This window comes from Wyeomyia smithii, chromosome 1 (genome assembly GCF_029784165.1).
Source record: "Wyeomyia smithii strain HCP4-BCI-WySm-NY-G18 chromosome 1, ASM2978416v1, whole genome shotgun sequence".
Taxonomy (NCBI): domain Eukaryota; kingdom Metazoa; phylum Arthropoda; class Insecta; order Diptera; family Culicidae; genus Wyeomyia; species Wyeomyia smithii.
In genome coordinates this window covers 166,264,501-166,336,589 of record NC_073694.1, presented here as the reverse complement: position 1 = coordinate 166,336,589, position 72,089 = coordinate 166,264,501, and the positions used below count along the sequence as shown (strand labels likewise).

Genomic DNA, 72,089 nt, shown 5'->3' with positions numbered 1-72,089 from the left:
TTATCTATAACTTTGCTGAAGAAACCATTTCTCTAAAATGTAAGACTAAAAAGTTAGATTTTGCAGTGCCACTAGCGGTTGAGTTTCAAACTAAAATTGTTGGTCATGATTTGAGCCTTTTTATATGATAAAAATCTTCGGAATATAGTATGTCAATAAAACCATTATTTGGAGAGCAAATGAATTAAGTTCACGTTTTTGAGCTGTCGTACCACTGTGCGATGACTTGAAAATATATTTAGTGATTCGTTCAATTGCAGACTGCCACTGTTTGCAAAATCAGCTGAATCTGTTCACGGACTGGTGCATTCGCGACAAACTAATCGTGATCGTACCAAAATGCTCTGTCATGACGTTCATCGCTCAAAAAAACCGATTATATTTGATTATTGCATTAACGGGACTTCACTCCGAAAGGTTAAGAAAATGAATGACTTGGGAGTCGTTCTAGATCCAATACTGTCGTTAAACAACCACTACATCTCATTCTGTGCCGAACACGCATCAGTACTGGACGTGTTTGGTGATCGGTCCGATAGAGTATAAAACAAAAGACGTGTGAACAAGTGTTGGCATTGTTTGCCTGGTCAAGTGAAATAAATCCGGGTTCAAGGTCGTGCCTTTGTGCAACTGTTTCGCATCGTGACTGCCAGCTGGTGCGTAAGCCGATTTGGCTGCTGGCTGGATTGTGCTACAGCAGTGGACGAGACACAAACGAGGAAAAAGAAGAAGCCATCAGTGTCAGCGAGTTGTATCGCTGTGTGGAGTGATCTCACACCTGGCTCGCTGCTGGTGGCTGTTTGGTGCTGCTGTATTGGTGCTGCTGGCTGTAACGGCTGCTACTTCGAACGATCGGACAACCAACCTTACTGGAAGGGAGAAATAAAAAGGTACGTGTTCTTGTCAGCGCTAGTGCGCTAGACTTAGCGCGATGGATGTAGATCCCTCGCCTCCCGCGCCACCATCCCCGAACCCCTCTGACCCTGACCCTTCTGTTACCCCCTCCCCTGTTCATTCTTCAGTCCCCCCTCGCCCCAGGCTTTACCCAGACGGAGCCCAGGGCAGCTATACTGTTTATTTTCGGCCAAAGGCAGGACCGAAATCGAAAAAGTTGAACCTCTTGCAGATTTCTAAAGACCTGACGAAGGAGTACAAGGGCGTGACCGAAATTTCCAAGGTCCGGCCTAACAAGCTCCGTGTCGTGGTCGGTAACCTGAAAGAGGCCAACGATATAGCTTGCTCTGAGCTCTTCACACGCGAGTATCGCGTTTACATACCCGCACGAGACGTGGAGATCGACGGTGTCATAACCGATTCGAATCTGTCCGTCGAGTGTATACTGCAAAGTGCCAAAGGGTGCTTTAAGAACAAAACGTGTCCCGAAGTAAAGGTGCTCGACTGCAAGCAATTGCGGTCAGCATCGATCATCGGTGGCAAAACAGTATACACTCCGTCAGACTCGTTTCGAGTTACGTTCGCCGGGTCTGCACTACCAAGCCACGTCTCGATCCACCGGGTTCGTCTCCCTGTGAGGCTCTACGTGCCCCGCGTCATGAACTGCCTGAATTGCAAGCAGTTAGGCCATACAGCCGCCTACTGCTGCAATAAGGCACGTTGTGGCAAGTGTGGGGAGTATCATGCGGAAGATTCTTGCAGTGTTAACGCTGAAAAGTGTATTCACTGCGGAGAAAATCTGCATGAGCTCTCGACATGTGCGGTGTACATGCAGCGCAGGGATAAAATAAAACGGTCTCTCAAAGAGCGTTCAAAGCGTTCCTACGCTGACATGCTGAAGAAGACCGTTACCACTTCTCCCGTTACTTCGAACCCCTTCGATCTGTTGTCCTCTGATGAAACCGATTCTGACGATTCACCAGCGGGAGCATCTTATGCCAATCCTGGGGAGTCTAGAAAGAGGAAAAAAATTTCCTCTCCTAAACTTCCCAGAAAAGGTCCTAAGATTTCTCAAAGTGAAATGAAAGTTACAAACAAACCAAACAGTGCTGCGGAAAAACCGAAGCAAACTCCTCCTGGGCTGGCAAATTTAAAGTCCCAGAAGGAGTTCCCAGCACTGCCAGGAACATCTAAAACCCCAGTTGCTCCTTTTACACTCCCAGTTGATGAAACAAACTCTGGATTAGTGAAATTTTCTGACATTGTGGACTGGATTTTTGAAACTTTCAATGTACCCGATCCAATTAAAATTTTTCTTACAACATTCCTCCCAACAGTTAGATCATTTTTGAAGCAGTTGACTGCCCAATGGCCTCTCCTTGCAGCGATTGTATCCTTCGATGCCTAATTCAACTGCGTATATGAAGGATTCTATCTCTGTCTTACAGTGGAATTGTAGAAGTATTTTACCAAAAATTGATTCGTTTAAAGTTTTGATAAATAAAAACAAATGCGATGCATTTTCCCTTTGTGAAACTTGGCTTACTTCAAATATTGATCTCAACTTCCATGATTTTAATATTATTCGCCTTGATCGAGACACCCCATATGGAGGAGTACTTTTAGGGATTAAAAAGTGCTATTCTTTCTATCGTATTAACCTCCCCTCGATTCCAGGCATCGAAGTTGTCGCATGTCAAATGACAATACAAGGTAAAGAGCTTTGTATTGCCTCAATATATATTCCCCCCAGAGCACAGGTTGGGCAACGGCTGCTCTTTGATTTAATAGAACTTCTTCCCTCGCCACGTTTGATTTTGGGAGACTTCAACTCTCATGGCGTGGCTTGGGGTTCTCCATACAATGATAACCGCTCCTCTTTAATCTATAACCTTTGCGATGACTTCGACATGACTATTTTAAACAACGGTGAAATGACACGTATCCCGAAACCTCCAGCGCGCCCAAGCGCTTTGGATCTATCCTTATGTTCGACGTCGCTACGGTTGGATTGCACATGGAAGGTAATCCTCGATCCTCACGGTAGCGACCATCTGCCTATTCTTATTTCAATTACTAACGGGTCAACTCGCATGCGACCAATTGACATACCGTATGACCTCACACGAAATGTCGATTGGAAGTTATACGAGGAAATGATTTCAAAAGCGGTCGAGTCGATTCAACATCATTCACCACTTGAAGAATACAACCTCCTCGCGGGCTTGATTCTCGACGCCGCGTTGCAAGCCCAAACGAAGAAATATCCCGGCGTAACGATCAAAGAACGGCCTCCCACTCCGTGGTGGGACCAAGAGTGCTCCGATGTCTACACGCAAAGATCCGACGCGTTTAAGGCCTACCAGACGGTAGGTATACCTGGCGACTATTTACGGTATTCGGAGCTTGATACCAAGCTTAAAAGCTTGGCTAAAGCAAAGAAACGTGGATATTGGCGTCGGTTCGTGAACGAGACGTCGAGGGAGACATCGATGAGCACTCTTTGGAACACAGCCCGAAGAATGCGGAATCGCGTAACGGTCAACGAAAGCGAGGAGTCTTCAAGTAGGTGGATATTTGATTTTGCCAGGAAAGTATGTCCGGACTCTGTTCCTGCGCAAAATATTGTTCGCGATGCGTCTCCGGGCCACGACGCGATAGAATCACCTTTTACGATGGCAGAATTTTCAGTTGCCCTCCTGTCCTGTAACAATAACGCGCCTGGATTAGATAGAATCAAATTCAACTTGTTGAAGAATCTACCCGGCAATGCCAAGAGGCGCTTGTTGAACTTGTTCAATAAGTTCCTGGAGCAAAACATTGTACCGCAGGATTGGAGGCAAGTGAAGGTGATCGCCATCCAAAAACCAGGGAAACCAGCTTCTAATCACAACTCTTATAGGCCGATTGCAATGCTATCCTGTATCCGGAAATTGATGGAAAAAATGATACTCCGTCGTTTAGACCACTGGGTCGAATCAAATGGTCTACTATCAGAAACTCAATTTGGCTTCCGCCGTGCCAAAGGGACGAATGATTGTCTTGCGTTGCTTTCAACAGATATTCAGCTGGCGTATGCTCGTAAAGAACAAATGGCGTCTGCGTTCTTGGACATTAAGGGGGCTTTTGATTCCGTTTCTATTGACATTCTTTCGGGTAAACTTCACCGACAAGGATTTTCTCCAATTTTGAACAATTTTTTGCACAATTTGTTGTCCGAAAAGCACATGCATTTTACGCATGGCGATTTGGCAACTTTTCGCATTAGCTACATGGGTCTTCCCCAGGGCTCATGTTTAAGCCCCCTTCTTTACAACTTTTATGTAAATGACATCGACGAATGTCTGGCAAATTCATGCACGATAAGACAACTTGCAGACGACAGTGTAATCTCTGTTACAGGAGCCAAAGCTGCCGATTTGCAAGGACCATTGCAAGATACCTTGGACAATTTGTCTGCTTGGGCTTTACAGCTAGGTATCGAATTCTCTCCGGAGAAGACTGAGATAGTAGTTTTTTCTAGGAAGCATGAACCTGCTCAGCTTCAAACACAATTAATGGGTAAAACGATTTCTCAGGTTTTGGTACACAAATATCTTGGTGTCTGCTTCGACTCTAAAGGCACCTGGGGTTGTCACGTGAGGTATCTGATGAAAAAATGTCAACAAAGAGTGAATTTTCTTCGTACAATAACCGGACAATGGTGGGGAGCCCATCCAGGAGACCTTATAAGGCTTTACCAAACAACGATATTGTCTGTTATTGAATACGGGTGTTTCTGCTTCCGCTCCGCAGCAAACACACATTTGATCAAACTGGAGCGAATACAATATCGTTGTTTGCGCATCGCCTTAGGTTGCATGCAGTCGACCCATACGATGAGTTTGGAGGTTTTAGCTGGAGTACTACCATTGAAAAACCGCTTCTGGAGCCTGTCTTCTCGTATTCTAATCAAATGTGAGGTCTTGAACCGTCCCGTGATTGAAAATTTTGAAAGGTTAATCGAACTTCATTCTCAAACCCGTTTTATGACATTGTATTTCAATCACATGTCCCAAAATATTAACCCTTCTTCGAATATTCCAAATCGTGTCGACTTATCAAATACTTCTGATTCTACTGTGTTTTTCGATACATCCATGATAGAAGAAACTCGTGGAATCCCGGATCATTTACGCGTGCAGCAGATCCCTAAAAATTTTTCCAATAAATATCGAAACATCAACTGCGACAATATGTACTACACTGACGGATCACTTCTTGATGGGTCCACTGGCTTCGGTATCTTCAATAACAATTTAACCGTCTCCCATAAGCTCGATAATCCTGCTTCTGTTTACGTCGCAGAATTAGCTGCAATTCAGTACACCCTAGGGATTATCGAAAAAATGCCCACGGACCATTATTTCATCTTTACGGACAGTCTCAGTTCCATTGAGGCTCTCCGATCGATGAAAGATGTTAAGCACTCTCCGTATTTCCTGGGGAAAATACGGGAACATCTGAGTGCTTTATCCGAAAAATCTACTCAGATTACCTTAGCGTGGGTCCCTTCTCACTGCTCGATACCGGGTAATGAGAAAGCGGACTCTTTGGCTAAGGTGGGCGCAACAAACGGTGATATTTATGAAAGACCAATTGCCTTTAATGAATTTTTCGCACTTGTACGTCAGAATACGATCATCAGTTGGCAAAATGCTTGGACCAGAGGGGAATTGGGAAGGTGGTTACATTCCATAATCCCCAAAGTATCGACGAACCCGTGGTTCAAGGGGTTGGATGTAGGTCGGGATTTCATTTGCGTGATGTCCCGGCTTATGTCCAATCACTATAGATTTGACGCGCTCCTCCGTCGTGTTGGGCTCGGGGAAAGTGGTATCTGTGCCTGTGGTGAAGGTTATCACGACATAGAGCATGTGGTTTGGTCATGCCCTGTACACCGTGACGCCAGGTCTAAATTAATAGCTTCCCTGCAGGCCGAGGGTAGACAGCCGGCTGTTCCTGTTCGTGATGTCTTGGCGAGCCGTGACCTATCCTACATGTCCCTTATATACGTTTTCCTGAAATCCATCCACGCCCCAGTCTAGTCCCGTTCCCCTCCGTCTACACCCAACAAAACGACAAGAACACGTTTGAACCTTAAGCACAAAACCAGCAACCAGACCCCGCACAATAGAACCAGGACCCAAGGACTACGAGCCTCTGTCCCAACTCACGACATCGTGGCTCAGCAGAACGAATCCATACATGCCATTCGACGATTATCAGACGACCATTGAACAACAAAACACTGATTGGAAATCCCATGCTAGTTTTAAGTTAGACTTAATTTCAGCTCGTAGTCGGCAGCGAGGATAAAAAATTTGCTTTAGTTTTTAAGTCATCAGATATAATTGGCGCCGTTAAACATTAAATTGTATTTGTGCCGTGTCAAATAAATGTTATGTGAAAATAAAAAAAAACCACTACATCTCGATAATTGCCTAGGCCAATCGACAACTTGGTTTCATTTCTAAAGCTGCCAAAGGCTTCAATGGTCCATACTGTTTGAAGTGCTTGTACTGTGCGTTGGTGAGACCAATTCTGGAGACCGCTTGTATTGTCTGGAATCCTGTTGATTCGTGCTGGATCGATAGAACTGAACGCGTTCAGCGAAGATTTATCCGACTGGCCTTACGTCACCTTCCTTGGCGAAATCCTCTAGCTCTTCCTGAATATGAAAACAGATGCAAACTTTTAAATATGGACTCACTTGAAAAAAGGCGTAAAATTCCACAGGCGTTGTTCGTCGCGAAGTTGCTCAATGGAGAAGTTAACTCCCCTCGACTACTTTCCATGCTGGATTTTCGTGTGGCTCAACGTCCTCTCCGGTACCGGTCACTGCTGCAGGAAAGATTCCACCGTACTGCCTATGCATATGATGCGGCGATACCCTCGATGATTCGGACTTTCATGCTTGTGGAGGATCACTACGACTTCAGTGAAACTTCTAGTCGTTTTAGAAATAAGATTTCACGTTAAACAATTTTGTAAATTTTTTTTTATTCATTAAGACACTACTCATGTTTGATGAAATACAAACAAATACAAATTCAAATACAAATACAAATACAATCGACGCATAGCTGTTCGCCAATTCCACTAGCTTCAATATCTTTTACTTCGCAATCTCGAACTTCACCAGCAGTTTGAGACCTTTTTCGACGAGTATCATGACCTCGGATATATGAATCGGATCCATGGCTATGAAAACCCAGCAGCTCAACACTACTACCTACCTCATCACACTGTGCTTCGCGAGGACAGCACAACCACCAAACTACGGCTAGTATTCAACGCTTCGACTAAAACACCCAACGGAAATTCTCTCAACAACGTCCTAATGGTGGGACCAACCGTGCAACAAGACATTAGATCGATCACTGGCGATCTCGGATGCATCCAGTTTTGATAATGCATAGATGATGTTGACCATCGTGACTGTCGATTGCAGCTGATTATTTGGAAATCAACATCTGACCATCCAATAAAAACGTACGAACTAAGAATGGTAACGTACAGCACGACCAGTGGCCCCTTTCTTGCCACTCGAGTTCAAATTCAGCTCACAAACAACGAAGGCCATCAATTTCCGCTAGCAGCGAAGGCACTTAAGAAGATCTACGTCAACGATCTACGGCGAGACCATAGAAGAAGTAAGCGAGCTCCGCAAACAACTAGACGCACTCCCATCAAAGGGCGGATTCCAGCTCCGCAAATTGGTTTCGAACGAAAATGTAAACTTCCTTTGACCTAAACCTAGATCAAGTCATCAAAACTCTTGGGTTGCATTGGGAGCTACAGACTTTCTTCGTTACAAAACCGACTTCCCATTAGACAAAGAAGACCAGCTCATCACCAAACGGATTACACTCTCGATGATCGCTCGTCTCTACGATCCGTTTGGCTTTTTTTTTCTTCTAAGGTTCAAGGTGGACAAATCTGCTAACAGACACCTGAGAAGATAACTCAGGGCGTGGGAATGGGTTTACTAGGCCCGACCCACTAAAACCCCCAGTATCCAGCCCTAATATGATATGCTCCCTGGAACTAACGTTAGGTATTAATTCAGGCAACCGGATTCTGAATTCGGCTAACTACTAGGAGACAAGAAGTTGGCTTACTCCGGCACTTTGATGGTCGCCTGTCGATTGGTGCCTTATAGTGCTTGGACTATCCTGGAAGCAGTCGCGCTGACCTCATCCGCGCACATTTTACCAACCAAATTTTCCGGATTGGTGACCGGTTCGCACACTCCATCATATCGCTTCTCGCTTGAGCGAAACCAAGGCATATGAAAAACACGTGATCTGCAGATTCCTCTGCATCTGAGCCCACGGGGCACCACGGCGAGTCTGAATGGACAAACCTATGCACATTCTGCCTGAAGCAACCATGGTCTGACAGGTTCTGTGTCAGATGGGAGTTTACTTTCCCATGTCGCCTCTCGACCCATCCGGCTACCGCCGATATGAGTTTATGCGTCAGCGCAGTAGTACTCAACGCCTTAGACCAAACTGGTGCTCCATACCTAATTCATAATCCGGTCCATCGGATTCGTACAGCGACTTCCCCACTCGATAGCCCAAGTGGTAAAGTCACCTGCTACAACCGACGGCGATCGGCTTGCCAATTCCATTGACACTTGGACGACCATCTAGGTGAACCTTTCGATAGACCAACACAACGCGAATACTCCGTCCACTTTGGCAACTAGGTAGCTGTACTTTCGTCCGTAAACTTGAGTATCTCCTCAAGCTGGACAGGAAGAGCTTCCATACTCGGAAACGTATTCATCTGGCCTTCAACCGTTACTTCCAGAAAGGCACTCTAGCGAATGGGTTAAATAGCCAATTCATTTCTCTTGTTTTAATATTCATTTCATTTAAATGGGTCCCCCTTTCAGCCACTATCCATGTCCACAGTAAAGTAGTCGCCTATGTGGCTCCATGGTGGCCTTTGCCAACGCAGTAAGGTCTGGTTCCAAGTCCAATTGCCACTATCTGATCCTTCTCCTGCCTAACTCCAATGTTGCGCGCAAAGTTAGCTCATTACGAAGGCGAACGAAGTATCTCTGCGAAAATATACAAGAGGTGCGCGCGTGAACTGTCCACCACCTGAAGATTTCAAATGATTAAACATTTGTTTATGTTCAATTACGAATACTTTAACTCTAAACTTTAATCTACGAAAACAAAAGAGTAGATTTTTTAAAAATATGAAGTTTTAATGGAATTTTTGTTTAGAAAATTTTAATACAAAATCTAGGATGGAGAAATAGTCATTTCAAATCGAGAAATTTATAATAATTTACTTAGTGAATGCTACACTTCTCAAGTTATGTTGAATTCAAGTTGAGAAAATTAGTAAATAAACACTTAATTAAACATTAAGTCATAAAAAGCATTAAATTTTCCCCCCGAATTAATTTTTTATTGAATTCGACATTATTCCAAAACTTTTGATGAAATGTTTTGGATGAAAATATGTAATATAAATTTTTACTTAAAAGTTGAGTTTCCAAGAATTTCTCCAATTTCAACATTTTTGAGAACAATCAAATTTCAATGATGTAATATGACTAACTTGGCAACTAACTTTCCAAATGCATTCGTTTTCTGTTTTTTTTTCGAAAGCATTTTGGACTTCTCTTGGTTCTATAAGCGTTACCATTTTTTTTCAAGAAATTCGTTTGATTTAAAACAAAAGTTTTTTCGTTTTTCTATCCTTTGGAGGAGTCTAGAATATATATCTATATTAAATATAGCAGTAGGGTACTCTATTCATATTCGCCATTTTTTATAAGTCCTCTCTTTACGTAGTCATTTTCGAGATTTTTCAAGAAACCATTCTGTAACTTACTTTATTTTATTTTTTCGATTGTTTCTAATATTTTACAAAATTTATGTATTATTATTGATATTTAAAAGGCCAATTCTAATCAATTTCGGTAATTTCTGTCTTTTTTAAACTAACCAAAAAAATTGAAAAACTAAATTATGCGAAGTTGCTTTCGGGACAGATTTTTAAAGGGTGTTGCATACAATTGGTAAAATTTTCAGTCCCAGTCGAACACAGCAGAATCGTGCAAGTTATCTCCGACCCGTTGATTACCTCACTGAGCAGAAAAAAAAAATTTTTAGTAAAGGAGAAAAACTTCGACCCGTTATCATGTCCGTGCTTTGTAATGACCCAGTGAGTGCCATTACGTTCTGGCTGCCCGTTATCGCGAATGACCGCCTCGCCAGACGTGGATAAAACAGTAAACTTAGCCTAAGTTGGCCCTCACTTCAATTAGCACATTTATCGCCTCCGCCTTCGCGAGTCCTGGTAGCGAGCAAGTCCTTCGGAATTCGTCGTTAAAGCGTGTTTTTTGTTGATTTTTTAGGAACTGTTGTCCCGCACCGCTACTTATTGCAACGACAATAACCAAAAACAATGCAATTAAACGTGTTTTACTTTGTTGTTTAATAGCATTCGAACTCGCAACTAAAACCCACTCCGCCGCACTCCTTACTCCCACTCCTCACGATGCTTAGAAACTATGTTTATGCAAATGACATCAAAACGTCGTCGTCGGCTGGCCGCTGTTTGAAGCTAGGCACTTGCAATCGTGAAAACTGGCCCATAAAGGAAAGCTCATTAAATGTCTCTATTAGTTCGAAGATTGGAGTACCTCGTCGTAAAAGTAAGCCACCGACCGACAACCGATAGGAACGGGGTTCGGTTCGGTGAGTGTTTGCATAAGAAATTACTCAACAGTCGATGGTTTACCGGCGACAGCTAAAGTTCTGTTTGGTTAAGGTTTGCTTCTTTTTTTTCGTTTTCTTTCTTTACTTTGCCATCTATTACGACGATTGCCATTTGTAACTCTTCTTCTCGAGCTCACTGTTTGCCCTTTCTAATAGAGACCCCGCGCTTACAGCGAATTGTCGCGTTTCTTGGGCACGGGAGAGCGAGTAAAAAAGCAACAGGAGGCAGGCAAAAATATCAAACAAATATTAACTATTTGCACACGACATCATCGTCTTTACCGTCGTAATCGGATGGACAACAGCGATGATGACAACGACGACAACGACGATCTACTTGAACGGCTTGTTTAGTATGTTAACAGTTAGCCAATTGAACCAGATGGTGAAGTGACTTCGAGACTCTGTCCAGCAGATGAAGTTATCAATCTGTGCAACAGCAAGAGATAGCTCTAATCGCCAAGAGCGAAGCCCCCACCGGCAGGCAAACGAGATTAAATCTGTAATCCTTGGCATCACATCATTTTTGTCTACAGGAGGTCGGCTTTACCTCCGGAGACCTCAATCTACCTGAACCGTATCGATGTCAAAACGCTTCAATGGAATGAATGACACTTTTTCTTTGTTGCTGACTTAAAAAGTGAGCGATTTGTTCCTGGCGATGTCCCCCGAGACCGCAGGATTATCTGCAGCTTGGGTCAGCAAAGGGATGCGAATGAGAATTTGATGAAGTTCCAGCTAGGGGTTCAACAAAAGCGGATAATCACCAACAATCGGTGTCAAATTTTTGGTGAAAGTTCAATAGCTGCGGAAACACAATTGGTGATACCAATCATGTTTGTGAGTTTGTTGCTTCGAAAAAAGAAAACTAATTTCGGCGTTCATATCTCTATTCTTCTGGCGGCATTAGGTTTGGTTACTTGTTGGAAGAATTTAGCCCGAAGTATGAGCGAGGAATTCAAGTGTGTCTATTCGATCAATTTTCAGTGTAGCAAACATCGTTTCGCAGAACTCGATGAACAACTTTATGCTGGAATAGAGACCAATGTCTTCACACTTAGTTTCTTTTATCGAACTCGGCAAAGTTTTTACGGAGTTTACAACCGCCCTTCCTTAGAGGTCAAAAAATGCAGATTGTTTGGTAAACCTAGCAACCAGTCCGCTAAAGCAGGTATTAGACGAAGCAAATATTTGCTATTTTTAGTACGATTTTTATTTGCGCAAAATTAAATCTGTATTGAAAAATAGCAAATATTTGCTTCGTCTAATACCTGCTTAAGAGTTGCCTCCCCAATCTATTATCGAGTTATAAATTTTCGCCACAAATTAAAAACTGTTCTGTTATACATTAAGCAAACATTTTTAAGTAGCCGGTATCTGTATGCCTGAAGGGCACTGGGTACTGAAATGCCACTGCGACATTCTTGCTGATTGTCTTTTGTGGCGGGCCCCGATTGCTGTGCACAGGTTACGGATTGTTCGTACTCATTGATGGAGTAGAACTGTTTTGTTGTAAACCTGTACCCCAATTAGGTACAACATAGTTGATGAAACTAATGACCTGCTTGGGATTGGAGCTCCATGCTTGGTATGGAGTTAAAAGGTAACTTCCTAAGAAGTTGTACCTAGAGGAAGCAAGAGCTTCGCAAGTGCAAAGCAAATGCTCTGAACTCTCTGGTTCAGATTTGCCGAATCGGCAGGTGTCGTTCAACACTACGCCGATTTTCTTTAAATGATAAAAAGCGGGACAGTGTCCGGTGAGGAGTCCCGTGATTATCCGTAGGTCACTACGATTTAGACTAAGTAGCTTTCTGGCGGTTCCAGGGTTCGGATAGATAAACTGTTTGCCTTGTCTACAACCCTGTGCCTGTTGCCATTGGGATACTATTTCTAGCCTTTCCCAAGTTAATAGTTCGCTTTTGATAGCGGAAATGGACGTACCCAGAAACGGCTCGGGACCAATAAACCGCTGAGCTGATCCCTGTCTTGCTAGGTAGTCAGCGTGTTCATTACCCTCGACTCCGCAGTGTCCGGGCACCCAAAACAGAAAAACTGAATTCTGTCGGGAAAGTTCCCGTAGAGTTTCAATGCATTCCCAAACAAGTTTGGAAGCGCATTTGACGGACTTAAGTGCTAGTAGTGCTGCTTGACTGTCCGAGAATATACCGATTTTCGCATGTCTGTAGTTGCGTTGCAGACATATTTTTGCGCAGATATATATGGCATATACCTCTGCTTGAAAAACGGTGGGCCATTTTCCCAGGGAAAACGTTTCCCTGATATCGGGTCCGTATATTCCAGATCCCGTTAGGGATCCCATTTTCGAGCCGTCCGTATAAAAATTGACGATGCCAGGTGGAAGATTAGGCCCTCCATTGTTCCACATAGAGCGGTTTGTTTCAATCACTCTATATGGAATATCCATGTTGGACCTAACGTCCATCCAGTCGGAGACTGTGGTTAATAGCGGAGTTAGTTTGAACTCCCTAAGTATGCGAAGGTGGCCGATTTGGTCCCCTTCAAGTATGGTTTTCCTCCTTTGCAACCTTAGAGCGCCAAGCTCTGCTTCCTTTTTCACATGAAGATGTAGAGGTAGTAGGCAAAGCATAGCTTCCATGGCTGCAGTTGGAGTTGTTCGCATAGCGCTGGTAACCGAAAGACATGCAAGTCTTTGAACTTTTTTGAGTTTGGCTTGCGCAGTCACTTCGTTCACCTTAGGCCACCACACTAGAGCAGCATAGGTGATTCTTGGTCGGGCAATGGTCTTGTAAGACCAGAGTGCCAAGTCTGGTTTCAGTCCCCAGGTCTTACCGAAGAGAGTTCTGCAGGCCCAGATCGCTGAGATCGCTTTCTTAGCGGCATGATCCAGTTGTGCAGACCAGTTCAGTTTCTTGTCCAGAATAATTCCGAGATATTTGACTTCATTGCTGAAGCCCAGTCTAACTCCACTCAGTATTGGAGGAGTGATGGAGATCGTCCTTCGTCTGCCGAATGGAATTAGGACTGTTCTTAAGGGGTTTATGTTTAGACCCTCCTGTAAACACCATGACATGGTGGTATTCAGAGCCGTTTGCATTCGGCTCGACAGAGTTGCGTCATCTTTACCTCTGACGATGAGGACGATGTCATCGGCGTATCCAATGACCTCGTAACCAAGCTGTGAAAGCTTGTTGAGAAGTGCGTCGACAACTAGTGACCATAACAAGGGCGAGAGAACTCCTCCTTGCGGACACCCCTTGATCACTGACATTGTTACAGACGAATCTCCCAAGGTTGCTGTGATCACTCTGCTAGAGAGCATTGCGTGTATCCAGTTCCTTGAAGTTTGGTCGATTCACTTATGAGAAAGAGCCGTATCGATTGATGCAAAGGACGTGTTATCGAAGGCCCCTTCAATATCAAGAAAGGCACATAGCGCCGTCTCCTGATAACTTAGGGACTTTTCAATCAACGTCACTAAGCTGTGAAGAGCAGTTTCTGTTGACTTGCCGCTTTGATAGGCATGTTGGTTCCTGTTCAGCGGGGAGTCTTTAAGAAACTCATCACGGATATATTTATCCATTATTTTCTCCATCAACTTGAGAAGCGATGAAGTCAGACTTATGGGTCTGAAAGTTTTAGGTAGGGTTTTGTCCTTTCTTCCAACTTTGGGGATAAACACTACCTTCACCTTCAGCCAGTTATCCGGGATATGGCCCAGGATAAAGCTGGCTCTGAAGAGGTTGATGAGTTCGGACATGATAACTGCGGCCGATTTTTGTAGAAAGATGGGTAGTATGCCGTCTGGACCAGGAGACTTCATAGGGTCGAATGAGCTTAGAGCCCAACCTATTAAAGCTTCCGTGAACAGTCGACGGGCCAGCAGGATGGACTCCCGAGACGCCATATGTCTCGAATTGTCCTGCCGCGACCCATCACTATTCAGTTCTTCGGTCTCTGTCGATCCAGGAAAGTGGGTGTTTATAAGAACCTCCAGCGTTTCCTTGGTAGTGACAGTGAGGCATCCATCCTCTTTCCTCACCTGTCCTAAACCGTTAGTATGGTCTTTGGACATCGCCTTTTGGAGCCGCGTAGCTTCCGGCAGAGTTTAGATTCTTTCACAGAAACTAACTCTGGATTTCCGTTTAGCCTTGCGTAGCTCGGCGTTGTATTTAGTGAGGGACGCCCTGTAGTCGTCCCAGTTAGACGTGACTTTTGCCCTGTTGAACAACCGCCTAGTTTCCCGACGAAGGTCCCTAAGTTGATCATTCCACCAGGGTACGTCACGGCATACTGACCGCTGTGTTAGTGGACAGTTGGCGTCGAAAGCATCCATGATTCTGTTTTGTAGATCATTTGCTGCCGAATTCAGGTCAACAGAATTTCGAATGTTGCTGTAACTGAAAGTTCGTGAATCGATCAGGCGTTCCTTAAAGGATTCCCAATCTGTATTCTTAGGATTTCTGAACAGCTCTCTTTTCAGAGGGTTAGCCTCTATATTAAAAACGATGTGTCTGTGGTCCGACAAACTAGTTTCATCGGAGACATGCCAATTTTTAATCCTTCCAGAAATAGAGGCGCTACACAGAGTGAGATCAAGGACCTCCTGTCTAATAGCGTTGATAAACGTGGGGTTATTCCCTACATTACATACATTGACATCGTTAGGAGTAAGGTATTCAAGTAGGTACTCACCCCTGGTGTTGGTGTCCGAGCTGCCCCAGATCGTGTGGTGAGCGTTGGCATCGCAGCCGATCAGAAACGGCTTGTTGATGGCCTTGCAGTACCGCACGAGCGCAGCAACTTCGGGTGGCGGTATATCACCTTGGTCGCCCGGGAAGTAGGCTGACGCGACAACCATTTCCTGCTTTCCTCTGGTTGTCGGTACTTCAACCGTGACGGCAACGACGTCGCGTTGGATAAATTCTGTAATAGGTAAAAATTTTAGTTCTCTATTTAGCAGAATTGCAGTCCTTGGTTTGGACTGCGTGTCACAGTAGATTAACCTACCGTTAGGAGCGTTAAGTCCGAGAACTTTGGATTCGTTGATCCACGGCTCCTGGATGAAAGCAGCCGCTAGCTGCTCTTTGGCGAATCTCCTGCAAAGAACACCCGAGGCGCCTTTTGCGTGATGGAGATTCGCTTGCACGCAGCGAAGGCTGCTCACTTTGCAGTGAAGTTGCCGTCTTTGTCCGGATCGGAAGATGATCCTGGTATTGGCTGACGGCTGCCAACAGCGGTTTGGCTGGTTGATGGAAGTTGCTCTTCCTCACTGTTCGGCTTCGGTTGCAGCAGTCGATTGGCAACAGAAGGTCGTCGCGCACACTGTGGCGGTTTTTGACTCCGGGGGGTGCGACTTTTCGGTGGTTGATGCTTCACACTCTTGCGAGTCTTCGGCGGAACCGTCCGAGCAGCCGCGGGGTTGCGTTTTTTGGGTGGTGACAGGGCACTCACGGGGGAGCATCCTGCGCGTACCTTCCCAATCGCAGGGTTGCGTTTGGGTGGTTGTGGGGCACTCCCGGAGGAGTTTCCCACGCGAACCTTTAGCCCATTCGCAGGATCGTTTTGCCTGGGTGGTGGCAGAGTACTCCCGGAGGAGTTACCCGCACGTACCTTCCCTGACATTGCGACGGAGTCTTTCCCGCCTGTGACGTTCGGCCTTCCGCTTACCTTTCGGATGCGTGCTTTGCCGAAACCGTAGTGCAGTTCATAATTTCTACTCTCAACGAGTTTGGCCGATTCTTCGTCAATATCCAGAACTAGTTCGACCAAGGTCTTTACCAATTTGCGGTTACAGACTCGCCACATTTTGGTAGAGAGATGGTCGTTCTGATTCTGGAGTGAACGAAGAATCTTCTCGTCCGGAGAGTTCGCACTGTCCGCGAAGTAACCGACATACCGTCTGGCCTTCGGCAGATCCTTCATGTGGTATACACGAAGTTGTGCTCCCTCCCATGGTACGAGAGAAGGTACCTCCCTTTCCAACCACTGCACTGTGTCGTTGTCGGCACAGGCAAGTTGCAGGAAGCCATTTTTTAGATGGCAACCGTTAAACTTGGGCTTGGTGGTTGGATTTTCCTGGTCCGCAATGTGATCGAGGATGGAGGTCCGGACAGCCTGAAGCTGGTCCGTTGTGAGTAGGGAGCTGGGGTGGGTAGCAGAAGTAACCGCAAGGCTTATAGCTCCCACCATGTCCCTATATGTGGCCTTCGGGAGCGGCTTCGAACCCGATGACCCCAAACCAGTGCCGTTCCGCAGTTTTTTAGGCTGTGGACACTTAGTACTGGTGTTTGGTGACACCAAGTCGTCCGACCGCTGTCGCTTGACGGCAACTTGGTTCGATTGAGCAGGCTGCTCTGTTGGAAGGAGGGCCAGCTTCCTGGCTTCTTCGTACGAGAGACCGGAGCGAAGATTTTTGCTCAGTCACCGCCTTTGCGCATTTGAAAGTCGCTTGACAAGGGGTGCCGATGATTCGGGTTTCCCTTCGTCATCGGGCCTTTTCTGTGGACCGGGAACTAAGTCCATTTGACTTTCGTCATTCCCTTGTGGAGAAAGTAGGATTAAGGATGAAGCCGAGGGTCCTCCGTTCAGCGATTCGCTGTCGAGGTTGAAATCATCCTCATGCTCCATCTCCTCCGTTCTGCCCGGTGCGTTTGTTTTTATTGGACTACGCTCCGATGAGTCCATGGGTTCCGGCAAAGAAAGGCTGCCGGTGGCCGAATTTTGTGAAGTTTTGTCGTTCATAAAATTCCCACGAGTCGCTGGGTAAAGAAGAGTCCGCTGCATCAGTGACCCGCGTGATGCAGTAAGGGCTAATTACTGTGAAGGGTGCCCTGGTACTCCACAGGCTCCGTTAGAGGCTGGGTATTTCTTAAACCCCCCCCCCCACCACGTCATCCATCGGCACGGGCCGCATAACACCTTAGCTTAGGGGTTTTAACCATTGGATTTTACGCAACAGCCATGGTTAAGAGCTGTTGCAACCATCCTCCTTTACAGGGGCTTTGGACCCTCTGCTACAGTTCTCAATAATTCAAGTCTATTCGTAAAGGCTAAACTGAACCAAGAGAATCGTAACAGGCGGAGTTAGCCGTTTCGTGAAAAAAAAACATAAATTGAACTCTATTCAACGTTGTCGCTTCTGATGAAGAGAATTGATTTAACATGAAACGGAACGAAATCCAAGCAGGATTTGATCTAGTATACAGTGCATGCACAAGACGTAAACGACATGCATGTACAAGACGTAAACGACGCGTACACAGTAGAGCAGAAAATTGTGAATCTTACAATACTAAATCAAGGGGCAGCTTATTGCTTTTAAAGTGAAATAGCAGCTAAACTGAAAGAATTAGATGTTTAGTGTCAAAGAACAGCTTGTAGAGTAGATTTCAATGTTTAATTTAGTTAACAACAAAACCCATGTTTATCGCACATTTCAGAGAGAAAATGGCAGTTTATTTCTCAAAAAAACATTTGATTTTAGATTAGTTCCTTTCGGAGTGTTTTCTATTCCCTCTTATTCGACGTTTTAAGACACTATTGATTAGGAAACTTTCTCAGCTAGCTCTGACATTTCTTGTGCTAGACCACGTTTAAGGCAAACATAACCAAAAACTGAAAAAGTGAATAACTCTGCAGTAGTTAAATTTTGGCCTTATCACATAGGGTCCTCTATTACCTCTCAAAGTATTTTAAGTGAGCTCCCTAAAACCCTGTATAACATATAAAACAGAAGCTACAAAATAAAATTTAAAAAAAACTACTACAAACTTTTACCATGATAAGAAATTTATTAAAACGCTCTGCCCAACGTTTTCATTTTATTTCGACTCTATTACATTATTATCAAAAAACAATCTAACGAGTATCTAACGATCTCCGTTCCGTATTCCAAAAGAAGCCGCTCCGATTCGTGGTTAACTCCCCGCCGGGAGCACCCTTCTAATGTGACCACCGCAAATCAGCAGGTTATCCCTCAAAATTACCGAAATCCAAAATCCGAAACTAGCGTGCGTGCGGCTAAACGAAGCTACTCCGTTACGGATGCCACCCACTGGTTTTCACCGCAGCGGACGTCGTAACAGCGTGCGTTCTTCTACTGCACAGCATCGATGATCGTAACAAAAGTCATAATCCGTGGAGTCACTCGCTCCTCACTTCCCCTTGTCTGGCTGTGGTAGCGCCGCACAGCGATGAGGGTGAGTGTTATGGCGCGTAATTATTTTTGATTCGATTATTATTATTTCAGCAGCGTCTTCATCAAACGTGATCTGCAGACGGTATGGTAAGCGCAGAGGTCAATGGGGTTGATGTGATGGAATGGCTAGCACTGCTTGGAATATTAACAAGCATAGGTTAGATTTTAAGTGGAAATAGTTATGCAATTCTCCACCAATTTTTAGAAACGATGAATTTTTGTACGTGTAACATGATTTGCAATCGCTATCGTTTAATTTTATTCCAAAATTTCGTTTGAATGGCACGTGCGCGATGGCGAGCCGATTCCGCACAACCATGAAGCGAAGATTCGAACGATTTGATTCCGTCTAAAAACGTACAGGCGGCAATCAAATATTTACGATCTCTCCCCAGGGAGGTTTTCGTGTGCGCCAGTACATTCGAAGCTGATTGAGAGCTGAATGGTGCGGATTATCATCCGTGACGCTATCAACGCACTTTCGGTAATTTACTACACGATTGACTGTGTCCGTCAGGCGAGACTCGTGAAACGAACAAAATGTTTACCCCCAGCTCTGACCGGCCAAGTTTTTGGGTGCCAAATCAAACTGAACATAAATCAACTCAAATTGGATAAATATTTCGATTGCGAGTGTAAAGATGCCGAACAAATATTCAACAAATTTGACCTCTTCGGAACAGAAATGGAAAAAAACTTTTCACAGCTTAGTTGAATTCTAAACAAATGATGGCAAACTCGCCCGATTTTGGACTTTGTGGTTTTTGTTTGTTTAAGTACTTAAAACATATCATAATTGATTTCTAGAAGTCATTTGAGCGCACTTAGTCACCAGGATGCAAAAATCGTAACGAACGACCATTTTGTTAATAGAATAAACATTTCACAACAATAATGATACAGTCGAAGTTTCGGATCTCTAGAAATTTGGTACCGCGAATCACTTTCCTTGATCATTGAAATGCGGCATGTTGCACTTAGGAGTATTTCAGTCAAAAACCTGGCCAAAATACGAAAAATATAATTCAAGTGTTCCTCATGATATTGATCCTTTTTGGATTCTCTGATACTTACTACTTCGTATGCAGGCCACCTTGAAAATATCTGAGTTGTTTACAAACTACCGTAACTATCATAACTTTGTTATCAATTAAAGCCTAAGAATAAGTCACAAATTGTTGTACGAAAACTATAAACTTCCACTCATGTTAATATAACTTTAAAGTGATTCTTGTGCGTAAATTTAATATGGGCGGTAACAACGAAGGTATATTAAGTAAATTTGTGTCGGTAATGTGTTGTATAGGTTGAAAAAACTTGTCAAAAACAAGGCATTACCATACACGTGTTTTTAGTTTCTTTCGATCGACAATTTTTTCACAAAAAAGGATTTTTGTTCAGGTTCCCAGCAAGTCCCACCAAAAACTCACCCACCATTGGAAAGGTTCTGTGTTTCTCAATAAGTACCAGAAAGAAAATCTGCCCTATGCTCACCCACTTCTAATTACGACCAATGCGAAGTTGGGACATTCAGATTTGCTGAATTTTTGTTTTTATTGAATGAGTACATTCATCATGCCTTTGTCTTACATCGATTGTAAAAATTTGATTAGTTTTTTCATATTTCGTGATAACTTACCGAGAAATACCCTATTCGGGTTGATTGCGCAATGCTATGAACATCCGATAATTAAAAAGATCCTAATTCTGGAGGTAAAACTTAAAAAAACCCTCAAATGTCACCACAAAAGATCAAAACAATGATCTTCCAAGAAGCACACGATCTTAAGATGTCAGCAGAGTCGCTTCAAAAGTTAGTTTATTTAAAATTGACAGCTTCGAAATATGACAAAAATGGTATAGCTTAACCATAATGTTGTAAAGGTAGCTGGAAGCTTCCCAATTATGTCGTCCAAGCAAAGGACTGATGGCAGTGATTGAAGCAAGAGACGCAAAACGCAAACAAGAAATTGTACCATTGGAAGAGTTGAGTTACGCAGTTCCCATGACTCAATGATCTACTGGGAGCACTGCGGTTTCCAACATTATTAAGACCATATCAGACGATCCTTTGAAAGCGAGTGATTTAAAAGACGCTTTAAAAGTAGCAGATAATAGATATTATTGACAAAAAAATATTCACCAGAACAAGCTCTTACCATATTTGTACTTTATAGAATTTCAGAGTAATAGCAGAGAGAAGTTGATATATCACTGCTAGGTGATTAGATCTTGATGAAATCTTGTTAATAATAAGTTTTTATGTCTAAATATGAAGCTTGACAGAAATAAAACCACGTAAAGACACTTTTGCTATCTGAAAAGTCATCAAAATAATTTTGGCCAGGTTTTTGTTCTACGTACTCCTATGTGCGTTGAATGTTATGTTTTACACGGTGACAAAGCTGCCAAAGTGGCAGGCTGCCCAAAGTGGCAGAGTTTCGTTTCTGTGCAATTTGTTTACATTGAGTTGTGAGCCATGGCAGAGTTAAGAGCAGCTGTTATCGCTGAATATGTGAAAGGGTACAAACCCGGACACATATTCAAACACCTAAAACCGCTCGGAATCAACCGGAAGTTTGTGTACCGGACCATACTTCGGAACCTAGAGACCGAAGGCACCGAGGACAAGGCACGATCTGGACGACCAAGGTCTGTAAGGACTCCAAGGCTGAAAAAGATTATACGAGACTTGATTCGCCGGAATCCCGCCTAATCTGCACGGAAGCTGGCCAGGAACCTTAAAATGAACCGAGAATCAATCCGCCTGCTTCTGCGCAAGGATTTAAAACTTACACCGTACAAACAACAGGGTGTTCATGGGGTTACCAAAGCTACAAAGGACAAAAGGTACCAACGGTCGCGGGAGTTGCTCGGTTGGCGCGCAGATGACGAGATTATTTTTTCGGACGAGAAGCTGTTCGTTTTGGAGCAAACAGTCAATCGCCAAAATAATCGAGTTTGGAGTGTGAGCCTCCAGCAAGCTCCTGCGGACAAGCTGAACGTTTCCCGATTCCAAAATAAGACGTCAGTGATGGGAGCCATTTGCAAGAGAGGTAAACTGCCTCTTATTTTTAACGATGAAGGTGTCAAAATCAACGCAGCGTACTACCTGGACACGGTTTTGAATAAAAATGTTCTGCCTCAAGCTGAACTATTGTTTGAAGACGATTACTACTGCTTCCAGCAAGATGGCGCCCCATCCCACACCGCAAAGGTTGTTCAGGCGTGGTGTGAGGAAAACTTGACCGATTTCATTTCGAAGAATGAATGGCCTCCGTCGTCTCCGGATCTGAATCCAATAGATTATTTCGTGTGGGGATACATGATGTCGAAGCTGAACTACTATAAAATAACAAATTTGGAGCAATTCAAGCGAGTTATCACGAAAATCTGGGACGAGATGCCGATGGAGCACGTGCGCGCCGCTTGCGACGACTTTTCGAGACGTCTGAAGCTGGTGCGATCAGAGAAAGGTGGTGTAATTCCGAGATATCGTCTGTGAAGTATCTTTATGAGTTACTGAATAAAGCTATGAAAGCCAGATTCAGATTTTCTTCTTATTTTTTGATATATTGAGATTTTCCTGTGTGACCGAACTTTTTTGTCACCCTGTAAATGTTCGGTATAATTTCACTGTTGGTGTTCGCGCTTCCGTGAACCCCCTGACGATCAACTTCTTGATATCGTACGCGCCAACTTTGAAGGCCTTAGAGAAGCTCTTTTGTCTGCCGATTGGTCTCCAGTTTACAATGCTTCCGACGTAAACGAGGCAGTTCAATTCTTTATCGCAACACTCACGCAGTTTTTTTCGAGATTCGTACCAGTTCGTTTCCCAAGAATGGCACCTCCGTGGACCAACATACGTATTCGTTATCTGAAGCAACAACGCTCTAGAACTTTGAGGCTCTACTCAAACCACCGAAATTCCACCACCAAACAGATTTATTGAAGCGAGCACCAAATATAAATTTTACAACCGAGCTCTCTGAGGACGAATGCAAAAAACGTTAAAAACTCAGTCAAAACGGTTTTGGGCGTTCATTAATGAAAAGCGGAAGGAACATGGTCTGCCTTCAAGCATATTTTTGGGCTGCGAAACCACGAGCTTCCATCAAAGAATATGTAATCTGTTTGCAAAACGTATTACTAGTATATCAAACGACGCAGTATGCAGTAATCAGCAAGATAAGAACGCGCTTGCCAATGTCCAATCTGGTATGGTTTCAATGTTCAAACAACAACACAGATATCCTAGCACCTGTTCAGAAATGGAAGTCCTCGAAAACGCCTGGACCAGATGGAACTCCTTCGACTGTTTTCAGGGCCGGCATCACATTATTTTCCCGAGTGGGTAGTAAGGAATAGGGAAGTTCATGGGTGACAAAGGCGGAGGGGGGGGGGGGGGTACTGATACGGATACCTGAACATAACTTCACGAAAAATCGACAGTGCATCAATTATAGGGTGCCAATGGAATGTTTGAGGGAAATTAGATTTTCGAATTTCGTTCAGTAGTAATGTTTGCATTAAAAAAATGGACTTTTTTCGGATGGTGATAGAAATTAAAACAAGACCGATAATAGATTTTAATGAATTTCCCATGGAAGGTAATTATATAAGCTCACTTGCAGAAGTAGTTTCACGCCCTTGCGAGTGCCCTTTCGGGAGTTTACAAGAAACATTCGCCATGGTGGACGAAAACATACGTATAGGCATGTTTTTCAGTTCTCAGTTCAGTTCAACGATTGCTTCGAATGGTGGGCCGACATCAAATCCGGCCAGAGCACCGCGAACTTCACCTCAGAGCTCACTTCCTTCGTGGGTAGCGAACCTATACATTAGAGAAATGGCAAGACACTCACCGTTTAGGCAACTGTCAACATCAAAACTGATAACGGCAATGCAAATTTATACAGCTCGCCCGTTTTGATGTTGACAGTTGCCTTAACGGTGAGTGCCTTGTCATTTCTCTAATGTATAGGTTCGCTATTCGTGGGGGAGATAAAACACGAAGTGCCCTGCCAGTCGTTGCCATCTAGGGTGAGATAGGTCTCGGTGTCGACCACCACGTCGCGATTCGCCAGAAATCGACTGGACCATCTTATTTGCCGCTGCCACTGCGTCATTGCCTGCAGCTTCGAGACCAATGGACGGGTCTGCCGCTTTCTAATGTCCATGTTCGCCAGGTACTTTTCAACTGTTTGGCCGGTTGCACCGATCTCCCGATCGAGCGTACGCCACTTTTCCCTCGGCCTTCCTCTTCAGCATTCTTCGGAGCTACTTGTCGCTGAGGGTCATCGGCCGTCCAGAACGGGTCTTTTTTCCAATGCTCTGTTTGCAGTCCAACAGTGCCAAGATGTTGTAGATACCGAAACAAACGTAATCAGTGTCCCTTTTCCGTCCGATGTCCGTTTTCGACGCGGCGGGAAAACGTTTTTTGATTGCACACACTTCTGAACGGAATAGCTTCACTGTTTTAGCCATTACGGTTAGAGTTCGAGTAAATTTTTGTTTGCTGATTCATGGGTTACTATGATTGATGCTGTATGGGTAGTTTCGTCAGTACGTGTTAAGGTAAACCCATGAAAAATCGACACTTTTTGAGCATGTTATTAATGCAAACCTCAACAATTTTGTCTTCTCGAAAAAAGTCTTCATCTAAAATTTGACTAATCGGACTTCTGATAAGGTTACACTTACAGTCGTTTTAATCTTACATTTTTAAAAACCTAAAAAATGCACAAGAGTAGTCTCGAAGTTTCCGAAACCAATCCTTTTCGATTGCAAACTTTTTATAAATGCATGAAATGCCGAGATCTGTTATTTCATAAAAAATTGTTTATAAAAATTCATTTTCAGGGACATGGAAACTTTTGCGCTAAGAGACTTGAGCTACACCAGAACACACCAGAGACACTCCCAGCTCGAACATTTTTAAATTCAGGTTGGTGCAGAATACAAAGTATATTAAATCTAAGACTTAAAAATTACCAACAAGCGTTAACTATATTATTTTTTATCTAGGAGCCAACATTCAAAAACATTTGATCGTTTGGAAAAAATTCACACCAAAAAAGAATTTGAGATTGAAAAGGAAATCTTTTATAAGAGTATTTAGCAGGTATGACTGAAAATTGTAACCTTATGTTCACGTGGATTGCAGAACAGACGCGTTTATTATCATGCGGATATTTGTTATTTTTTTAAATATCAATTTCGTTTTCGCGGCTACTGCTTTGAAAAGCTGGAAATGAAAATAGAATCGCCACGTAATGGAGCCGATTCTAAACAATTGCAGTTTTCAAATAGTTTTTGATTTGAGACAAATCAGAAAAATACTTCTTTCGTTACAACAAGCCTGGTATTGATAAATCAGAGAAAACAAACAAATTCAAGACAATTCAAAAAAGAATCCTTTTCTTTGAGAAACTTTACAACTTTATTTTATTTTCCGAGTGGGCACTACTACCCATACCACCTACATGAATCGCCGGACCTGACTGTTTTGATGAAATGCACCGTTGAACTGTGTGCGCCAATAAAGCCATATTTACCTTATCTCTATCACAAGCACTATTCCCGGAATGTTGGAAAAAGTCGAATATGTTTCCAGTTCTAAAAAAAAGTAATCAAACCTCAATACGCGCTGGCTTAAAGCTTTTCGAGATACTGATGAACGTAGAACTCTTCCGGGCAGCAGAATCATATGTTTCGCATGAGCACCTTAGATTCTTTCCTGCCAGATCCACTATTACCAATCTAATTGAATTCACATCACTGTGCCGCACCTCCATACGAGTGTGTATGAGAGAAAAAACATTCTATTAAATATCGCCTATACGACCTTCTTTCCCCGAAAGGTATCCACAAACCTACCTGGAGATTTGCCGACCAACGGACAGAGAACCAAATCGACCACGTTCTAATCGACGGCAGGTTCTTCTCCGACATCATCAACGTTCGCACCTACCGCAGTGCGAATAAATATTCGGACCAGTACCTAGTAGCCGTAGGCATGCGCTCAAAACTATCGACGGTGTATAACACCTACCGAAGTCGAACGCCGCGACCAAATATTGAGCAACTGCGGGACGCCGAGACTGTACAGGAATACGCGCAGCAGCTGGAGGTAGCGCTACCCACGGAAGAGCAGCTTGGAGGAGCATCCGATCCGCTATAGGGAGCACAGCTGTAGCTATGCTAGGTACAAGGGCTCTGAATTATAGAAAAGACTGGTATGACGGCGAATGCAAACGGTTAGTCGTGGAGAAGAACGCAGCACAGGCGAGAATGCTGCAACACCGTACGAGAGCGAACGTAGAACGATACCGGCAGGCACGGGACAACCAGAACTCAGTCTTCCGAAGAAAGAAGCGCCATTCAGAGGACCGAGATCGCTTAGCGATGGAAGAGCTGTACCAAGCTAACGACACTCGCAGGTTCTACGAGAAGCTGAACAGCTCCCGTAAAGGCTTCGTGCCGCAAGCCGATTCGTGCAGAAGCTTGGACGGCACCCTTTTTACAGACGAGTGTGAGGTGATCGGAAGGTGAAAGCAGCACTTCGACGAGCATCTAAACGGCGATGCAGTAGAGCGCGAGGACGGTATGGCAACTGATCTTGGTGCACTAGCAGAAGACATCAGGATTCCAGCCCCGGATCTCCTGGAGGTGGAGGAGGAGATTGGCCGGCTGGAAAACAATAAAGCTGCTGGAGTGGACCAACTCCCCTGCGAGCTATTGAAATACGGTGGAGAAACACTGGCTAGAGTCGTGCACTGGGTCATTGTCAAGCTTTGGGAGGAAAAACGAATACCAGAGGAGTGGATGGTATTGTGTGTCCCATCTAGTAAAAAGGGCGACGAGCTGGAGTGCTGCAATTACCGGGCATTCACTCTGCTGAACGCCGCCTACAAGGTACTCTCCCGAATACTCTGCAGTCGTGCACTACCAGGTCGGGTTCATGGGTGCCCGCACCACCATGGATCAGATATTTGCAGTTCGGCAGGTTATGCAGAAACGCTGCGAATACAACGTGCCCTAACACCACTCATTCATCGATTTTAATTCGGTATACGGCACAATCGATCGAAACCAGCTATGGCAAATTGCATGACTACGAATTTCTGGACAAACTAACGCGGTTGGTCAAAGCGACGATAGATCAAATGATGTGTGTAGCTCGAGTATCGGGGGCACTCTCGAGCCCCTTTGAAACCCGAAGCGATTTAAGGCAAGGCGATGGTCGCTCGTGCCTACTGTTTAACCATTGCCATGGAAGGTGTCAATTGAAGAGCGGGGGTTAACAAGAATGGCACGATATTCCAAAAGTCGGTTCAACTTATCCGTACTTTTTCACAAAAACTGTACAGTACAGAATCTGTGCCGAAAAAACGAAAAAAGTTGTTTCATTTTGAAACATATCCGAAATGTTATTTTTCGTTTTTTGTTAGTTTATTTCTGGGACATTAGGTAAAGCACCCCGAATCGTAATTTGACCATATGTTAATAGACCATCGCACGGTGTTAAATGTGTGACAAATTGCGATAAGGAGGGAAAGGTAAGTAAAATTTAATCAATATTTGCGTGACGTACTTAATGGATGTCGCCCAAGATCATTTTATGATATCCGCTGTTCATGTTGCTGTTTCAAATGGGCCTACCCAAAAATGTGGCTGATAGATAAAATTTTCTATATCAGAATAACGACTTGTTTGATTAAAACGGTGTCTTCAGCAAAGTCGTAGGTAATAAAATTGTGGTTCTAGAAAAAATATGTACACTATAAAAAAATATTTTTTCGAAAGCTGTATTTTATTCTGGCTTGTTCAATTCGTTCTAAGCTAGGATCATTCGCTCCTTTCTCAGATAATCAAAATAATTTGATATAAGATTTCTGTCAGCGTAAACATAGCTCTCAATGTAATTTTTGAAAACCCCAACGCCAACACGACAGTCTCTGGAAACTGCAACCATGGATCGAAACTAAAAAAAACAGTAGGACAGATGACACCTAGATTCCAATACGGGTAATAAAATATCTAACCCCCACTTGGCACGATCACCCAGCTGGTCTACACGGGAGGAAACCAAAGGGGGAGTGTTCTAACCCAACAGCAGCCGAACCGACCGACGACGACTACCCAGTCGACCGCCGCGTGTATTTCTCGGAATTAATTAAATCAAATTAAAGCCCGAGTGAATGCGTGTAATGGTAATTATGTTTCATATAATTAGCAATGAAAAGAAAGAAAAAAACAGTGCAAACAGCACCTTTCATTGTGTAGCGTGTGAGCTAAGTGCTAAGTGAGAGTGAAAGATCGATGCGTGCCATATTGGACACTGAGTCGCAGCCAGCAGCAGCAGCAGCCGATTTAGAATATGATGATGAAATAATTTCCGAGAACTGCTGCTCCTTCTGATGCCATTGAGAAAACGGTTAGCAAGACGATCAAACAAGATTCTAATCAGTATGCGCGGTTTCGCTGTCTGGCTTCTGTCCGAGATCGTCAGCTGGCGATCCTTAGCCCGCCGTACTCCAGGATGATGTTGAGCGTTTAATTGATTGGAAGTTGAGATTAGCAACCGGGCGTTTCAGTTCAAACACAAATTAGTCGCTGGTAAAACAGACGGGACAGATAAATCTGAAAGAAAGAAGACAAAAAACGAGCGGAGACGAAATGGTTTCGGGTGACGACAGCCCTCTGACAGATCTCTGACCAGATGGCGATGCGGCAGATCACATCACTCTGGCTGTCGGGATTCTTCAATTTGCTTCCACACACAAACGCAAGTGGCGTAATTTTTATCTGAATTTGTTTTAATAGTTAATTAATTATCATAATCTTATCTAACGTGACGTATAATAATATTTGCATTTGCTCTGCTTACTTTATTGAACTCTGTTATCTCGTAATTACACAGTTTTTGCCTTAGTTTTGCCCGCCTATCGCTTACAGACTATATTTACAGCACGGAGAGAAAAAAAGCAAATCTCGGCCGCGTGAAGTGTGGCATTCGACACACAACTAAACGAGACTATTTACAGTGGCTCGAGTTGGTTAGGGGGCTCGGGGGTATTTGACAGCAATTAAGCCCGATAACCTCACTTTTCCGGCCTGTTGGTTTGTTGCCCGCTCGCAAGACAATATTTACACGCACTTCCAATGCTGATGATGATGATCAACCGAAAATGGCTCTGGATTGAGTGCTTTGCAAAATTAATTTCTGTCGTACCACAAACGCGTCGCTTTAATTTGGGCTAATATTTACAGTTTCACACTCGACTCGACTCGACGTTGGAGATTTTGAGGGTAAACATCGGTTGAGGTTACGGTTCCTCCACTCTGGCCCAAATCTTACGGGGACAGACTAACTGGCTGACTGATTGACTGGCTGGTCGCCCCGAACCGCCCTGGGGTAGCAATAAATAAAAGAGGGTCGCCTTCCGTCAGCAGCTTCAATGTATTGTGTTGAGGAGGTTCGAGCTCAGAGAAGTCCCAACTTTCAGGGAAAACATTTGGTTTCAGTTCTCGGGAGATGCTTTTTTACAGTCGCTTAAGGGCTAATATTCACAGCAGGGTTCAGCAGTTCAGCCCAGGTGCATCGCTCCGCCCATCAGACTGGGGTGGAAGTATCCCATGTATAGCTGGGCACCCGGTGCCCGCCCGAGGGCCGCCATTTTGATCTTTTCCAGTTCGGCTTCCTGTAATCGTTTCGCCTTGGCTCGCCGGTTCTGGAACCAGATCTTGACCTGGGTTTCGGTGAGCCGCAGTGACGAACTGAACTCGGCTCGTTCCGCTATGCTAAGGTACTGCTTCTCGCGAAATTTCTTCTCCAGTGACAGCAGCTGCTGGGTGGTGAAGGGGGTACGCGGCTTCCGGTTCGGTTTGTGCTTCCGCAGGTTGCACTTTATACGGGGGGGTTCGTTATCTGGAAAGAGTAGAAAAACAGAAAAAAGGATTAGAATTATAGTCAGATGCAATCGAAATCGTCAATCAATCTACCGCTGTCGGAGGAGAAATTTTCCTCTTCCAAGCAGATAAAAACAGTCATAATTCACTTGAATGTCACACGGCTATTTATAAGACGGCTTCACACTTAGCGCCTCGATTACTGGACTAAATGCCGACGGAGTGTCTTCCTGTTTCGGCGTGGGCGAAATTAATGAACTTCGCTTTTCTTTAAAAGACGCAGAAAGTTTGAAATCATAATAAATTTTCCAAGCTGCCATTACTACTGGAAAATTCTTTCTTCCCCCTCCCATCCTGGCATCATCAAGAGGAACAAAAGCAAAGCGGTCGCGTCACCAAGCTATTTCATCTCATTAGTTAAGTATGTTTGAACGATCGACTGCTTCGGAAATCGGCAACGCGGAACGCTGTCAGTGATATGTTATTTCTGTGTTCTTCTACGTTCCTGCCGGTCCTGGATGTTCGGCGAAAAAACGCTTGGAAGAAGACAGACAAAGTCGAGAACGCTACTAATAGACTATTAGCTTAAATTGATACTGTCAAGGCACCTTCGTCTCAGGTTCCGATGCCGCTACCGCGGGCACTACTTCGACCGGGAGTTAATTGAAAGGAAAACTCTTGTCTTCAAGAGGCACTTGAGGCTATGAGACGCTTCCAAAGTGGTTAGTTGCTCGCGGCAACGATCGAGTAGGTAGAGGTGCGGCCAATAATGCGCTGCTCTTCCCCCGTTTTTTTTTCCGCCGTCACCCGTGTTGTTGTATGTTGTTGAACCGTTCGTCGAGTAAGTGACACAATAAATTATAACCTCAATCGTCAGGTTCGGTTTCCCCCTACTCTAAGCACTAGGGCTTAATTGAATGGATTGTTACCCGAAGTGACATGTTTTGTTGTTGCGTTTTCGGTCGTTTTGACACATGTTCGGGGGGCAATTCTTCCGCGCGGCAGGAATTTCGGGAAAGATTGATTTGCTTTGGCAGTGAGCATTGCTGCGCTCAAACCCCATCAAACCAATTGATGTTGCAACTTGTCCCTGGTTGAAGATCAACCGCTTCTCATACAGCTCAGGAGTAGTAGCTCAGGGTTTCGCCGTGAGACCTCCTCCCTTGGGGAGGGGAGGGAACGGAGAGGCAGCCAGTCACGACGAACTCCGTTTGGTTAGTAGCTCTAGCTAGCGATGATTAATTGTGTTTTATTGTTTTCTCGTCTTGCTGCGCGGTGATTGCGGCATAGTTTGGCCAGCACTCCTTGAAATCGCTTAATTAAGTAATCATCCCCGTCGCCGCCTGCTTCGCCAGCCAAACCAAACCGGCTACTGTGTTGGTGACCGGCTGCACACACCGCCCAAACAGATAAAACTATTTGTACCTCGATGCACTCACTCGATAGAGCTGTTCCAAGCTGCACTCTCGGTTTACCCGCCTGCCTGCATGCGAGGCGAAATAAAAACGGTTGCCAACTCGATGGAAAACCGAGTCAACATTTCTCAATTAAAATTAATTACATTCATATCGCTCTCCTTGCCCTGTTCCACGCTGCGATTTGCAGGTACGGATCTGCGTTCCCTTATTCCGTGGCGACAGAAATGCAAATTTGTCCTCTGCCGTATGTAGCCAAGCGGCGGACCCTAGTACCGGCGACGGCGGAAGGGTTCCATCCAAAAGTGGTGCGACTGAACCAGAGACCACAGGACAAAACAGTGGCTGACAGCGGGCACTCCACGGTGAAAAGTAATGTTTTATTGCCACTAGACATGCACGGTTGTGCGGCAACCTCGAGGCCTCCGTTTTCCGGTGGAAAGCAGACGAGAGAGGCGCAACATAGTTTATGGTTGCATTTCAAAATTCCATTGACGGCATTTAATTTGTTGTGTTCGGATTTCTGCAGCTCTGCTTTTTGTTGGTTTGGTTTATTGTTTGCTTTGTGGAGCGGATCGGATACCCCTGGAAGCTTGAACCCTGCCGAGTGAAAAAAAATCCAGCCAGCTCTGCAAAAGGTGTGAATGTAGCAAATAAAGGTAGGCCCTCTTCCAGGTATGGCGACAGCAATGACGAAGACAACCAGTAGTGCAGCCATTGCGCATAGCGCAACAAGCATCATGCATGGCTGCTGCAATCGCTACTATTTGGCTTGATAATTTTCACTTTTGCCTCTCTACGCGAGCGAAACGGGTTTGTTTTGTCTTTTCCCTGCGCACAACGGCAACTGCTTCTGTCTCGTTCTTTTTCTCTCCCTGCGTTCGGATTCCAATCCTATGGTACTGCACAATGTGTAAATTGCAGTTTAATAAATTAATTTTATAGCCTTTTCAAAACACGCTCCCACTACAGAGAACCAGTGGCGGCGGGATTCAACCGCGGGCAGAAGCAACAAGGGAAAAGCAGTTTTGCACTTCTGCAATTTGTACCCCGCTCCACCGTTTCGGGGTCTCTGGCTCTTCCTGTGCTTGCAGTACAAGCGAATCGATTAGCACTGGTTACCGCCACTGGAAGGTGTTACTGCTGTGGAAGTGGAAACGCAGGCGGGTACACATTTGCATGTATGGAAATTAGCGTCAGCCGCACAAGCCAGCTGGGCGGAAAATCTTAAACTCCTCGAAGTGATGATGGTTCTAATTGCCTCGAGCAAGCTATGAATATTTACCGGGTTGATGGGTATTTTTTCTCTTTCCGGGACATCAACACCATAGTTCATGTGACCTTTACCACTAAAAGAAGTGTAAGGCAATAGGAAATAAAATTTAAAAAGAAAAGTTTCGATAATTATAATAGAAATTGGAAATAGAACTCGAAAAGAACCACGCATCCGACCCTGGCGCAGTCAGTCAATCACTGGCTGATTGTGCACTTAGAGCACTGGAGGCAGCTTCCTTGCCATCTACTTTACACGCTACCCTCAAACCGCAGCAATTCATTAGCTGCAATCAAATAAATAACTATCAAACGGCTCTCGGCTGGCTTGGCGGCCGTACGATGGTCAGTTGATTTGCGCAACAAGCTGCTGATTATGTTATAAATTTCGCGCTTCGCCGCGAAGCTGCGGAGGCAAATCTTTTGACAAATAGTCTCCGTATCTCCCCGCACCAAGCCCGTCTGCCCTCCTAGTTGCTAGAAAGGCCGTTGTGCTTGCTTGTAGCTGCAAGCTGCGATTATGTTTTCTCACACCACACAAGCCGCACTGCAGCAGATCGAATGGAATTTCAACAGCGCGATTTTCGCCGCCTGCCAACCGCCGCCGGCCGTGTCGTTTGTTGTCCTCTCAAAAATAGCAATCGAGTGGATCTTCTCATCGAACCAACCGGCCGGTGCCTTCTTTTGTCTGCTGCCAAATATGTGAAATTCTAGCCCTCTTTCCCTCCACTTACGGAGACGACCATCGGCTGAGCCGGGGAGCTTCCGCTGGCCTTAACCTCGATTCGAACGGGCGCTGTTACTTTGATGTGGTGCGGTATTTTGCATGCAATCATGTTGAGTTGCAGTTTTTTTTTTGCTTGTCAGTCTCTCTCTCCTTACTTTCGTGTAAATTCCTGTATGATTCAACTGCGAGTCACACAGAACGGCAGTGCGATGAATGTGGCTCATTTTAATTTGATTCTAATTGAAATGGTGCGCTTGAACGGCTTGTACTGCGAAAAGGGTCACCCTCTTAATTAGCTAGTGATTTGAAGCTTCAATCACCGCAAAATGCTTTTCGATTGCGACGAGGCAACCAAGAACAAAAAAAAAAAAGGAGAGTTACGCATGCGCTGGTTTTCCGCTGAATCGATAAACGAGTTTGGGTTCGTTCCCGGATCCAGATGGGATGAAACGATAAAAGTTTTGACCCCAGGCTGACAGTAGGTAATTATCCTGACCGGGCGCCCAACATTGTGCCCGCATAAATATTCCGGAAACATCAAACGCGCTCTGCGACGGGGTGAAGTCTACGCAGCAAAAAAAAAGGGCAGCAATAATTAACCCTTTCCCAACGCATCGAAAACCCATAAATAAGCGTACGCCACTACTGACGACGAGACTTATCGGAGGTGACAATCTAGTCGTATAAAATTTGATGTGTTCTCTGTTTCTTTGTGCTTCCTGTGTCTTCCGGAGCGTCCAGGCCGGAACATCTGCGCTCGCGATGTGAGTGATGGGCTCCGAAAGGTGGTTGTAATTTAATTTTCGAACTAATTAAACACCCTTTTTTGTCTCTGTCTTTTTTGTCAAGTTGAACCATAGGCCGTTATCGTTGTTTTGGGCTGATTTAGTTAACACAATTTCTAGAGGAACCATTTGCCCTTGCAATGTTGATAGACTTGAAAACTAAACGAACGTCGTATACACAAACTAATCTTCCAGTGCTCAAAGCAACGCTGTCCATTGTCGCCACCATTACGGCGCTCTCCACTTCAGACCCTCCGGCAAGTCAATTTGCTTGCCTGAATAGTCTCACTAATTAGCAATTTTTTTTTCATTCCGGTTTCCTTGCCAGCACCGAAAAGAGGCCGAAAGAAAAAAAAACTGCGAAGCCGTCAGCTCCCTTGCACCACTAATGGACTAATTAAATCAATTACACCTGTGATAAAACATTTTAATGGCTCAATACAATTTATAAGCGCGTAATTCGACTCGTTTCGGGAGACCCGAAGGCGGATGCCTCCATTCAGAGTGTGCATATTATCGCCTCATTAGCTGATAAGTTGGTTGAGTTCCTGCTGCTCGTGCAGGGTCCAACCGACTTTTTGCCTTCATCACACAGCAGCTAGAAGAGCTGTCAAATTTCGCAACCAATCAATTTGTTTGCTCACGAGATTAAGCAAACAAGAAAAAAAATGAACCAAAGACAAGAGCCAATTAAAATTCACTATCAAAGTGAGCGATAAAGCGACAAATGCTGTCGGATCGACCGGTTCACTGTGACACAATGTTAGTGCGGTTGCAGAAAACATATTTTCTTCTCATTCTGCAGCCTACCTTCGTGACGCCACCGTTTTTATTCCCCTACTAGGCATGAATTAGCCGTAAATTACCTCAATTGTAGTTCCGGCTGATGGTGATTTTTCCAACAGACTTCCCTAGAGGATAAAAGTGTAATAAAACGAAGTTCGAACCTTTTTTTTGCGAACAACAACTGTCGAACCGGCAACCATTTGCTTGACCGGGTTGCTATTTTGACAGCTCACATTTTCCTCACAAACAAAAGTTCATAAATAACAAATCCCCTGGCTACTCCATCCACCAAACCATGGTTGGTTCCGATGCCGATTGTGCGCACCAACGCGTTAACCAATTGAAAATTATCCAATCAGTGCACGGTCCGAAACCTCCACAAAAAATTAAGGCACCACCACAGTGCAACTCCTGGGGCTTGAAGTCCGCGTGGAAATTATGATCAGGGCAATAATGCAATTAATTTTTATTGCTTAATTTATACCCCACGAATCATCATCATCATCATCATCATCGCCAGTAGTCAGCCAGTGGTCGGTTGGGTGAGCTAAATTGAAACTTCCGATATTTGTTTGAGCCTGTTTTCCCCCTTTCGCGCGATTACCGGAAAAATGAAACGTCAACCAAGACTAGAAAGCGAGGGCAGTACGAAAGCAGCGTAGATAGGAACCCATGTCAGAGTGTTTAGCCTTTATTATCGTTATTTACACTTTTGTTTGGCCTGTGTTAATCATTTATTTACTCTCGCCCGCCGGTCGGTCGCTTCTTGGCCCCGAGCACTAGAGGAGGAGGAGGGGCCAAAAATTACCGGCTCGAGATCTTTCGACATGATACCGTCATCATGGAATTAATTAGCACCGAAAATTGAATAAAAGCCTGCGGCTGAGGAGCCGTTAAGCGAGAAATATAAAATATGAATATTTCATTTAACCTGCATTAATTGCCCTCATCGGTTGTGGGTTCCGAACCGCATGAAGGCGCGATTAGATCCATATCGCGTAAATGCTAGTTTTGTAATTCCAAACACCGTCCAAACCTGCGAGTGGGTCACTAGAAAAAAAAAAATAACAACAGGCGAAAAACGGTGTTTTACGAGTTTCTTTTGTTCGACCAAAAACAGCGCCGCTCCCGGGGACTACGCTTGTCCTACGCCCGAAAAACCAAAAACTCCGCACGCGAAAATTAATTTTCAGCTAAGTTCCCGGAATGCATCTCGCAGGACGGCCGCGCCGCTACATTCCGCGAACGCGGCCCAACGAAATGCGCCGTTAAATAAAAGAAATATAAATTAACGGCTTCATTAACGGCTACAACTACCTTCTGCTGCTGCTGCTGCGTTGGCAGACTGACATGCCGGCGATGAACAGGAGATGTCACTGAAGAACAACAACGGCCCTGGGGTCTGGGACTGACTGGGAGCTTCCGCAGAAGCAACCGCGAAGTGGATAAATTTATTTGTATCCACAATTTGGCAAACAAAATCGAGCAAATCCGCAGCGCATTCATTTGGCGCTACATTTGGTACATTTCTAATTAATTGTCGCTGACAGGAAGGGTTAGTGTGGGGAGGGGGGAGTTCGCTTTTGTTATTCATGACTTTGTTAATTTGTATCTTGAGATTAAGATGCTACAGCTATGTCAAGTGAAATGTTTACACCCAAAAACACGGCACGTGGAATATATCTCCACATCTATTTGAATCAGAGCTAAGCTGAGCTGACCTTTATTGACTCACTCAGCGGGAATTTTCTTTGATAATGCCAATATACTGATTAGAAGTGCAAAAATAACCTTTTTTTTATATTTGCCCAAATATATTTTGTTTGTGAGTATTGAATGCACAGTGAACAGACGTTCATCTTATTTTCAAAAGATGTGTAAAAACTTGCAACCGTCATTCAACAGTAAGTGGTAATGCTCCTGCTACGTGGCGCTCGCATCACTTAAAAATCAAGCACAGATATCGCTAAAATATCGATAAAGCAATATTTATGCAGTGCAACTGGGGCACCACAGAAGAGATGTCGTTAGTGTATTAGTGTACACTAAGGTCGCTTTTTACGCGGCTTTTTTTACGCGGATTCCAGAATTTACGCGTTTTTTTCACGTGGATTCCGAAATTTACGCGGTTTTTTACGCGGATTCCGGAATTTACGCGGTATTTTTATTGCCCGGATTTCGGTTCCCCTTCACTCGGAATGCAAAATTAACGATGGTTTATTTTTACGCGGATTCCGGAAACGCGTTTTTTTTTACGCGGATTCCGGAATTTACGCTGTTTTTTTTTACCCGGCACGTATCCCCCGCGTGAAAGGCGACCTTAGTGTATTTGGATTCAAATTTTTACACACGATTTTCAAATTTCTTTATATGAACAGGAATGTCTGTTCTCTGTGTTGAATGTCTACTCTTTACCTGTTTTGGGTAGATTCGTGTGAGAGTGTACGGGAGAGTGGAAATGTTTCACGAAAGATTTCAATCATTTTAATTATAGACTGGGAGTTCTTGCTTGGTAGTGAGTATTTCAAGAAAAAGTGCGCGATTTAAGTGGATTCCTTGAGTAATTTATTATGAAGTGTTGAGGGCAGCGTTCGACATACCTCGGATAGCGAACCTATACATTAGAGAAATGACAAGACACTCACCGTTAAGGCAACTGTCAACATCAAAACGGGCGAGTTGTATCATTTTGCATTGCCGTTATCCGTTTTGATGTTGACAGTTGCCTTAACGGTGAGTGTCTTGTCATTTCTCTAATGTATAGGCTCGCTACCTCGGATGAGTAAATTATTAGTTACTTTCGATTTTAAAAGCAGAACGTGGTGGAAAACTTTTTCTCTTTTCGGTGTTTGGATGTACTCTGCTGAGTTCCTCAATAAGGATTTCTCATCATACAATAATATTTTGGTGTTCTTCCAAGGTAGGTACCGTAGTGCACACTAGCAAATCCAATGATGTCGGCGAAGTATCGTGTAAATGTAAACGAGTTCTAAATCTATTTTAATATTGGCATAGTCATTTCAGGCAATATATTCGTCATTCAAAATGAGTGTCTTATAGGATTTTTTTATTGCCTCAGGTACAATGAGTATAAAAGAGAGGTGAGGAGGAAACTTACTAACACTTGCACGCGCCCCTCTGCTCACCCCCCTCTGCCAGGGGTTGATGCCAAATAGTGACGTAGCTATTTGGATTTACCATTGAGTTCGTCTAGTTGTTTACATTTGAAGCATTTACTACTACTAGGAAAATGCACTCTCCTCCTCACCTCTCTTTTATGCTCATTGCCTCAGGTAGAAAATGGATGAAGAATTTGGATTTATTTCCTCCTGTTTAACGGCTTTTCGAGCTCCCAGAAACTGACTAATAAATAAGCCGGGTGTGTAACAAGTTATAATTCAATTATGATCATTCAAATGATAAATCAATTCACGGCTAATAAATTTTCTCGGTTTACAACACATGATGACTTTCCTCAAAGTTTATTATTCTTCATTTAAGTTCAAAACCAAAGGCTATCGAATGCAGTTTTTACCTCGTTGAAACCTCTTACATTGGATCAAACTAATATTTCCTTCGCTCTACATGCTCAAAAATACCTTTAGTTTGACGCTAAAATTTCTTAGCTAGGTTGAATACAATTCACGTTGCAGGTTTGCGTTGTAACGCCACGATTTTATTTTCTCATACAATATTTGTCCATGTCTACTAACATATTTGATGCGTTTTTTAGTTTACTTCACTGTAAGATAGCTGAGATTTAATTTTGTTCAACCCAGAATATTGTTTTTATTATAAAACTATATAACTATAACTCAGAGACGTTACAAATCTAGGGACTAAACACCTTCATTTTGATGAAAAATATTTCGATTATACACGATGTTGGTTGATATATTTAAATATTTATCGTTTATCTGTCAATTGACATCCCTCCAACGATAATGTAATGTCAATGAGCTATGATAAAGATGGCGAGGTGCCCAAAAATGCAACGATAAATACTAGAGATCCTCAGAGAGAGAAATAAACGATGAAAAAACCACCAATTTGGCAACTAGGTTTCTCATGTCAGAGGTGCCAGATCTCTTTTCAAAGCGCAATGTGGCCTAATTTTTTCATTCGACTCGTATGACTGATGGAAGTCCTGGGGAATAATAAAATGCATCACAAAAACCGTGAAGGCGCTCAATTTTATATACTTTTACCATAATTGATCATTGTTTTGTTGACCATACAAAAGGTTTGTGAACCACCAATTAAAAATCACTGTGATAAAGCAATTTCGGAGCATTCTCAATTCATTGTTTAGCAATAGAACATGAAAAACGTGTGAAAATAAATCCGCGTTAAAAAAACCCAGCGTTATTTCTGCAATCCCAGTGAAGAGAAACCGAAATCCGCGCAAAAAAAACGCGTAAATTCTGGAATCCGCGTAAAAAAACCGCGTAAATTCCGGAGTCCGCGTAAATTCCGGAATCCGCATAAAAAACCGCGTAAATTCCAGAGTCCGCGTAAAAAAGCCGCGTAAAAAAACGCGTAAGAAGCGACCTTAGTGTATATCCTTCATCGTACCTGATTTCAGTACCTCTCAAGGTGTTACCTCTCTTGTTCGTTTGGCTCGGATTTTGAAATGTTCGTTTGGCACACAACATTCTCTTTGCATATCTCTCCCTCTGAGTATTGCTAATGAATACTATGTAATATTGAATATTGGAAATATTTCGGAATATATCAATAAAATATTGGGATGAAATAATTGATAACGGGTCATCCAGTAGATGAAATTTATGTTGTGTGCAGGCTTGTTATTCTCCTCAACATATGGAAAGAGCAGAGTTAGAATTCTCCAGCATGAGCGCTGCCATTTTTTGCACCAAACTTTTTGCTTCTGCTTTGTGCTGTGTTTCTGCCGCACGCAGAAAAATATTAACTCACTTCGGTGCTGCTTACACCACAGCCGAGCGAAGCAACAAATAGACTTTAGTCAGAATACACAGAAGTACACTGCAGTGCGCGCTACTGAAATAATACAACAGAGACAATTTGAGTTTTCTCGCAGTGGAATGTGATGTGGAGTGGTGCTGGATTTTTTTATTTTATTATTGTGCAAAATGTCCTTTTGTGTGAGAAAGATCACCTCAGTTTACCACGATAAGGCTTTTTGCAATCCTTTCAGAAACACACGATTCGTTGCTCTCTTCAAGCAAGTGCGTCGATTTGCTCACCGGTGTAAGAGCAGTTGTTTCTGCAGTAAAAGATATTCTCCTACATGCTAGTAATTTTCTGGTTGTGTGAAATACTTCGTAATGGAACAAATGTTGGTTTAAAAAAAATCAAAAAATTTTCTCTTACAAAACGTTGCTGATAGCGGTAAAAACCTTGCAAATAAGCTATAATCGAATTCCCCTTTGTTTTTTCTTTCTCTAAAAGCTCATTTTTCGACCACCGCTGGGGCAGCTTTCCAAAATGTTTTATTTCACTTGCCATTTCCTATTCTGCTGCGCTCCGCCCTCTTTCCAAGTAACTGACGAAACCTTAATATACGAGGTAACATTCGAACATTTTACCAACATTTTCATCCCAAGACTGTACCGGTGACATACGTATGCCAGATTTTTGTATTACAGTTTCACAGCGATAGCAGTTTGCAAATATAGTAAATAGGATGTATAAGCGCAATTCCCAGAAGCGTGCGAAGGTTCGGCAGAAGACGATTTCTTCGAAGCATTGAAATATGGAAAAATACCGTAGTCCTGCGTAACGCGGTCGTGCCTTGGATACCACCCTTCCACTATTTTATTAAGCCACTTGCGAAGAATTGCTGGTTTTGAAGATGGTTTAGGTGGAAGCGGCTTCGAAAATATCGAAATATGTCAATTCCCTTTCTTGGAGAAAAAAATAACAATGTACAACAGAGGATGCATATTTAGTTGGCTGATAATTTTGTTTCTTGATTTGGTATCGCCTAAAACTTTGCCGAAGAAACTACCTGTCTATCGCAGTCTAATGAAAAAGTTAATTTCTATCCCACTTTTTGGTGGATTGATCACCTATCTTTCTACATCAAAAGATACATTTTTAAGTATATTGAGTGTAACCTTATTCCAGAATGATGTTATTCGACAAAGAGAGAACTGAGAACACAATTTTGATGACAAAATCGATTGAAACGGGTGATTAAATTGAGGGGAGACAAATCTGGTGATTACTGTATTAAAAACTTAATATACTTATCATCCATGTAAACACAAAACATTCCGTTGAAGTTGTACAAAATTATGAAGTGAGTTGTATTATTTTCGTTTTGGAAATAACAATTTAACTTTTCCGACGCTTAGAAACCAGAAATCGGTGTCCAATAACATTTTGAATATGGGTATTTTTGGATCGGGTTAACTTCCAGTGTTCCAGTATTGATGTCCGGCGCCTTTTCCGAATCCAAGATGGCGACTTCCGTTTTCTTGAAAGCTTGTTGTAAAACTAAGATAAATGTTTGAATACTTTCTAGTTTTGATTTGTCTACAATCCAGACTGAAAACCGGTACCGGACTCCATTTTGGAATCCAGGGTAACGATCTCTGGCTTCTAAACAAATGTGGAAAGTGTGTGTGATTGAGAAAAAAAAACAGTGGAAAGCTAGAAAAAATATTCAAATACTTTTTGATGTTATAGTATTTTCATAACTGGGATGACGAAAGCTTGGCCAGGTTATTGTTGTTTTTCTACGTCGAAATCAATTCAAAATTTGAAGCAAAATGTGAATATGATAGTACCCCTATCGTCTACTAGTTGGTTATTGCATCTCAACCTTATAAATCTATTTTCTAACATTACTTTTGAACAGGCTTCGTTTTGCTCTCTTGATCTTGAAGTGAAATCAAGTTTCTCCTCTCTCACCAACTGTAAGCTTACATTCAATGTGCATCACACCATCCTCTAGAGAGAGCGTTAAGTAATAGTATCTTTGGTGAATAAACGCTCATAATTTGACAGAGCAGAATCCCAGTGAAACTCTTGTAAATAGCTCATCCGCACACTCAAGATAAGTGAGATAAATTGCTCGGTGAGCAACTGAGCCTCCCCAGCTGGTCTCGAGGTACGATGCTGGCCTAACAAGCCAGTCGTCGTAGGTTCGAGTCTTGTCTAGGGAGAGACTGTTAGTGTCAGTAGGATCGTAGCGCTAGCCCCGCAATTGTCCTGTACACTTAACGGTTGGCTGCGAAGTCTGTGTATAGTAAACAGAAGGTCAAGTTCCGAATCGGAGTGTAGCACCAAGGCTTTGCTTTGCTTTTTGAGCAACTGAGAATTGCGTCACCGTTCTCATCGCTCTGGGGTGCGGCAAAAACGGTATAAAATCGAACAATCTGCAGAATACGCACCAATGGTGAGTTCTGAATCTTCCTATAATATTAAATTCAAAACCTGTTAGGATGTGGCTTCAATGTGAACCTAAATGTGGCCAACTTCTCTTTTAGTAACGGAGAAGCTAATGAAACTACTTCCTCTTAACACTGAGAAGAGAAAACAATTATTTACCCCTCGCACGCGATAATTAAGAGTAAAAATGAACTCTGCGACTGAAAGGCTCTACGACTAAATGTGGTTAGTTACTCACTGTGTGAGAGAAAGTCTAGTTTTCCAAAGCGTTTGACAGGTAGAAGAAGAAATGTGAGCAAAAATCGAGAGAACGGATAACGCCTGCCTGCTGTTGAATACCTTCACCGATTTCCACTTGACATTCGCTATTTTCGTACAAAGGAAGTGGTCATAGGAATATTCGAAAAAGGAAGAGGTAACTCCTAACAAAGAAGGGAGTTCTAATATAAAAGAAATACAAGATGGGATCTATTTGAATGAATTCGATAGTTTTCAGGCGCGTGGTCATATCTGGACGCCGTATACTGATGTCCAGAGACCGGAACATGATGTTCAACGGAATATTTTGAATAAGGATGGTGAAAAAATGCTACAATCGAGAAGGCAGTTTAAAACTTTTTAATGTTGGTATTTTCGAAGCCAGAATAACTGGGAATTGATATTCGATGGCATTTGAAATTCAATGTGGCTGCTTTTGGTCTCAGGAAATCCTTAAAAATTGATCATATATTCCCCAATACAATCTTTTTTGGAACAAGATGGTGTTCAGGTACAAATATCTCCCAATATTGATATTTCTAGACCCGAGGTTATGTCCAAAAATTGTGAAAACCATGAACATTCGTGCAAATATTCCTAGAGAAGCACTGCTTTGAATGATTTCTCGATTGATCGTTATCGCTACGACTTGATATATAATATTTTGATGGTAGAGAATCCAAAATATGTTAGGGAATGTTTCTGAAGCTGAACTATTATTGAATTAAAATTTGATCAAAACCATCAACTGAATGAGATAAAAGCTTTTACGTCACCATAACAATTAGAGCTGATACTCAATTCCGAGAAGGATTGGATACTCAGGTAGTTACTAATAGAATCGTATCAAAAAGTGAGTGACTATTTCAAAAAACTAGAAACTAGTGATATTCCGCAATTGGCTTAATTTTAACGCACTATCTCCCAATCGTGATAGCAGCAGCATATCAGCTAATTTTACAGATCACTTGATCGATAGAAATCTACGGTCCCAAAAACGAAACTGAAACATTTCCCATCTTCTGGTGCGCCAGCAATAAGTTCTGAAACTGTAAAACCTGTCAACTGTCAATCAGCTGGTTTGGCTTCCGTCACTGCCGGAAAGCTGCACGATTCATTTTCGACGCGATAACGATGACGATGACAACACGTCGCTGGCCGAGTACTCTGTCCCAAATACGAACACGCTATACGAGCCTGAATCGAACTCCAACGGGAGGACGATTGGTGTACTACGCTACGCACAGCATCCGAGCCCGAGCAGACGGCCCGAGAATGCAGCCCAAAGCGAAAAAAGCCAAAACATGTCAATCGCAATCGGGGTTATCCGCCCGTTGAATCTCCTACCGAATTTCGGCTCCGGACGGAGGCAAAAACAACGAAACAAATTAAGCTCCACTTTCCCCCCTCCCCTCCGCCGTCGTCGTCTGCCGGTGTGCAACGGCTTAAGCAAAGTGGATACTTAAAAATTACAATAACAAATAAATTAACAACAATATCTTTCCATGTTTTCTTTTATTATAAACAAGTATCAGATTAATGTAATAATACTTTCAAATCACTTCGCTGTGGTCACTCAAAACCGGGGTCTGAAATGACCGTCGAAGTCTCGGCCGGCTTGGATCGCGTCGTTATAGCAGCAGACGAGGGGCGAGAAGGAGCAGGAATTCGCACCGGTAATGGCATCCCGACACGCAATGTGTTTGTTCTGTTGTGGGCTTGCTTTTCCTCACATCGAAAACGCGCTTATGCTAGTCTGGCCTTTTTACTTTATGCGATTTGTTCGGTTCGGGATCCGGTGGTTTGCCCATTCCCGTACAAGCGGGAGTTTATTTCGTTTTATTATTATTTATTGTAATTAGTGGAAATTAATATTAATTTCTGTTTGCTCACAGTTGTCCGGTGATTCAACTGCAACTGCCGGATTATGGCTTAATTTACTTCGACCAAGTCTGGCTGGTAATAGTTTATCAGGCAGGAAGGAAATTGATTTAAAATTGGATCTGAACTCAAATCAGCTCAGTCACCTTCGGTTAGTTCCGCACGGTAGAAAACAAAAACCAGCCGAATTTTTCCTCTCGTAAAACTCAGCGGTACATAAAATTTAACCGAATCTAATTAGGACAACATTTCAGCCAACCAAAACCACTCACTGTTGGTAGTCGAAAATGAAAATAAAACATGAGGGGCCCTACAATTAATCAATTTATATGCGACCGCCATTTTATTGCTCCGAGCGGATTGCTTGATTCGGTTGGCCTTTGGCCGCACTCGCACCCGAGCCTACCTTGATTTGAAATGTCAATGAGCAGTCGAAGCACAGAAATTTGTTAGTTGTTACCGGTTTCAAGTTGTTGTTTCAGTTCGAAACTCCGCATCAAACTTCCAAACTACATCGAAATGATTAGCAATGCCTTTGACCCACCGGCTCCACTGCTATCCGAGCGTTAGGCAACACAAAGCGTAAGTGTAACTTCAATTAATTATGCGATGTTTTTCTTCGTTTCAAAAGTTCAGCGACGGCGGAGTAAAATCACGGATTTAAAGACCCCGCCAGTTGTAGCCCCTAGAGCGACCGAAGAAGATCTAAATTAATTAATCTCTCTGGCTTTTAACATTAATTAGTAACCGTAATTGATCGTGCAAAATCGTGTTCGCCCGAGCTCCGCGTACTCTGCCGCTTGGTTGGCTACCATTTTGCATCACCATCATCATCATCGTCATCATCACAGTCTCCTCAGTTCTTCCGTCCTCCGACAAACTGACTTTGAATAATTGATTTGACTCTTCCCATCCCTGCGTATTTAAGTCGGCTAGCGATATTGCAATAGAACGTCAGAATCGATTCTTTCGGCATGCTAATGAACAAACCGAGAAAGCCGCCTTAACCTTCGTAATGAAACAGGGCTTCCACAGCCCTAAAATATTAAACCATTTTCCTCGCCCTATTTCGGAACTTAATTAAGCCATTTCGGCCACCCCTTTCACAGGGTCGGTCAATTCCGGACTAATTTCCTTACGCACCTGTTCCGTGAATTTGGTCGTTCGAAAAACAAACTTTCAAAATGGCGTTTCACCATGCGCCCATAATGGGGGAAAATTGTGTCAACAGGAATTCCTCCGCGGACAAATCGATTGCTGCGCTAGCCTTCGGCCTGCCCGAACCGGCAGAATTTATGCAGGGCAGCGATTTAACATTATCATTAAGCGTTACCTTCTCGGGACCGCGATGCGGTGTGTGCGGCGGGGTGCATCAGATCAGCCCTGGTTGGAACGGAGAAGTGAAAGATAATTTACTACCCCATTGTTCTTGTCTCTCTCAGTCAAATCGACCAGGAAAATCGGCGACAAGCGGTCAACAATAATAAAATAAACCTGGCAATAGTTTATGATTTTATTGTGGTTGTTTGTACACATTCGGGAAAGGATCGAAGGGATTGTGCCCGAAATCAATTGAGATTGCAAATTTGAGCCGCTGCACACATCCCCGCGGTGCAGACCCCAGAAGAAAAGACAAACTACATTCAAAACTATTGTTTCTGTTCCCGGAGCAAAGACAAACTCTGGTAACGATTTCATTTCGTCTTCGCTCTCGACTGCGAAGAAGCTGTGGGCAAATTTGAAATGCAAATATTCACGCGAACGCGAACATTTGAATGTTGCTCCAGGAAGAAAAAAATACAGAAGGAGGATGGAGCAAGAGTAGGGAAGGCACGAACGATTTCCGGGAACAAATTCTAATCGAAAAGCGGAGCGGGATTTTCTCGAATAGACTTCAATTATCGGTATAGTGAATGTAACCTGGTTTTGTGCAACGAGTGTGAGTTTACTCACACGGACTTCAATATTGAAGTGATCAAAGCAATAATAGTAGAATGAAAGGCGACAAGTAATTGATAAAAACACAGTTTTAAAAGAAATTGGTAGCTCTTGCTGTTTTGTTTTAATTTTTGCTTTTAATATTTTTTCAGATTTGAACAAGAAGGTACAGTAATTTTTCAAAATCATGGATCCTCAGGCCTTCCATCAACATGAAAACAAGAGATATAACTTCATAAAGCATGTCTGTTTCAAATAGAGAGCATTAACCAAGCTTGCAATTATTAGAAGGAACTATAAAAGCATTTTGCATGTTGTGTGAAATTTCAAGTAAGTAATCAAATTTATCATTTATTTCATACCAAGGTTTAATCTTCGTAACATGGCCAGTATGTGAATTTTCGCTCAGGCTATGCGGAGGGATTATTCCAATTTAAACCAATTAAAGGCTTTTCTAACACCGACATAACTCAAAACGACAGAGTTAAACAAATAAACAGCAGCTAAACAGTATTTAAATAATAGAAATATAGTTTAAAAAGAAATCAACTCTAATCTTCTACGATGACTTTTCCTCCCCTCAAGATTAATATCATGATCGTTTTTACGAATGTGAACTAGTGAGAGAATTTAGAAATTGTAAGTACGAGATAAGCTAACTTTTTGCTTATTGCACAAATATTTTTGATTTAGTTCGTTATTAAGGTAGCTTTCAGCCATAGGCTGATTCGCCACCGGCACAAATGGCTTTTCTAACACAGACATAACCCCAAACCATAGAGTCTGACAAATAAGCAGAAACTAAGCGTTGTTGGAATGATAGAAATAAAATTTAAAAAGAAATCAACGTTACTCATCTACATTAATGGTTTTTACGTATGTGAATTAGCTAGAGAATTCAGAAACTTTAAGTACGAGAAAAACTAACTTTTTAATTATCAAGTAGATTCCGTAAATTGCAAGTAAACTAGTTACTAACAAGTCATTACTATTTCTTTTGTTATAATCGTCACGTAAAATTCAAGTATCAAATTAATAGTAATTTAAATAGGGGAAAAAAAGATGAACCATTTCCGTCACTGTCAAAACTAGCTTCTCCTTCGCGCTGATACCAGTATGGCACCATCGATTCGGAATCGACAATAAATGCCAGCTTCTCAGTCAGCGTGACCACCATCACCATGTGGCCGTCTCCCAGCCACAAAAGTATCGTTTACCGACAAGCGCACATCTTGAGGCCGGCTCTCAACCCATTCGCTAGAGTCACCGCCACCGCGGCATAGGAATTCCCGTGAATTTCGACAAAATCACACATGCGTGCCGTGCGCGCCCTTCACTGCCGAAATCCCATCCGGAAGCATCCAATAAAAACCACTTTGGCGAGCTAATTGAAGACAACAGCTTTGCCTGCTCGGGGTTTTTTGTCTCGTCTTTTTTTATTTAAAGCTGTGACTGAAGCTAATTACACGCTCCATATTAGAACGCACATGTGGCAGTCACAAACAAAAACACACGAAAAAATACCACGGAATAAGTCAATCGCTGGGCGCTGGGAGGCATGTCAACCGAAATCAACTGCTGAATCATAATCGAATAAATCATCGAAACTGTCGCGATCGTTGGCGATGACAAAGGGCGGCAGTGCCCTTGTCATATCTCATCGGGCAGCTCACCCCGCTCACTGGCCGCTCTTTTTCTACTCATATGAGTAAAACAAAAAACAGTAAAAGAACCAGAAACTGTTATAAATAACATTCAAATTAATTGCCGCACTGTCTTCTGAAGCAGAAGCAGCAGCGACAGTAGTTTCGGGTGCGGGTTTCAAAAGTCCGACGGTCCAGCAGAAGAAAAAAAACTTTAGTAAACACATAAACAAAAAAAAACATCGAAGCAAAGAAGGCAACATGACAAGCGCGGCGGCCAACAGAGAGAGGAAAAAAGAACAACTTCCAGGTTTCCAAAATCCCCGAATTTATATCGATCACACACCATAATTAATTGGTTTCGAATGCAGACCCCGCCGGCCTTCGGTCCAGACCCAGAAGGCAGGCAGAGAGCATCCAAAGAGAGGCAAAGAATCCGAAAAATTGACATGTTTCGTTTGTCGTCGTCTGTTCACATTCGTCCGGAGGCTCGATTTTGCCTTTTCGTTTCTCTATTCTCGGACAGACGACAGATAAGAACGCTAATTAATAGATTTTAGATACATGGGTTTTATCTCGATAAACGGGAGGAACAAGAAAAAAATAACCAGGTAGCTTCCTCCGCCGGAGGATTCCCACACTCGCGTTGTAGTCGATAAAGTAGACTTTGTTAATAGGCTTAGTTTTTATGTACTTTCAAATGGTTTAATTATCTTGTAATTAGTTTTACCGCAGACTCTTCAAGCTCGAGCGAAGAGGAGATTTCATTCATAATTGTTTAACGTTTTTTGGTTTGGTTGTAAAAGCTGTAGTTTTTATGATGATGTAATTAGGTTGATGGGTAACTAAGCGCGCAAATAATTCCGGAAGAGTAGATCAACAGAGGTCACCTATCCCAAGCTGGCTTCCGCAGAGTGCCGATAACTGCGAAAGAACGCGATAAATTTCTCCCCTTCAAACACACACACCAAACATTGAGTGAAAGAGTGCCAGCAGCTCTTTATTAGCATAATTTCCCAATCTAAATTCTCCAATTTAATTAGGCGCTGTGTTTCGCCGGGAATCGGACCCTCGGGTTCGGTGTTGGTAATTAGTTACAGTTTGGTTGACTAGACTAGTGTCGTCGGTTCTGGGGTTTGCGAACCGCGGCTCAAAATAAACGCCATTTTGCTCGCCAAGTGCCGTTTGATTCGCTCGATTAAGACATTAACGTTCCGGCTAATTAACGGAAACCCGTAATAGCGATCCAGCTGCTCGTCCACCACTCGAATCACTAATTAATACACAAATTCGAGCGCCACCGCACGGAGAATCACTAAGTCGGGGCAAAGCTCACACGCAACTAGAATCTAATTGACCTATCAGGAAAGTCATTGAACTAACTAGCGGTCTGGCGGGAGTAGGATAAAAAGTTAGTAATAAAAATAGAACTCACCTCCACCAAGTTGTCCCGATCCGAATCCCTGCCCGGGGAACAGACCGGGCGGTCCAAATGGGCCCATTTGTCGAGCTGCAGCCGCTTGCCAGGGCATTCCACCACTCATGCCACCCCACGCTGCTGCTGCGGCCGCCAGGGCACTGAAGGGTGTCGGTCGGATAGGAACATGGCCTGCGGCTGCTAGGGCCGCCGATTGCTGTAACAAAGCTGGAGAACCCTTGTCCGGATGTCCTGGATCGGAACTGCTGTTCTCATTGTTGATATCCTCAATGTCCACGATCGAGTCTTCCTGGTTGGAGTCGTAATCGTCCGATTCCAGCAGACTGTGCGGAGTGTCCGATCGATCCAGATCATTCTTAATCGACCCACTGTCATGTGCCGAGCGGGGTGAACTACTTGCATGGGACAGGTTTGCCGGCAACAGAATTTCTGTCGCGGTCGTCACACCGGACGGTGTTCTCGGTCGAGTGTCCGCCAGAAGCGATGCCACACTGAAGTTACTGATCCGCGAGGTGCTCTTCTGTTGCATGGGAACCGTCGGGCTGGTCATCGCCATTCGTATCGGAGTTACAGTCATTCCTGATGATTTTAGCATATATGAGTAGTTGGCGGCCTCTTCAGCTTCCGGCTGGCTGCTAGATGCTTCCTCGCATCAGCCAACGCACTTCGTCCGAACAACGACACGCACTAAAGTTGCAACGTTCCAAAATCAGAACACATTCAACACTTTCGTTCGCAATAGCACAGCACTGCCGGTCTTTTGGTCCTTTCCAAGTGTTACATCCAAGCCCAATTGCACGCACTTTCTGTCTCCTTTTCAGAGAGCGTTGAATTAAACCGAAAAATCAATATCGCTTATCTGCAGCGCGTTTCACACGTCACACACTGATCTGCTCACGTCTAGTATTGCAGCACTAAACAATAACAACGAATAACGACGGTAGCACATCTATGCTATAGAAGGAGAGTCAACGCAACGAAAACAACGGCACTGAACACGTCGTTTCACGATCAACTTATAAATTGCGTGCGTACGTTTCTGCGACTGTCTGACAACTGACGAACAACCAGTTTGTCCACTGGCAGGGCACCCAACCAACCCAAAAGCGATCCGGTTCTTCAGTCTTGCTGCTGACTCATTCACACCACTGTCGGTCTGTGTAAGTTGCCTCGGAAACCCAACCACGAGGGGCGGAGTTTCACTCGTCCTCTGTTGCGTGTGTTCACCGCTATACTTCACACCGTCCTTCGAACCAATCAGCGTCAAGTATATAAGTCGCGTTAGTTGCTGGTTCTGCCAATTCCACACACACATACACTTACCCACTGCTGCATTCACTTGCGTTAAAGCGGGGACGGATTGTCTGTGCTTTACCTCGCCATTCTCCCTTCTTTCGGTTGCTTTCTGGCTCCATTCCAACAAATGAAGTTGTTCATATTTTACGATTATGTCCGCGTGTTTTGCCAACCTCTTCCACTTCCTCTTCACTCTAGCGGGTAACTTCGTCGTCGGCGATTTGCAGACTGCAGGACTGGTAAGCTGGTAGGGTGGTGGTGTTGGTGCCAAAGCAGGCGTTCGCTCGTCTGCTCCTATTTTCTGCGCTATGCACATCACCGTGTGTATGTATAGGTGTAGCTCCGTGCATGGCATGCTTGCCGCTGTCAGTCAGTCAGCTTCTTTTGCATTAGGGAGCGCGAATTCAATTAGCCTCTCGTTTTTCGCTGCTGCCTGCACGCCGGTGTCCCAAACCGTACCCGCCCGTATGCCAGAGCAGGACGACGAGCGCAAACCGGGGCCCCGATTATATTCAATTTTCATTCCATAATTTCTTATTTACTGTGTAATTAATTTTGGACAAAATAGTCTCTTCGCTTGGTTTCCCCTGCCACTGCTGCTGCTGCTGCTGCTGCTTCGGCTGGCTTGAGCTCGAGGGTAATTTTCCTTATTTCAGCTCATTTTATTCTTGTTAATTTTTAATGGATTCCATGCCAACCAGCAGAAACGAAATGATGCGGTGCTGCTGATAAGCTGAGCTTTGTCCAATTTCGTACTTTTTACTTATTATTATTCTGCCCTTTTTTCTTTTTGGGGAGGGGGTTGTGGGTTTTGTGCACTCGGTCCGCGTTCACGCGTGTTCACGCTTTCCCATTTTCCGGCACCAGCAGCAGCCGAATGGTGTCACTCTGGCTGGTAATAATGGTAATAATTATTTTCCGAGTTCCGAGGCCATCTCATCGATGATTTGTTCTGTGGATAATTACCGCGCATCAAATTTGTGTGTTTGCGAGAGTTTTATGTGTTTTTTTTCCTTTGTTTCATTAGCTTGTGCTGATTAAGCTGGCAATTAATGGGGCAATGAGTCTCATTTGGGTCATCACATCAGTGAATTGTTGTCAATATAGTTTAAGTTTATGAGATGTGCTTATAACGGTTATTTGCAGAATAAAGTGGAATTGGGTTTTCAATTCCGGCACCCGACGGTGCAGAGATGGGACTTGTGTTCTCTTCATATTTTAATACCTAAAACCATGTTGCAAAATGGCAATTTTTGCACGGAAAAACAGTAGTTCGTTTAAATAGCTGATTTAAACTTCAATACGAACACTGATGTGTTATTCAGCTTAAGCATACACATTTACTAAAATCTGATCTCCAACTTATTTGTACAGTTAATTTCAATTGCCGTCGCTGTTTATAATTTAGAGCGGTATTAAGATCTGGACTATCTCCGGAACAAGTTAAACAGCTTAATTTTGAGTTATTGAAATCCCTCTATACTTCGAAACTGAAAAATAATGTAACAGTTGTTGGGAGTCATGCCTTTATTCTACTGAATTTTAGGCTTTTATGAGTAACATTTGAACTTCTTGATTTTTTTTCATGAATGCAATCTCTGTCACATACGAACTCAGTTTAATATAATAGGCGCGTCTAACATCCAATTTGATATTTTTTTGGCGATTTCGACGTGTTTAATATTAACGCTACGATGCACAGAGGAGTACCTAGAACAAAAAGCTGGCCAAAATAAGAAAAAAAGTTTTTTGTCGCTTTTTGGTGCCGCTATATTTTTTCCTGCAGCTTAAATAAATGCTCCACAAAATTCCATCACTCGATGAACGTTAAACGGTATTATCATATGCTGGGAGCGCTGTAAACATTGACAAATTTTCAAGCATTTTTTTGGGAATCGAACCATTTATAGTAACAAGTTGTGCCAGGCATAAAAAAAATGACAATTGATCAATATTTTGCAGCAAATGAGTTCTTCATGTTCAATGCTAATAAACCGGTTGATAGAAATTCCAAAATTTCAAAATTATAGTTATTCTTAAGAAGTTTTTGAAATAAGTGATTTTTACGTATTTTAGAGCATTTTCAATATTGAAAAAGGTTATAAAATCTCGCGAAATCCGATCATATAATCATCGGAGGAATGGAAGTTCATAACATCACGAATACATCCTCGCAAATATCTCATCCGGTAACGTCCGGATTGGCATTTGCGACCCGTTTGAAAAATGTTGTTTATGACGAATTTTGACGCTAAGTGTTCACGCGTACACGGGAAATTAAAAAAAATACCTGATCGGTACCCTGATGGGTGCCTGCCTCACGCTTAAAACAGTGATTCAGCTCAACAAAGATGAAATGAGATTAGTTTAGTGAATGAATTTCAACTAATTTAAGTTAACTTAAAAATAACTTGATGCACAGAATCAATAATCCAGGTAAATAACACAAAAGGCTTTTTCCAACCTACGTAGGTTCCACGAGGCATCATACCATTTGTGAGCATCAAATTGATAGGTCTAAATGAAGATATTTTACTACATCATTTTTCTTGTAAATTCTTCAATTTGTTTCGCTGCCCGTTTTGCGAAAACAAATCATTCGAGCGTATTACTTCATCTGCTCACTAACATTAATGAAGACACATAGGCTATGTAAATGTAAACATTAAGTTGTGTGTGTGATATTTAGAGTTACTTTTTGATATAATACTCGAACCAGCCACTTCCACTTCTCACCTAAATATTTCCCAAAATATTGCTAAATAGCAGCGAAAATAATTTTGGCCAGGTTTTCACTCGAGTTACTCCTCTGTGCGATGGTTGAAGCTGCATTACAGAAACTGAAGCAGCCCTATAAGCCAGGCCCCGATGGTATTCCCTCATGCATCTTCAAAAAGTGCAGCGCTTCCTTAACTGCTCCCCTCGTGGTGTTTTTAATAGATCACTTCAACAACAAAAAATCTAAAAAAATCTACCTGATAATACAAAATGAAGCTGATTGCAAGAAACTCCAAAAACTACTGGATGAATTCGTTCATTGGTGCAAGTCAAACTTCGTGTTAGTGAGTGTGGCAAAGTGTTGCATGATCTCATATCGACGACTCAAAAGACCTATCCTGTACAACTATGTGATCGGTGATCAGATGCTTGAACGGGTTGACGGAGTCAGGGATTTCGGAGTATCGCTTGACTACCAACTCACATTCAAGCTGCATTATTCCGCTATAATCAACAAAGCCAATCGTCAACTAGGTTTTGTTCTAGAAATGGCAAACGACTTTATTGACCCCATCTGCTTACGTGCTGTCTATTGTTCCCTAGTTCGTTCGATACTCAAGTTCGCATCGGTCGTTTGGAAATCCAGAATCGAATCTGTTCAGCATAAATTTGTCCGTCGTGCGTTAAGAAGACTTTCATGGCGCAAACTTAACGACCTGCCCACTTACAAACATCGATGTGCCCTATTGGGTATAGAGCCGCTGGAGTCCCGTCGAGATATAAACCAAGCTATGTTTGGCGCTAAAATACCTCGCGGAGAAATCAATAGTTCCAGCTTGCTGGAGCGCATGAGAATATATGTTCCAGAACGAGTATTGCGTCCACGGCAACTTATTCTGCCAGAACCGAGGAACACCGTATACGGTGATAACGATTGAGTCAACACTATACGCAGACGTTTTTATGAAGGCTATTACGTCTCCAACTTTAATGTTTCGTGTGGCAATTTTAGACAACGCTTGCGAACTGTATTTTTAATTTTAGACTTGTTTTAAAATCATGCCATTAAGGCCACCATGTCAGATGAAAAGTAAAATAAATAAATAACTAAATAAATGAAAAGCTGCTCGTCTCCCGCTTCCAGAAGTTCGATCGGAATACCATCCTTGGTGGCTCCACAACTCGTCCGCGCCATCTACTCTGATACTGGTTATATTTCACTCTTCTCCATTCTATCTTTTCAGCAGTGCTTGTAACATCCAGGCTGGAAGTGTTCCCTTTACCTGGCTGCAACGGTCGGTTTATCAGTTAGGGAGCATGCAAAAATAACGTAGCTTTTTTAAGTTTTCCTAACATTGTTGATTGTTCTAAAGAAATTCCGCTTTTTTCCTGATCATTGCGACCAGAAACATTGATCTTTTGTGATATCGCCCGGGTGTTCGCTGTATTCCGCATTTCTATTTGTGTGTATGCCTTCCTTTTTACGCTTACTATTCTGAGCCTCGCTGCCTCTGGCCAACATTATCGCCAATTACAATTCCCTGGAGAGATTTCAACCGGATGGTCCTCTGACCAGTTTTATTTTGAGAGGGATTTATTTTTGACAATTTATATTTGTATTTGTCGAGGTTTTTTTAGAATTCAATGTGAAGGAAGGATTAATGGGGAGCCTGAGAATAAACCCATGCTTTAAGTCCGTTGACATCGAACGGCCCTGATTCTACTAAGATTCGAACCAACGACCACCTGCTTGTAAAAGCGGACTCTGTGACCTTGCGACTACGAAGCTCCCTAATCCCGCATATCGTTTCTTGCATAACTGTTCGCACTTGCTCATCGTTAGGGTTTGCAATCCCGGGAACGATTTCCCGGGAATTATCTTTTCCCGGGATTCCTGCTTCGTCAAATGTCTTTTTTGCTAGTTAGTTTACTACTAAGCGAATAGTTGCTTGATATTTTTCTTTGTTTATTGACAAAAACTTTTAAAACCTGCAAATTGAAAAAAAAAAATTTAAACCCGTAAATCAATGCGACCAGAAATAAATAAATCAATAAAACACAGTCAGTGTAACTTGGATCGTGGCCGCGATTTCACATTAATAACGTGGGCGTTCAAATCCCCTTAAACCTGCCTGCCTAACACTCAGCTTTATTTTCAACAAACTAAAAACTATTGGACACTTCAGTTTTTAATAAAATGTTGCAAGAGCTGGAATCAATAATTTATAAGTATTCTGGAAATCAGGCTCCAGCGGTGATACAGCGAACTTATGCAAAGTTTTACAGAAGGAAATTACATTATTTGAGCTTGACGAAAAATTGTCAGCGGATCTGAAGCGATTGTTCGACGACATAAAAACCCTGAAACCTACTCTTCTGCTAACATTTGCGACAAAAATCGATCATGAATTTCTGGAATGAACTTGAATAAGTTTTGTTTTTCAATTCGTTTTTCATCAACGATGATTTTATACCTTTTCTTAATAAACTTTATTTGAAATCTCATTTTTCCTAATAATTTTTTCCATTCCCGGGAAATGAGGTTTTTTATTTCCGTTTCCCGGGAAATCAATACCCGGGAATATTCCAAACCCTACTCATCGTACTCGCACTTTTTCCGACGGTGAACACTTTTTTCGGTCGCTCTAGCGTTGCCATATCTCGCCCTGTTAAGACTTGTAGTCGCTGTGATCTCCTGTCCTGATTTTTCTCGTCCGTCACTCTTTGCCAGTCGGTGTAGAACCAACCGCTACGGTGTCTCTTTCGGCACCATGTATATTTTTCCACGATCCATTTATGTTTGCTACTCTGTGTGAGATTTCAGTGCATTTGGCAACCCTGATCAGAATCGATGTTTGGTCCTCGAGCTGCCATAAAAGTAAAAGTAAAGTAAGTAGTCGAAGATTCCCGGTTTGGCGGAGAATTCAATATTAGGAATTTAATATCATTAATATTGCGTCAATTATCACTTTTAGTATACACAGAACGGAAATATCCATGTGGATTGTTTTCCGCAACTTTTGAGCTATTTTTATTAAACCAAAAGTCGTCATATTGAATTTTAAAGTGGGGTCTGGGGTCGCTTTCTGAACATTTTGGGCTGTATTCCTGACACCGAAAGTCACCATCTAAAATTTCCAAATGACTTCGAAGTCGACATATGATCATACTAGGCTGTTTTACGGAAATCGGAATTTCAAATTTAGTTACCGGCTCCGGAAACTGTTTTTTACTGTGTTTCAGAAACCAGGAGCCACCATCTTTCGTTAAAACTTGCGTCTGGATTTATATCGTTTGGGCATCATTTTGATTCCGAAAATATCCGTATTGGGTAGTATTTGACTATTTGAGGCTGTTTTTCAGATAGCAGATAGAGATTTCAGAAACCACACAACCGATTTTTATAAAACTGGTGTCAAATGAACGGGCTATCTCCAAAACCCTTAACATGTAAATTTCGTAATGATTGAACATATGGTTCGAAAGTTGTGTAAAGGAATTTTATCCACAGGCTGTTTAAACCTACCCGTTTCTTAGAGATGGCTGAACCGATTTTCACAAAATTAGTGTCAAATGAAAGGTCCTGTCGTCCTATAATTTGCTATTGAAATTCATTGTAATCAGATTGTAACTTTGTCCTTTATTAAAAAAATGTGAAATCGCATTGTAAAAAGAAACATTTCAAAGGCTGTTTAAATTTACTCACTTTTCTCAGAGATAGCTAAACCAATTTTCACGAAATCAGTTGCAAATGAAAGGTCTAGTGGCCCATAGTAAGCTGATGAATTTCATTGTCATCGTACTTTTAGTTTAGGCACTGTGTTTCAAAATGTGTAAATCACGAAACTTCATTATCTTCCAAACTACGCAAACAATTTTTACAAAACTGGTCTAAAATGAAAAGACTGGCTTGAAAACTCCTTACTAATGATTGGTATGATGATTTAAAATGTGGTTCAAAAGTTATTTGAAAAAACGTGTTCCGGAGGCTGTTAAAACTCACTCACACTTCTAGACACGTGACTGAACCGAATTTTACAAAACTAGTATTGGATGGAAGGTCTAGTTGCCCCATTAAGACTCCATCTAGTTTTATTGCAATCGGACTGTAAATTTGTCCGTTATGTATGAAAACGAGAAATAACGTTTTGAAAAGAAATATATTCTAGAGACTGCTTAAACTCACTCATTTTTCTCAGAGATGGTCAAATGAAAGGTCAAGCTACCCCATAATACACAATTTAATTACATTGTAATCAGACTGCAACTTTGTCCGTCATGTACCAAACTAAAGAAGAAACTACACAACCGCTATGAACAAAATTGGAATCGAATGAACGGGCTCCCTCCAAAACCCTTAACCAATGAATTTCATGATGATTAGACACGTGGTTCAAAAGTTATGAGAAGTAATCTCCGAAGACTTTTTAAACTCTCTCACTTTTCTCGGAGAGAGCTGGACCGATTTCAGCGTTCTTAGAGTCAAATAAAAGGTCTAGTTGCCCCACAGACTCTAAATATTTTATTACAGTCAGATTATATATCAAATTTCAAGTCTTAACTCAAAGATTACATAACTTATTTGAACGAAACAGCTGTCAGACGAACGGGCTGTCTCTAACAAGTTATTTATTTAATATTAATTTATTATGTGGTTCACTGCTTAGAATAAAATATGTGGCCTCAACATCATTTTCATTTGAGGTAAATGTTCTCGGCGTAGCTCGGAATCAAATTGTTCAAAACTAGGAATCATTTCTCACATTTTACTACCTCTTTAGCGTAGTCGTTTCAAACATATTTCGTCAAATTTCATACATTATACATTTATCATTATGAAATTCCTTTACTTGAAACACAACACCGCTTATTTTGGAACGCAAAGAGCAGAAATGCATTTATTGGATCGCATTTGTCAATTCTAGGATGTACTCCAAAAGATGAAAGCCGCAATTTCGGATAGCAAAATGAAACCTGAAGTTGATTCCCGGCCTCTACCTGAAAACCCCACAGTGACAATCATAAAAAAAAATCGTCTAATATATTCGAAACATATTTCTTCAAATGTAATTTGTATGGCTGTGTGTATCTGTGCATGTTTGCATGTGTGAATGTATGTTCGTATGCGTGTGAATGTTTAGTTTGAAATGTTCGGTATAACCCAATTTTTTATTTAAAGTAAACTATAAATCCAGCAGAAATTATCAAGATGTAATTTTATTTCGAAAATTTGAAGTTTTTTGGCAAATTTGTTTCAACAAATAACAAAGTTCGAATGAGAAAGGCTGGGTCTCATCGCTAGGTGGATTAATTCGGGTTTTCCATAGTAATTATGCCTTTCTGATTATCATAACTCTTTTCAGTAATGCATTTCTATCTCTCGAAATCCTGCCTAAATGGCGTTGAACGATTTTTTAACCACATTATTGTGGAACTCTTAAAGGCACATGAATTTGATACGCCCTCTAATATCTGAAAACGTTACTCGAGAGTCCTCAAATTTTGCATCGTACACTCCGTGTCCCGTAAAGTGCGCAGTAAAGTGAGCAAATCCGCGTCCGAAGCGCCTCAAACAAAGCAGCCCGCATTCGTGATTCTCCGGCGGACGTGAGCCGATCAAAAAAGCACTTCAATTAGCTCCAAATTGTTAGTTAAACTGTGCCACAATTCACTCGTGCTGCCCCGTACAGCGGAACACAGTGCGTGGGTCGCGCTCAAATTGCCCTCAAACAGTCCCTAATAGGATTACAACCAGAACCGAATGCAACTCCCCGTGCCACTAACCGGCCAATTTATGGTGCACTGTTCTGTCAGCTTCCTCGGGGCGTGCTCGATTGCCTCTAAGCCACGAATCCGGAAGTTCCCGGGTTTGGGGGCCGGAGGGAAAGGGAGAGAAAAATAAATCCCGTTAATTGAACAATAACAATAACATTCAGCACTGCCTGCACCATTTCTTCTGTGGTTCTCCAGTAAGAGATTGAAGCCAATTTTCTAGCCGTAATTTCGAGCGACCCACGCAACGCAGCTCTGCAAACTTTGGGCTCAGTCTACTGCAGCCCTGCTCAAATGGCAGTCAAGCAAGCGCGAGTGGGTTGTTGACTCGATCAGGACAGTCTTACACGTAATCGTAATTTCAGCGTAACGAGTTTGAGTGAGTAATGTGAGGGCGTATAAACAGAAGACACCGACGACAAACTGTGATTTTTACTCTCTTCATTTCTCCATCTGTCTAAATTCCGACAAAATGAATCTGGGTTGACCGTCGCCATTTCGGAACGACAATATCCTAGACTCTCCGAATAGGAAAAAACACGTGCCCGTTCTGAGCAAAACATTCTCAGTCAACAGAGTTGAAGTGATTTATTGCCGGACACTTCTTCCAACGGATCAACGTATGAAGCCACTTCGACCGAAAATACCAGGAAAAACAACAACAACACCACAAGCATAAGAAACCGAAAAGAAACGCAATACTTACAAAATATGCCATTAATTAGACCACCGATGAACCGTAACAGTTTCCACTCTACTACCACCCATCTTAGCCCGCCTCAGCCGCTTGCTTACCCCTCACACATCAACGAAAGAAAAGCGCAGGGGAAAATTAAGTCTCATTAGTTCTGTTATTGTTAATTAGAGATAGGACCCCGGGACGACAGGCCCGAGGTTGGTTTATTCCGAACAGGCTTCCCACTGCAAGGCAAGCTAGCAAAGCTGGGGAGCAGCCAGCCGGCTTCGAAGTAGCACAATCAAATAATCGTAAAATTCCTCCCAATAGCCAACCCTCCACCCCACCCGTGATTCTTGATCGTAAAATGTGAAAATTTCACAAGTCGAGGTCCTTTTCTACCCTGCCCGAAACGGCGGAAATAAGAATGAAATAAGTGTAGAAGGGTATAGCGGCAAACGGGCAGATAAACTACTATAACAATCAGCTATGATGAACGAGGGGTCCCCCACCATGAAAGCCACCATTAAAAAGGTGCATCCTTTTTCCAGGCAGCAAATCCCTGCTGCCTCTAGAACGACGACGACAACGACGACGACGACGGCATCGTCATCGTTTTTCAAAAGACTCTTCCCGTAAGTCTATTATATCGTTATGAGTATAATAGATTGTGGAAGCGGCGGTGCGCTACTGGTTTTGAGAAGAGTAAGGCAACGGGAGACCAGCCGTTATCAGTTGAAGTTTGCTCGATTGAAATTCACCCCTGTCATAGACAATTTATAAGAGCATCAGGACCATTTAGCAGCAGCTCCGGTGTATCTGTATGTGTGTGTGTGTGTTTGGTATTGCAAAGTTGTTTCCTTCGTTCTCGGCTGCGGATGCTCGGTTGCTCGGTGTTAGGCCAAAACGAGAGCGGAAGTGGGAGAGCAAGCGAGCGTACGAACGAGCGAGCGATACGAGTGAATGCGAAAAACCTATAAAAGAGCAATAGACAAAAGATATTGCTTTTCTATTTATCGCGCACACGAGTAACAACAATAAAATTTTCGGCGTAATCGACCGGATGCGCGCGGACGGGTTGGTCCAGGCTGGGAAGGGGACGTTCTGTAGTGGGATTTCGAATCGTGGGATGGTGAAAAGCTAATCGGAATAGTGTGAATGCCGTTGGTTTTGATTGCAGTCCTGCGGGTGATACTGGGATGCCATGCAAACTTTTCTAGGCGTTGCTTTCAGGTTGAATATCCGATATACAATACAGTCAATGAAAGTCTAATATTTTCGATGCTTCAAAAACTATCATTTGGTAAAAATTTTTTTCAAACGCTAATTTCACAAAAAAAAAGTTTTTTCATTGGTTATACACAAAACCTGTTTGGAAATAAACCCAAGGAATAAAATTAACAACAATTTTAAAGGAACACTAAATTTTAATATTTGAAACACGGGTTGAAATTTTCTCTACTCGAAGTTAAAACAAAATTTTGCTGGAACATTCAGGAAGTTTTAAAGTGTTTTTTTTTTTAATTTCAACAATTTTTATCAAATAACCGTATTTCATTGGTGTAAAATGATTTTAACAAACATTTCAAATCAAAAAATCCCCGAGCACAATCAAATCCCAAGCTCCACGAACGTTTTTTGAAACAGATTCAAAAAAGAAGTAAAGTAATCAAAGTCACCCCGGTTTACGGTACTTAAATTTTAATGATGCAGCATAAAGCCTTTACAATTTTCCTTTTCATTTTCTATTATCAAGTTTTTTTTTTAATGTAAAACATGGAAATGGAAAATTCATGCGATTTTGTTAACATCATTGGATTTTTGTCAGCGTAGTCCATAAGTCCAGAGATAGGTGGAATGTCGTTAAAAGGCTAGTCGTAACTTACATTCAAAATTTTTTTGAAGATATTCCATTGCACCGGATTCTTTTTTTGCACGAACTTTTTTAAAAGCCTTATTTTGCACGGTTTCTCGAAATAACACGGTTTTTCTGAACACGCATATTTTTGCATGGGAAGCAACTCACACGAGACGCATGCTGCGTGCAAAAATAGAATCGGATGTATTTTACTGCAGTGTTATTCATTTTTTGCCCTCTCGTTGGCTAACTTTAATGACCTTGGACATAAAAACTGTTCAAAACTCGTATCGGCCCAATTCCCGAATCATTGGCGACCAGCTTTATAAATGCACCCGTTTTCGAGATATTTCAAAATTATGTTTTGAAACATTCCGTTTATTATAAAATTCATTCATTGACAGCAAAAAAAAATTGGATGAATAATTTAGACGAAATTGATTTAAAGGGTAGCAGAATGCAACAGTCAGTTGAAAAGGTTTGCCGTCCACATTCTGGGATTTGTACGGAATAATTTTCTCGTAAGAGGAACAACATTTTATATCGATTAATATACGGGAATCGGCATTTGAACTGCTGCCACAGAAAACAGATATCCATATTCATATAAAACAATAAAAACCGTGAGTAGAAAATTTAATCAAAATTCGTTAATACGTTGCACTTCATGAATGTTGCCATATCGATATTTTATCAATATCATTGCTTGGTTTGTCAGTGACGCGAGCGCAACGTAGCGGAAACATTACCGCTTACATTTGAAATAACAGATTAAGGTTTTTACACATCCTTTGAAAATAAGATAAACGTCTATTATATTATGTAACACTTATAGACCATTTTACGAGACGTTTCTGAATTCAATTCATGAATGAAGTTTTGACAGAGAGCTTGGAAACGCTGACATAACGTACGCAAAAGCAACATCATCATCAGTTGGATCCATGACACCTGTCAGTTCGTAAAATGGTCTATTATAACGTTGCACACATAACTGCATTGAATGACCCCTCATCGCTATATTAACATTGTGTCTTAGCTGTCAGTAGATAAGTATGTTACATTTGTTGTCGAGTGCAGGGAAAAAGATTGATCCCAATCTTGATATAACATTTTGTATTCGCCTTAAAGGAAAGAAACAAACAAAATATTCGTCTGAGTTTCGGATTAATTCACGTACTTTGCGTTTTATACCGCCCATCAACTTCTGCACAGTGGAACTGTCAACTCGATCCGCCATTTTCTTCCGCCATCTATGTGAATCAGAAGGTTTTGACGTAGGACTACGTCTTTGTTTTCTATACTAGATTACACTTTGTAAAATTGAAAATGAAACTGGCAAATGTTGCGTCAGATTTCAAACGATTATAGCAAGCGAACGACTTAATGCATCTTAGTTATTTATATGTCGGTGGATAGATAAAATGTGTAACAATTTTTTGATATAATGTTCAACATTGTTGCTTTACTGCTTAATGGTGGAAAAAGGTGAGAAGTTCCAAGGTCAAGCTTTCCCATACATTTCCCTCGTTATTGGCTTGCTTCCCGAGCACAGATAACAATAACATGGACGAAATAAATTCCACTGCCTACATATTTCGACTCAACAAAGTGTTTTGGTTTGTTTGTTTTTCTCTAAGCTGTGTGGCCACGCCCTAATGGCAAAAATCTACTCTGAACTCGATACAAAAGACTGCGTGTAGAAAATTCTGCTTCAGTCTAGTTTGTTACACAATAGCGAGTGCAGTGCAGCTGTTAAAGGTACGCGACATTGAGAAACGAGAGCTGCATACGAGTCAACTTCCCGGCAGTGCGGAGCATGTTACCTTTATTTTGCATACGGCAGCAACTGTTACCATCTTACGCTGCAGGATATTTTGCTGGCGCAGCTACTGGAGGGCACAGCGGAGAGCAAATTTTATGCGCGGCCAACAAAATATTCAATACTACCGATGGAGGTGCGATCATCAGCGCTCTATAGCACACATTTCGAGCTGAAGATTATGGAATCGGTTCTTTTTAGAACTATACATGCTTGAAGATAAGAGTTATGAGAATTTTCATTCACTACTCCTAGTGTGAAATGGTCATCTATTTCTCAATAACCATTTTTACCATAACGACCAGGGCGCACCAAAGATAAACAGTAGTGGTGCCTATGAATAGTTTATCACAGCAAGATATAACCCTCATTTCAAGAATTTTCACTGCTAAATTGAGTGATTTTCCGGTTTAATTGTTTCTTTGTGCCCACTTGAATACCGTTATCAGTCAAATATTGGTAACGAAAATTAGTTATCTTAAGAACCAGAGCGATTTTCGCATCGGGAAAGCAAAAACTTTTTTTCGATGCTTATGAAAATTACTCAGTAGTATCGAAGGTGTTTTGGTTTGTTCCTCTTTCTCTAAGCTGTGTGGCCACACTCTAATGGCAAGAATCTACGCTGAACTCGCTACAAAAGACTGCGTGTAGAAAATTCAGCTTCAGTCTAGTTTGTCACACAACAGCGAGTGGAGTATAGCTGTTAGAAGTACGCGATATTGAGAAACGAGAGCTGCATACGAGTCAACTTCCAGGCAGTGCGGAGCATGTTACCTTTATTTTGCATACGCAGCAACAGTTACCATCTTACGCTGCAGGATATTTTGCTTGGAACAGCTACTGGAGGGTATAGCGAAGAGCAAATTTTATGCGCGGCCAACAAAATATTCAATACTACCGGTGGTGGTGCGATCATCAGCGTTCTGTAGCACGAATTTCATACTGAAGATTATGGGATCGGTTCTTTTCAGAACTATAGATGCTTGAGGATAAGAGTTATGAGAATTTCCACAACTACTACTAGGGTAAAATTTTCATGTATTCATGCATCGTTAGTTTTACAATAACGACCATCAAATATAAACAGTAGTGTTGCCTATGAACAGTTTATCGCAGCATATAATATATACATTTAGTCCTACGTCACCATTTCATACAACCCCTAGGGCAGTATACCTTGTAGTATTTTTATCGTTCTATCACTTTCCTTCAATTTGCTCTTGATTATCGTCCAATATTTTTCAATTGGACGAAAATCTGGGTAATTTGGTGGGTTTTCTCTTTCAATTCCATTCTCCTTGTACTTGATCAAGACTTCCCATCCCAGCTGTAGTGGCAGACCGTCATGTAATTGGATGAACGGCAGAATCCGCTTATGGAGGCACTGTTCCTTTTACACCATTGTACACCCTTGGACATGGTAGATCCGGTGATTAAAACCTTGGTTTTTTGTCCCAACTGCAGATCCCCTGCCACACCATCATATTCCGAGCGAACTTGTCAGCAAACACGAATTTAAACCGCTTGGCGACAACATCCTTACGCTTGGACAATGGACATATAGAATTTTTGTCCTGAGAGCTGCGCGAAATCCATTTTTACATATGTCTCAGAGCAAGGCAAAGCAAAGCCTTGGTGCTACATTCCGAATCGGAATTCGACCTTCTGAGACTCGAACCTGCGACGACTGGGTGTTAGGCCAGCATCGTACCTCGAGACCATCTGGGAGATGATGTCATATGTCACGCCTCATTTTGCAACGAGATTCTACTTGAGGGTCCTGTTGGGGTGCTTGCTGGTGTGGAACGATCATAGGCCTTAACGCCGACAGATTTGTCGAAAAGTGCTGTACGGGCGACGAGAACTTTTTAGCCAAATCGAGCAGGGTGATCCCAGGGTTCGTCTGAACTGCTCTACAGACTTTCAATCGAAGCTGCTGATCAATCGTTATACTTCTGCGGTTGCTGTGTCTAGTGCAATCCATCGTTAGAGATTTGATGAATCGCAAGTTTTGCACCCGACCACGTCGAATTTTCAACGTAAGTGTGCAAAATTTTCTGACGTCTTTAACGTTCCATTGTCGAAAACTTTTGATCCACTGATTCGAATTTGAGTATCATCGCGCTGTCATTGGTTTCTCGTAACCGCCACTAGAGACGCCAGAGTAAATTGATAGTTGCGACCAAATATTAAATGGATCTAGAGTCCGTGGGCAGATTCTGCGAATCAATCAAAAATTTTCGCAATTTTTCTATAATTTCTGCAGGTTTTTGACAGAATTTACTTATGTTTGCACATACTATCTTAAAGCTGGTGTAGATTTTCACTGGCAGAATTTTTTCGAATCACGGATAGATTTTTCAGAGTTAAAGCATATTTCCAGTTCTTCGAATATGGTGTCACAATTTTTAAAGTTTCGATTGTGCTTTTTGTGAGGATATACAGATATTTGGACGACTGGAACTAGTTTATTAGTTAACTTAATCCTGTTTTTGCTGGCTTGGGTCCAATCAACCTGCGCTCAAGGTCTTTTGTTGCTGTTCATCGCTGACAGTTGCCGCACCGATTCGACGCTGGAGTGCTGTGCGTTACAGAGGACCGGCTCCGGTGGATACTCACTACAACGAGGTTGAGGAGGTCGAAAGTGTAGAAGAATCATCGGTCGGCGTGCCCTGCTTGCTGGAAGGTGTTGTGTTGTGCATAGGCCTGCAATTACTATTATATTTTGAATTGTTGTCTATCTTTACTGTCCGGAAAGCGGAGCGCACTATGCGTAGCTCACAAACCACTTCCAAAGTCAAGGTCTTGGTGAAACCGACAGTTAGATCGTGAAGCAGGATCATCGCTCTGGATATGCTGCTTCCCCGGTGAAATTCTGTTGGGCGATGTGAGTCTAGGGGCTATCTACAGATAAGTACACAGTTTTTTTTTTGTTTCTCTATAAAGGTGCTAGTATTTGTAATGAACTAAGCGTGTAACATTATTCAATTCACCCGATTACCACGGTTATGCGCGGCCTAGTTCACAGGCTTTCATTGACAAGCATCGTTTTCGTCTAGAAAATGTTAGTGTAGTTTGTGGGAGTTTGGAATATGCGTTTTACCATAATCATATGCTTTGATTTTTTGATTTTACTAGCTTTTGAGCAGTTGTTTTATGTAATTTTTCATATATTCTATTTATGGCTTTGTCAACAAATTTAAGACTATGTTCTGTATAATATGTATATCTGCTTTTTTTAAATTTTTGAGGCTTTGGATGCATGGAAGATTGCCAATTTTCATATTTAATAGGCGATTCGTACGTCGAGTAGAGAAAATCGACATAAACGCCGGGTTCCTGCACGTCTGTGTCGGCCAGAAAGATTGAAGCGGTCGTTCGTTACGTTTCGTTGAAAACGCGTATTCAACCCGGGTGAGTTTTGCTGATATATGGATTTTTGGAGTGTAACTACAATAATTACTTAATACATCGCGAATCGAAGTAGATTTCGTTCAGTCGATATATATCGTGTTTAATCGAATGACTACGCGATATATGCCTTTCAAAGAACCGCGTTTGCTTTCTCGAGGACATTCTGGATTAGTAATAGACAAATATTTGAATTCTTGGTCGGCCTAGCACATTTTGTGACTCGGTGCCCGCATTTTGTACGCCGTATATCAACAAAAACGTTGAAAATAAAAAAAAAACTAGTAGGGCTTCAGGATTTGAGTGGAAGGAATGGAGAAAATAGCTCGTATGCTACGCAAGATAAGTAACCTTTTTTATGGAAAAATAACTGCGCGCGGATTCATCGTTTTAATTCTACATTATACCGCTTCGTATGGGTTTTTATATATACAATTCAAATAGTATTTTTGCTTCGTTTCCTTAAAATCACCTATGAAAATAGTATGTTGGTGAAGCAGTTGATAATTTTCCTATATGATGATTTTCAGGTGCGGGAGGTGGTTCACATGCTTTGTGCCACCTGCGACATATCAATGGTTGTCGTTGACACTAGGACTTTAGCGGTGTTATCGATGGGAGGCGGTTGTCGATGTTAAAGATGGGTACCAATAACTTTTCTATAATGTAATGGAAAATATGGGAAAGATCACGAAAGATCTTTATTCTTGTACGAAAATAGACCTGGAACTGAAATTTAAAAAGCGGGGTTTTCTATAAACTGCACACTATTTACCAATTTCATTGTCGGACTATGGTGCAGTAATGATAGCCAAAATCTTATGCTTCACTTTTTCGATTTTTGTAGCTTTTGGGCAGATGTTTTATATAATACGTTCCAATTATGACTGGTTCGGCATTTTGTTAATAAACTTGAGACTATATATTTGTCAATATGGATAACTTCGTTTTTAAATTATTAAGGCTTTGTATGCATGAAACTTTGCCAATTTTTCTATTAAATAGGTAACATTCACATCAAAATGTCGTTTCCCCGAGCGTCTGCGTCGGTAGAAGGAAAAATAGCGGTCGTGCGTAATGCTTCGGTGTAAACCGCGTTTCCGGTTCGGGAGAGTTTTGCTCATATGAACGTTTTCGAAATTAAGTGATTTCGCGGAGTCTACCCAGATGCTTGTTCATGTCTCACCGAAGATTTCGTTCGGTCGATAAATATCGTGACTAAAGAAAACGCGATGTATACCTTCCAAAGAATCGCGGCCAACGTGTACTCGAGATTGACAAGTAGCTGGTTGCTACAAGTGGTAAAGGCTACTTCACGCGCGTCGTACGCAGAGGATCGCGGTGTTTGGCAAGAAAGATACTCATGGTTCGTTTCCGTAATAAGCGCGCATCATTTTTATATTCCGTTTTTCAGGTGTGTTTTTCGCGGGATCGTTTTTTTAGAGCAGACGAAGTGAATACGAGAGACGTCGTTAGTCGATCTGTTATATAGAAAATATCCGGTTGACCGAACCTAGAGAGACTCCGCGTTTATACATTTCAAGAGGCCTATCTTCAGATAGATCAACAACGCGCAATAGTTTTCGGTATAAAGAGGATCACCTTAAGAGAAGATATCCGATCATTTGAAGTTGTCTCGATTCGGTCAAAGATCCAGTATCCTTGCGTACGATTTATTGTTGCTGTGTTACATTTTCAAACTGAATAAGTTCGAATCGCATTATGAATATCGTGGCGGATGTAATGAACTCAATGGCGCGACACTTGTTGTAAAGAACCTGACGCTCGAAATCAGCGCATCGTTCACCAAAACGAACCCTGCTGTATACCTTGCCCTTTCTCCAACATCCCAGTGATTTCTCGTGGAAGTGCAGAGGTGTTCTCGGCTTCCATAAAGCGAGTATCACGTCAACATTTTCCTATACAAACTCCTTCTTTGACCTGCATTCGGATGCGGCCGGCGCTGGTATTGCCTGATAAACATATTAAGATCACCAGTTTTTACACATTGAGGATGCATGTTGGTCCCAAGCATCATCTATTGGTTCTCTGTGTAATTACTGCTGATCTGGCAATAACGGAGTAGCAACCGCGGGCGGTCAATCATGCTCATGCTCATGCTCATGCTCATTTCCAGTTCTTCGAATAGTTTTTTTTTTTTGTTTGATTGAAAACATTTTTCGAAAACATGTAGCATCTTATCTGTTATTCGGAAAAATTGGACCTCGAACAGAAACGTAGTGCTATGTTAACGTTATTCAGAGCTGGAATACAGCAGATGGACTTGGTTCGTGAGCTTTCCGATTTACGTTCAGATTCATAACGTTCATGACGAGCAGAAACAAGAACGGGTGAAAAGAGCGATAAAGCTGGTCCGTTTGGGATTAGTACTCTATACCTAGTATAGAGTAAGAGGTAACTGCCGATGAAGTTAAACCTAGACGAAGCAAGAGCCCCGCAAAAGCAAAGAACTCTCAGGCTCAGCGTTTCAAAAGCGACTGGTGTCGGTTAGGACTTTACCCATTTTCTTTTTTTTTTTTTTTATTCTCGCTTATTTTCCGTCGGTCTAGTTCCGCCACTGTTGTGGCCAATCACCGACGCTCAGGGAGGCGACTCCACACCCAGGACCCTAACTCACGACCCGTTTATTAACGGACCGGCGCCAACGGCTTTACTTCCTCATGCGATGGAAGGCGTAATCCCAGAGATTTTTCGCCTCAGAAAATCTCCCGGTGTCGGCTAGGATTGAATCTAAACCAGTTGGGTTGGTTGTGAGTGGATCACGCCACCTCACAACCATCGGCACCTATGTCGGCGGTGGGATTCGAACCCAGGCGTCGAGCGTGGTTGGCGGAGACGTTACCAACCACACTAGGTCCCCGCTTCACCCATTTTCTTTGAATGATAAACAATAGACCAGTGTCCAGTGACGAGTCCCGTAGAGATACGTATTTCACTACGGGTTAAGTAACTTTTTGGTGACCGGAAGGTTGGGGTAAATAAATTGTTTAGCTCATTTACAACCCATGTTAATTTGGAAACACAGTTCGGAAGACTTCAATGCCAGTAGTGCATGCAGCCTGTCTGAAAAGATTTTTATCTTCGCATGTTTATAGTTGCGCTTTCGACATATCGTAGCACAGATGTAAATTGCGTATACTTCTGCGTGAAAGGCGGTTGGCAACTTACCCAAAGATACCCAGAGTAGTCTTGATATCTATTCCGTAGACCCTTGACCCAGTCTGGAATCATAACCAAATGGCTTCGTAGCCAAGCTCCGATGGCTTGTTAGGAAGATCGACCACCACCGGTGACAATAGCAGAGGAGGGAGAGCTCCTCCCTGAGTGCCATTAGAAACAAAAAAGCTCCCACCATATCGAGAAAAGTGCAAACCGCTGTCTCTTTGTATTTTAGTGACTTTTCCATCTTCGTCGCCAAGCCATGCAGAGTGGTTTCAGTAGATTTACACCGTTGATATGCTATTGATGTTAATACAAGGGTAAGCCTTTCAGAAACTCGCTACGGATTTTATTATCCCTAATATTCTCCACAAACTTGAGACTAGTTGACGTCGGACTTGTCGGCCTGGAAGCTTTGGCAATGCTTTGTTTTTTTTTTGTTCTGCTTTGGTATAGACACTATGTTATTTTAAAGTTCCTGAGTAGAGCTCGCTAGAAAAAGGCTGATGAGTTGGAATATTATGGCCCCATCTGATTTTTGCAGAAAGATTGGTAGAATGCTATCCGGTCCTGGTGGCTTCATAAGCCCAAATAACTTAAAAATCCAGTTGATAGAACAGTCGAGAGCACCATGAGCGGAGTCATGGGGTGTCGTCTAGTTTTCCGACTAAGGTTGCCGAGTGTTTCGTTCACTAAAGCAGATTGTGATTTTGCACTTTAGGTCACTTGCTGCGATGTCCAATTCAACTGGCGTTCGAATATTTATGTGGGAGGATGTTACCGAGTTGACCAAATGTTCGATGAAAGAGTTCCAGTTAGTTTCCTTTAATTTGCTAAACTATTTTCCTCTAAAAGGAGTAGCTTAGATATCAAATCTGATATGTCCACGGTCTGAAATATTAGGTTCATCGGTGACATGCCAGTTTTTTGACCTTTTTGCCATCGATGCACTATATAGAGTGAGATCTAGTCTCGAACGCTACACCCAAGATGGCAGCCCCATCACGAGACTCGGTAGCGTAGCCCTAGTAAGGCAACCTACCTAAACAATTACACTACGAACATTCAAGAAAATATAACTCGGAACATTTGGTATGGACCTAGGCAACACAGGGTGCTGCTCGAGCAGCTAGAACCCCGCAAATTCGGCATCGTGGCTCTGCAGGAGATCTGTCGCAAAAGTGAGAAAGTGTGGAAAGTCCGTGGAGGCAAGGCCCAGTTCTATCAGAGCGGTGGAGCAACCAACGAGCTGGGAACGGGTTTTTGTGTAATAGGCAGAATGCAGGATCGCGTGATTAATTGGAAAGCGATCAACGAGGGGATGTGTCTGTTGAGGATTAAAGATCTAATTAATGTAGCTAAAGAAACTACAGCATCATCAACGTGCACTGCCCGCACGAAGGTAGACCTGGCGACGAGAAGGAATCATCCCACGCGCAGTTGGAGGCAACATACGACGGCTGCTCGTCACGGGACATCAAAATCGTCATCGGGGATATGAACGCCCAGGTTGGTAGGGAAGCGATGTATAGACCGGTGATAGGGCCTCACAGCCTACACACCGACACGAACGACAACGACCAACGATGCATCAACTTCGCAGCTTCCCGAGGCCTAGTGATTAGAAGCACCTTCTTTCCACGCAAAGATATCCACAAAGCCACCTGGAGATCACCTGACCACCGTACAACAAATCAAATTGACCACGTTCTCATTGATGGCCGATTTTTCTCAAACATTACAAACATACGCTCCCTCCGGGGTGCGGATATCGACTCAGACCACCACCTAGTAGCAGTACATGTGCGCTCAAAACTATCCACGGTATTTCACACACGTCAGAACCGTCCTCCCCGGCCAAACATCCGGCAGTTGACCAACCCGCAGGCTGCAAAGAACTACGCGCGCTTACTTGAGAAGTCACTACCTTCCACGGAAGAGCTATGTGCTTCGACTCTCGACGATGAATGGGGGAAGTTACGCTCGCTCATTGGAGAGGCCGCATCCGCGGCACTAGGTGTGGTATCGTCGAGCCGACAAAATGACTGGTTTGAC

General features: G+C 42.7%; 2 protein-coding genes across 2 annotated transcripts; both read right to left on the bottom strand.

The window, feature by feature from the left end:
* Positions 1 to 15,525: 15,525 nt before the first annotated feature.
* LOC129733943 (uncharacterized) lies at positions 15,526 to 17,071 on the bottom strand. Its single transcript, XM_055695568.1, has 2 exons — positions 15,675 to 17,071; positions 15,526 to 15,590 (listed from the first exon to the last, which is right to left on the bottom strand). The coding sequence occupies exon 1, from the start codon at positions 16,854 to 16,856 to the stop codon at positions 15,828 to 15,830; it is 1,029 nt and encodes a 342-aa protein (XP_055551543.1). The 5' UTR covers positions 16,857 to 17,071; the 3' UTR covers positions 15,526 to 15,590; positions 15,675 to 15,827.
* An 11,593-nt stretch (positions 17,072 to 28,664) lies between these two features.
* LOC129717865 (muscle segmentation homeobox) lies at positions 28,665 to 50,349 on the bottom strand. Its single transcript, XM_055668096.1, has 2 exons — positions 49,299 to 50,349; positions 28,665 to 29,797 (listed from the first exon to the last, which is right to left on the bottom strand). The coding sequence occupies exons 1-2, from the start codon at positions 49,894 to 49,896 to the stop codon at positions 29,457 to 29,459; spliced, it is 939 nt and encodes a 312-aa protein (XP_055524071.1). The 5' UTR covers positions 49,897 to 50,349; the 3' UTR covers positions 28,665 to 29,456.
* Between the last annotated feature and the right edge of the window lie 21,740 nt (positions 50,350 to 72,089).

Bases quoted from the DNA above. Each gene is read 5' to 3' on its own strand.
- LOC129733943 (XM_055695568.1), bottom strand. From the start codon at position 16,856: ATGGTGGGAGCTATAAGCCTTGCGGTTACTTCTGCTACCCACCCCAGC.
- LOC129717865 (XM_055668096.1), bottom strand. From the start codon at position 49,896: ATGCTAAAATCATCAGGAATGACTGTAACTCCGATACGAATGGCGATG. The intron at 29,798-49,298 runs GTGAGTTCTATT...TACTCTTTCCAG, and splicing joins ATCGGGACAACTTGGTGGAG to ATAACGAACCCCCCCGTATA.